This window comes from Cuculus canorus, unplaced genomic scaffold, assembly GCF_017976375.1.
Source record: "Cuculus canorus isolate bCucCan1 unplaced genomic scaffold, bCucCan1.pri scaffold_79_arrow_ctg1, whole genome shotgun sequence".
In the NCBI taxonomy this organism is placed as follows: Eukaryota; Metazoa; Chordata; class Aves; order Cuculiformes; family Cuculidae; genus Cuculus; species Cuculus canorus.
In genome coordinates, this window is record NW_026527852.1 from 165,611 (window position 1) to 218,312 (window position 52,702).

The following is a 52,702-nucleotide window of genomic DNA, read 5'->3' on the forward strand; positions in this document are numbered from 1 at the left end:
CCCAAGAATTTGAATTCTGGCGCCAAGAATGGCAGTTCTGTCCCAGCCAGAGGGCTGTGGACACTGAGAAAAGCAGAGATCAAAGGCAGGGGTCTGGGAATGGGGGCTGTGTCCCAAACTGTGCTTTCTGCCCCCCAAAATGGGAGTTCTGATCCCCAAAATCAGTGCTCTAGCCCTAAAAATCCGAGTTCTGGCCCCCCAATCCCCTTCTAGCATCAAAAATTGGATGGGAAACATCTGAGGTCCCTTCCTGAAAGGAGCTGAGAAGAAGTTTCTCAGCTGGAGCTCATGGCCTGAAAGCGCTGAAGATGGGCTCTTGTCCTGTCTCCAGCCCAGCGCTGGCTGGAGAACCTGCTAACTGAAAGGAAGGGGATGCCTAAGGGAGCTGCTGAGAAGAAACAAGTTGTGCCAGAGCAGGGGGGATTGTCTACAGCTCTGACAGCTTTCAAGAGGGTGGAAGGGAGCTGCTGAGAAGGAGCAAGGCCTGCCTGAGGGTGGGCCTTTCTCCTGTCTCCACCGCTGATCCCCACCAGGAAGCAAGCCTGGCTGCTGATTGAGTACACAAAGAGGACTTGGATGGCGGTTGTCAACGTCCAGGCCCTCTTCCAGGCTCTCCTGAAAGGCCTGAAGGAACCAGAACCCCTCTCTGCCCAGCGGGAGGACCCTAGAGAACCAGGACAGAGAAAAGCTGGCCAACTGGGCCACTCTGTCCCTCTGCTCCATCTTGCGTCCATCGCCTCCCGGATCCCTGGCACAGAAGACTCCGTCGCTAGGCAAAGAAGAAACTTTGTCACTGGAACTGTGGGGTGGAGAGATCTTTTCTCTGTCTTTTCTCTATCCCTTTTCCTCATTGACCCAAACGTTCTGCCCTAGTGGAGAGTGGGAGAGCAGGGGAGCAGGAGGGTCCCATCAGCTGCTGCAGCACTAGGGTGGAATGAAATCCTGAGGGCGTCGGAGATCTCCTCCCCTTTGGCCTTTGCACACCCGCAGAGAGCGTTGCAAAGCAATCCCTGCGGTGGCCTGCTCTTTGGTCACGAAACACAGCCTGGAAGGTCTCAAGGGGTTTATTGGAGGTGGAAGAGGGTGATGTCAAGGGCCCACGGCTACGCCGTGCCACTGTGTGGGTGCGGAGAAGGAGCAGGCGCAGCTGTGTGCTGGCTTGAGCTGGATGCTGTTGGATCTTGAGGAGCACTCGGCGGTGTTGGCTCCTGAGAAGCTCTGGGTGCAGGAACGTGTCCGGCGGCGGTGGTGGGGGGCGACGGAGCTGCCCCTTGCCCGTGTGCATGGTTGGCCTCCAACGGGCAGGTTCTGCCACCCGAAGGTCGGTTGCTGGTGGGCCGTGGGCGCAGGTTATAGCGCCGCTGTGGGGAGCGGCTGCGGGCTCTTTCCATGGCCATCGTCCTGCGCCGGCTTCTGCCACCCGAAGGTTGGTTGCTGGTGGGCCGTGGGCGCAGGTTATAGCGCTGCTGTGGGGAGCGGCTGCGGGCTCTTTCCATGGCCATCGTCCTGCGCCGGCTTCTGCCACCCGAAGGTCGGTTGCTGGTGGGCCGTGGGCGCAGGTTATAGCGCTGCTGTGGGGAGCGGCTGCGGGCTCTTTCCATGGCCATCGTCCTGCGCAGGCGTGCTGGCAAGCCAAGCACGTACTCCTCATAGCTGCCACCTTCCTGCACGGAGTGCAGCAGGACCTCCAAGGGCTGCCGGCAGACGGGGCAAGCATCGCTCGTCCTGGCCCACCTCCGGATACAGGCAAAGCAGAACCTATGGAGGCAGTCGGCCACGTAGGCTGCTTTCTTAATGTCGCTCAGGCAGATGGGGCACTGGGAGTCTTGGGCTGCCTCCAGCAGCCTTGCCTGGAGCCGCTGGCTCCTGCTGCCGTCCCTTGAAGCAGAACTTCTCTCGCCGTGCTCTGTCCCCTAAAATGGCACTTGTGGCACTAAGAGTTAGTGCTCTTGCTCCAAAATGGCAGTTCTGGCCCAAAATAGTGGTCCTAAAAGTGATGTTCTGGCCACAAACAACAGTGTTCTGGCCAAAACAGATATGGGAGTCTGGCCCCTAAAACGGCAGGTTTGGCCCCAAAATGGCAGTTCTGGCCCCACTCAGGGGGCTGTGGGCACTGAGGAAAGGAGAGGTCAAAGCCAGGGGGTCTATCCCGCCAATCCCCCAATCCCCCCCCAAGTGTTCTGCTCCGCAGATCAGTGTTCTGGCGTCAAAAATCAGTGTCCTGGCCACGAAAATAGGAATTCCGGCCTCAAAAATCAGTGTTCCAACTCCAAGGTTTGGTGCTCTTGCCCCTAAATAGGTTTTCTGGCTGTAAAATTGGGGTTCTGGCCCCCAGAGAAAGTGTTCTGGCCCCGAAAAAATCGGTGTTCTGGCCCAAAAGTCGGCGCCGGTGCGCAAAAATGGGTGTTCTTGCCCCCCCAAAAATCAGTGGTCTGTGGGCACTGAGCAGAGCAGGGATCCAAGCCAGGGATCTGGGAATGGGGCTGTGTCCCAAAAAGGGGTCTTGTGGCACCAAAGATGGGATTTCTGGACCCCAAAATCTGTGTTCTGGCCTCAGAAACGGCACTTCTGGCCCTAAAAGTTAGTGCACTTGCTCCAAAATTGGTTTTCTGGTCCCCTCAATAGCCATGTGCTGTCCCCAAAAATCGCTGTTCTGGCCACAAAAGTCAGTGTTCTGACTCCAAATATTGGTGCTCTGGACCAGAACTAGGTGTTCTGACCTCAAAAATCAACATCCTGCCCCCCAAAAATGGGAGTTCTGGACCCCCAAATCAGTGTTCTGTCCACCAAAATGGGAGTTTGGGCCCCCAAATCAGTGTTCTGTGTACAAAAATGGGAGTTCCAGCCCCAAAAGTCTGTATTCTGGCCCCAAGAATGGGAGTTCTGCTCCCAAGAATTTGAATTCTGGCGCCAAGAATGGCAGTTCTGTCCCAGCCAGAGGGCTGTGGACACTGAGAAAAGCAGAGATCAAAGGCAGGGGTCTGGGAATGGGGGCTGTGTCCCAAACTGTGCTTTCTGCCCCCCAAAATGGGAGTTCTGATCCCCAAAATCAGTGCTCTAGCCCTAAAAATCCGAGTTCTGGCCCCCCAATCCCCTTCTAGCATCAAAAATTGGATGGGAAACATCTGAGGTCCCTTCCTGAAAGGAGCTGAGAAGAAGTTTCTCAGCTGGAGCTCATGGCCTGAAAGCGCTGAAGATGGGCTCTTGTCCTGTCTCCAGCCCAGCGCTGGCTGGAGAACCTGCTAACTGAAAGGAAGGGGATGCCTAAGGGAGCTGCTGAGAAGAAACAAGTTGTGCCAGAGCAGGGGGGATTGTCTACAGCTCTGACAGCTTTCAAGAGGGTGGAAGGGAGCTGCTGAGAAGGAGCAAGGCCTGCCTGAGGGTGGGCCTTTCTCCTGTCTCCACCGCTGATCCCCACCAGGAAGCAAGCCTGGCTGCTGATTGAGTACACAAAGAGGACTTGGATGGCGGTTGTCAACGTCCAGGCCCTCTTCCAGGCTCTCCTGAAAGGCCTGAAGGAACCAGAACCCCTCTCTGCCCAGCGGGAGGACCCTAGAGAACCAGGACAGAGAAAAGCTGGCCAACTGGGCCACTCTGTCCCTCTGCTCCATCTTGCGTCCATCGCCTCCCGGATCCCTGGCACAGAAGACTCCGTCGCCGGCAAAGAAGAAACTTTGTCACTGGAACTGTGGGGTGGAGAGATCTTTTCTCTGTCTTTTCTCTATCCCTTTTCCTCATTGACCCAAACGTTCTGCCCTAGTGGAGAGTGGGAGAGCAGGGGAGCAGGAGGGTCCCATCAGCTGCTGCAGCACTAGGGTGGAATGAAATCCTGAGGGCGTCGGAGATCTCCTCCCCTTTGGCCTTTGCACACCCGCAGAGAGCGTTGCAAAGCAATCCCTGCGGTGGCCTGCTCTTTGGTCACGAAACACAGCCTGGAAGGTCTCAAGGGGTTTATTGGAGGTGGAAGAGGGTGATGTCAAGGGCCCACGGCTACGCCGTGCCACTGTGTGGGTGCGGAGAAGGAGCAGGCGCAGCTGTGTGCTGGCTTGAGCTGGATGCTGCTGGATCTTGAGGAGCACTCGGCGGTGTTGGCTCCTGAGAAGCTCTGGGTGCAGGAACGTGTCCGGCGGCGGTGGTGGGGGGCGACGGAGCTGCCCCTTGCCCGTGTGCATGGTTGGCCTCCAACGGCCAGCTTCTGCCACCCGAAGGTTGGTTGCTGGTGGGCCGTGGGCGCAGGTTATAGCGCTGCTGTGGGGAGCGGCTGCGGGCTCTTTCCATGGCCATCGTCCTGCGCCGGCTTCTGCCACCCGAAGGTCGGTTGCTGGTGGGCCGTGGGCGCAGGTTATAGCGCTGCTGTGGGGAGCGGCTGCGGGCTCTTTCCATGGCCATCGTCCTGCGCCGGCTTCTGCCACCCGAAGGTCGGTTGCTGGTGGGCCCTGGGCGCAGGTTATAGCGCTGCTGTGGGGAGCGGCTGCGGGCTCTTTCCATGGCCATCGTCCTGCGCAGGCGTGCTGGCAAGCCAAGCACGTACTCCTCATAGCTGCCACCTTCCTGCACGGAGTGCAGCAGGACCTCCAAGGGCTGCCGGCAGACGGGGCAAGCATCGCTCGTCCTGGCCCACCTCCGGATACAGGCAAAGCAGAACCTATGGAGGCAGTCGGCCACGTAGGCTGCTTTCTTAATGTCGCTCAGGCAGATGGGGCACTGGGAGTCTTGGGCTGCCTCCAGCAGCCTTGCCTGGAGCCGCTGGCTCCTGCTGCCGTCCCTTGAAGCAGAACTTCTCTCGCCGTGCTCTGTCCCCTAAAATGGCACTTGTGGCACTAAGAGTTAGTGCTCTTGCTCCAAAATGGCAGTTCTGGCCCAAAATAGTGGTCCTAAAAGTGATGTTCTGGCCACAAACAACAGTGTTCTGGCCAAAACAGATATGGGAGTCTGGCCCCTAAAATGGCAGGTTTGGCCCCAAAATGGCAGTTCTGGCCCCACTCAGGGGGCTGTGGGCACTGAGGAAAGGAGAGGTCAAAGCCAGGGGGTCTATCCCGCCAATCCCCCAATCCCCCCCCAAGTGTTCTGCTCCCCAGATCAGTGTTCTGGCGTCAAAAATCAGTGTCCTGGCCACGAAAATAGGAATTCCGGCCTCAAAAATCAGTGTTCCAACTCCAAGGTTTGGTGCTCTTGCCCCTAAATAGGTTTTCTGGCTGTAAAATTGGGGTTCTGGCCCCCAGAGAAAGTGTTCTGGCCCCGAAAAATTGGTGTTCTGGCCCAAAAGTCGGCGCCGGTGCGCAAAAATGGGTGTTCTTGCCCCCCCAAAAATCAGTGGTCTGTGGGCACTGAGCAGAGCAGGGATCCAAGCCAGGGATCTGGGAATGGGGCTGTGTCCCAAAAAGGGGTCTTGTGGCACCAAAGATGGGATTTCTGGACCCCAAAATCTGTGTTCTGGCCTCAGAAACGGCACTTCTGGCCCTAAAAGTTAGTGCACTTGCTCCAAAATTGGTTTTCTGGTCCCCTCAATAGCCATGTGCTGTCCCCAAAAATCGCTGTTCTGGCCACAAAAGTCAGTGTTCTGACTCCAAATATTGGTGCTCTGGACCAGAACTAGGTGTTCTGACCTCAAAAATCAACATCCTGCCCCCCAAAAATGGGAGTTCTGGACCCCCAAATCAGTGTTCTGTCCACCAAAATGGGAGTTTGGGCCCCCAAATCAGTGTCTGTGTACAAAAATGGGAGTTCCAGCCCCAAAAGTCTGTATTCTGGCCCCAAGAATGGGAGTTCTGCTCCCAAGAATTTGAATTCTGGCGCCAAGAATGGCAGTTCTGTCCCAGCCAGAGGGCTGTGGACACTGAGAAAAGCAGAGATCAAAGGCAGGGGTCTGGGAATGGGGGCTGTGTCCCAAACTGTGCTTTCTGCCCCCCAAAATGGGAGTTCTGATCCCCAAAATCAGTGCTCTAGCCCTAAAAATCCGAGTTCTGGCCCCCCAATCCCCTTCTAGCATCAAAAATTGGATGGGAAACATCTGAGGTCCCTTCCTGAAAGGAGCTGAGAAGAAGTTTCTCAGCTGGAGCTCATGGCCTGAAAGCGCTGAAGATGGGCTCTTGTCCTGTCTCCAGCCCAGCGCTGGCTGGAGAACCTGCTAACTGAAAGGAAGGGGATGCCTAAGGGAGCTGCTGAGAAGAAACAAGTTGTGCCAGAGCAGGGGGGATTGTCTACAGCTCTGACAGCTTTCAAGAGGGTGGAAGGGAGCTGCTGAGAAGGAGCAAGGCCTGCCTGAGGGTGGGCCTTTCTCCTGTCTCCACCGCTGATCCCCACCAGGAAGCAAGCCTGGCTGCTGATTGAGTACACAAAGAGGACTTGGATGGCGGTTGTCAACGTCCAGGCCCTCTTCCAGGCTCTCCTGGAAGGCCTGAAGGAACCAGAACCCCTCTCTGCCCAGCGGGAGGACCCTAGAGAACCAGGACAGAGAAAAGCTGGCCAACTGGGCCACTCTGTCCCTCTGCTCCATCTTGCGTCCATCGCCTCCCGGATCCCTGGCACAGAAGACTCCGTCGCCGGCAAAGAAGAAACTTTGTCACTGGAACTGTGGGGTGGAGAGATCTTTTCTCTGTCTTTTCTCTTTCCCTTTTCCTCATTGACCCAAACGTTCTGCCCTAGTGGAGAGTGGGAGAGCAGGGGAGCAGGAGGGTCCCATCAGCTGCTGCAGCACTAGGGTGGAATGAAATCCTGAGGGCGTCGGAGATCTCCTCCCCTTTGGCCTTTGCACACCCGCAGAGAGCGTTGCAAAGCAATCCCTGCGGTGGCCTGCTCTTTGGTCACGAAACACAGCCTGGAAGGTCTCAAGGGGTTTATTGGAGGTGGAAGAGGGTGATGTCAAGGGCCCACGGCTACGCCGTGCCACTGTGTGGGTGCGGAGAAGGAGCAGGCGCAGCTGTGTGCTGGCTTGAGCTGGATGCTGTTGGATCTTGAGGAGCACTCGGCGGTGTTGGCTCCTGAGAAGCTCTGGGTGCAGGAACGTGTCCGGCGGCGGTGGTGGGGGGCGACGGAGCTGCCCCTTGCCCGTGTGCATGGTTGGCCTCCAACGGCCAGCTTCTGCCACCCGAAGGTCGGTTGCTGGTGGGCCGTGGGCGCAGGTTATAGCGCTGCTGTGGGGAGCGGCTGCGGGCTCTTTCCATGGCCATCGTCCTGCGCCGGCTTCTGCCACCCGAAGGTCGGTTGCTGGTGGGCCGTGGGCGCAGGTTATAGCGCTGCTGTGGGGAGCGGCTGCGGGCTCTTTCCATGGCCATCGTCCTGCGCAGGCGTGCTGGCAAGCCAAGCACGTACTCCTCATAGCTGCCACCTTCCTGCACGGAGTGCAGCAGGACCTCCAAGGGCTGCCGGCAGACGGGGCAAGCATCGCTCGTCCTGGCCCACCTCCGGATACAGGCAAAGCAGAACCTATGGAGGCAGTCGGCCACGTAGGCTGCTTTCTTAATGTCGCTCAGGCAGATGGGGCACTGGGAGTCTTGGGCTGCCTCCAGCAGCCTTGCCTGGAGCCGCTGGCTCCTGCTGCCGTCCCTTGAAGCAGAACTTCTCTCGCCCATGGTTCCCTCGGTGCCCAGCGCTGGCTCCTGCCAAGAGAGACGTGCAAAGTGCTGGAGCGTCTGGCGGGGACACTGGGGCTTCCAGCCCAGCGCAGGATGCACGCCAGAAGAACTGCTGGAGGATCCTGGAGCTGCTGGAGTGTAGACGAGGCGCTCCAGGACATGGTGTAGTGGCTTCTAGACAGGAGACGATGGGCTGGGAAAAGCCAGAGCCAGGGTGGAGCACGGGGTGCCCCCGGGCCATTTCCTAGGAAGGCCCTGAGGTTCAAAAGGGAGCAATGAGTGCACAGCAAGAGGCGCAGACAGCCCTGACCCACCTCGGACATGAGGTAGATGGTCCTCTCCTCTGCTCAACTGCAGCTGCTTTGTCTTCTATGCACAGAGACCGGAGCAGGCGGCTCCCACTGGAGAAACCACCTACGCCCTCCAGATGCTGCTGGAGAGTGAGCTTCCCCCTGGACAGCAGAGAGCTCTCCTGTGGCACAGGGCAGCAAGAATATGACATCACAAAGGCCACAGCCTGCGTGTCACTGGCCGCAAACCCGCGCATCCCCCATTCTCCATCCCCAGAGCGTCCATCTGAAGAGGGGCTTTATCCCATCCTTAGCTGGGCTTTGTTGATTTAACTTTAAAGTTGAGTCTTCGTCTCTGGAGGTCTTGTCAAGTGTTCTTGCCCCAAAAGGTCAGTGTTCTGGCCCCAACGAGGGGGCTGTGGGCACTGAGCAGAGCAGGGATCCAAGCCAGGGGTCTGGCAATGGGGGCTCTGGCCCAAAAAGGGGTCTTGTGGCACCAAAGATGGGATTTCTGAACCCCAAAATCAGTGTTCTGGCCCAAAAAATGGTACTTCTGGCCCTAAAAGTTAGTGCTCTTGCTCCAAAATGGGTGTTGTGGCTCCCCACAAATATCCGTGTTGTGTCCCCAGAAATCCATGTGCTGTCCCCAAAAATCACTGTTCTGGCCGGAAAAATCAGTGTTCTGATGCCAAGTAGAGGTGCTCTGGACTAAAACCAGGTGTTCTGGCCTCAAAAATCAATGTCCTGCCCCCAACAATGGGAGTTCTGGGACCCAAATCCAGTGTTCTGGCCCCCAAAGTGGGAGTTCTGGCCTAAAATAGTGGTGCTGTCAACCAAGAATGGGTGTTCTAGCCCTAAAATTGGTGTTCTGGCCACAAAAATCAGTGTTCTGGCCCAAAAAACTATGGGACCCTGGCACCAAAACTGGCAGTTCTGGCCCCACTCAGGGGGGCTGTGGGCACTGTGGAAAGGAGAGGTCAAAGCCAGGGGGTCTGCCCCCCCAATCCCCCCCACACCTGAAGATGTTCTGCTCCCCTGATCAGTGTTGTGGCATCAAAAATCTATGTCCTAGCCACAAAAATAGGAATTCCACACTCAAAAATCAGTTTTCTGACCCCAACATTTGGTGCTCTTGCCCCAAAGTAGGTTTTCTGCCTGTAAAATTGGTGTACCGGCCCCAAAAGAAAGGGGTTTGGCCCCGAAAAATCACGGTTCTGGCCCGAAAGCCGGTGTTCCTCTGCAAAAACTCAGTGTTCTTGCCCCAAAAGATCAGTGTTCTGACCTCAACCAGGGGTCTGTGGGCACGGAAAAAAGCAGGGATCAAAGCCAGGGCTCTGGGAATGGGGTCTCGGGCTCCCAAATGGGTGTTCTGTCCCCCAAAACGGGAGTTCCCATCCTAAAAATCAGTGTTTTGGCCCTAAAAACCGGTATTCTGTCTCCAAAAATGGGTATTCTGGCCTCAAAAATCAGTGTTGCCTCCCCCCAAAATATGTATTCTGGCCGCAACCAGGAGGCTGTGGACACTGAGTCAAGCAGGGGTCACAGCCAGGGCTCTGGGAGTTGGGGTGTTCTAAGGAGACTCTGGAAATGAAAGTTGCGCGACTCTAAACTCTCTCTTTCTCGTGGAATAAAGTCAGCAGCTGAAGGCATGGGGCGCTGGGCGCAGGGCTGAGGCAGGGCTGGGAATGGGGGCTCTGACCCCAAAAGGGGTCTTCTGGCACAAAGATGGGATTTCTGGACCCCAAAATCCGTGCTCTGTCCCCTAAAATGGCACTTGTGGCACTAAAAGTTAGTGCTCTTGCTCCAAAATGGCAGTTCTGGCCCAAAATAGTGGTCCTAAAAGTCGGCGCCGGTGCGCAAAAATGGGTGTTCTTGCCCCCCCAAAAATCAGTGGTCTGTGGGCACTGAGCAGAGCAGGGGTCCAAGCCAGGGGTCTGGGAATGGGGCTGTGTCCCAAAAAGGGGTCTTGTGGCACCAAAGATGGGATTTCTGGACCCCAAAATCTGTGTTCTGGCCTCAGAAATGGCACTTCTGGCCCTAAAAGTTAGTGCACTTGCTCCAAAATTGGTTTTCTGGTCCCCTCAATAGCCATGTGCTGTCCCCAAAAATCACTGTTCTGGCCACAAAAGTCAGTGTTCTGACTCCAAATTTTGGTGCTCTGGACCAGAACTAGGTGTTCTGACCTCAAAAATCAACATCCTGCCCCCCAAAAATGGGAGTTTGGGCCCCCAAATCAGTGTCTGTGTACAAAAATGGGAGTTCCAGCCCCAAAAGTCTGTATTCTGGCCCCAAGAATGGGAGTTCTGCTCCCAAGAATTTGAATTCTGGCGCCAAGAATGGCAGTTCTGTCCCAGCCAGAGGGCTGTGGACACTGAGAAAAGCAGAGATCAAAGGCAGGGGTCTGGGAATGGGGGCTGTGTCCCAAACTGTGCTTTCTGCCCCCCAAAATGGGAGTTCTGATCCCCAAAATCAGTGCTCTAGCCCTAAAAATCCGAGTTCTGGCCCCCCAATCCCCTTCTAGCATCAAAAATTGGATGGGAAACATCTGAGGTCCCTTCCTGAAAGGAGCTGAGAAGAAGTTTCTCAGCTGGAGCTCATGGCCTGAAAGCGCTGAAGATGGGCTCTTGTCCTGTCTCCAGCCCAGCGCTGGCTGGAGAACCTGCTAACTGAAAGGAAGGGGATGCCTAAGGGAGCTGCTGAGAAGAAACAAGTTGTGCCAGAGCAGGGGGGATTGTCTACAGCTCTGACAGCTTTCAAGAGGGTGGAAGGGAGCTGCTGAGAAGGAGCAAGGCCTGCCTGAGGGTGGGCCTTTCTCCTGTCTCCACCGCTGATCCCCACCAGGAAGCAAGCCTGGCTGCTGATTGAGTACACAAAGAGGACTTGGATGGCGGTTGTCAACGTCCAGGCCCTCTTCCAGGCTCTCCTGGAAGGCCTGAAGGAACCAGAACCCCTCTCTGCCCAGCGGGAGGACCCTAGAGAACCAGGACAGAGAAAAGCTGGCCAACTGGGCCACTCTGTCCCTCTGCTCCATCTTGCGTCCATCGCCTCCCGGATCCCTGGCACAGAAGACTCCGTCGCCAGCAAAGAAGAAACTTTGTCACTGGAACTGTGGGGTGGAGAGATCTTTTCTCTGTCTTTTCTCTTTCCCTTTTCCTCATTGACCCAAACGTTCTGCCCTAGTGGAGAATGGGAGAGCAGGGGAGCAGGAGGGTCCCATCAGCTGCTGCAGCACTAGGGTGGAATGAAATCCTGAGGGCGTCGGAGATCTCCTCCCCTTTGGCCTTTGCACACCCGCAGAGAGCGTTGCAAAGCAATCCCTGCGGTGACCTGCTCTTTGGTCACGAAACACAGCCTGGAAGGTCTCAAGGGGTTTATTGGAGGTGGAAGAGGGTGATGTCAAGGGCCCACGGCTACGCCGTGCCACTGTGTGGGTGCGGAGAAGGAGCAGGCGCAGCTGTGTGCTGGCTTGAGCTGGATGCTGCTGGATCTTGAGGAGCACTCGGCGGTGTTGGCTCCTGAGAAGCTCTGGGTGCAGGAACGTGTCCGGCGGCGGTGGTGGGGGGCGACGGAGCTGCCCCTCGCCCGTGTGCATGGTTGGCCTCCAACGGCCAGCTTCTGCCACCCGAAGGTTGGTTGCTGGTGGGCCGTGGGCGCAGGTTATAGCGCTGCTGTGGGGAGCGGCTGCGGGCTCTTTCCATGGCCATCGTCCTGCGCCGGCTTCTGCCACCCGAAGGTCGGTTGCTGGTGGGCCGTGGGCGCAGGTTATAGCGCCGCTGTGGGGAGCGGCTACGAGCTGTTTCCATGGCCATCGTCCTGCGCAGGCGTGCTGGCAAGCCAAGCACGTACTCCTCATAGCTGCCACCTTCCTGCACGGAGTGCAGCAGGACCTCCAAGGGCTGCCGGCAGACGGGGCAAGCATCGCTCGTCCTGGCCCACCTCCGGATACAGGCAAAGCAGAACCTATGGAGGCAGTCGGCCACGTAGGCTGCTTTCTTAATGTCGCTCAGGCAGATGGGGCACTGGGAGTCTTGGGCTGCCTCCAGCAGCCTTGCCTGGAGCCGCTGGCTCCTGCTGCCGTCCCTTGAAGCAGAACTTCTCTCGCCCATGGTTCCCTCGGTGCCCAGCGCTGGCTCCTGCCAAGAGAGACGTGCAAAGTGCTGGAGCGTCTGGCGGGGACACTGGGGCTTCCAGCCCAGCGCAGGATGCACGCCAGAAGAACTGCTGGAGGATCCTGGAGCTGCTGGAGTGTAGACGAGGCGCTCCAGGACATGGTGTAGTGGCTTCTAGACAGGAGACGATGGGCTGGGAAAAGCCAGAGCCAGGGTGGAGCACGGGGTGCCCCCGGGCCATTTCCTAGGAAGGCCCTGAGGTTCAAAAGGGAGCAATGAGTGCACAGAAAGAGGCGCAGACAGCCCTGACCCACCTCGGACATGAGGTAGATGGTCCTCTCCTCTGCTCAACTGCAGCTGCTTTGTCTTCTATGCACAGAGACCGGAGCAGGCGGCTCCCACTGGAGAAACCACCTACGCCCTCCAGATGCTGCTGGAGAGTGAGCTTCCCCCTGGACAGCAGAGAGCTCTCCTGTGGCACAGGGCAGCAAGAACATGACATCACAAAGGCCACAGCCTGCGTGTCACTGGCCGCAAACCCACGCATCCCCCATTCTCCATCCCCAGAGCGTCCATCTGAAGAGGGGCTTTATACCATCCTTAGCTCGGCTTTGTTGATTTAATACCCCCCACGAGTCAATAAATGCCTCCTTGGATCAATAAATTCCCCCGACAGATCAATAAATGCCCCCTTGGATCAATAAATGCCCCCCATGGATCAGTAAATACCCCCTTGGATCAATAAATGCCCCCCACGGATCAATAAATGCCTCCTTGGATCAATAAATACCCCCTTGAATCAATAAATGCCTCCTTGGATCAATAAATGCTCCCCAAGAGTCAATAAATGCCTCCTTGGATCAATAAATGCCCCCCACGTGTCAATAAATGCCTCCTTGGATCAATAAATACCCCCTTGAATCAATAAATGCCCCCCTTGAATCAATAAATGCCCCCTTGGATCAATAAATGCCCCCGACGGATCAATAAATGCCTCCTTGGATCAATAAATGCCTCCTTGGATCAATAAATGCTCCCCAAGAGTCAATAAATGCCTCCTTGGATCAATAAATGCCCCCCACGTGTCAATAAATGCCTCCTTGGATCAATAAATACCCCCTTGAATCAATAAATGCCCCCCTTGAATCAATAAATGCCCCCTTGGATCAATAAATGCCCCCCGTGGATCAATAAATGCCCCCGCCATGATCAATTCATCAATCCAAGGTTGGCCTTCATTGATCCAATGGGCATTCATTGATCCAAGGGGGCATTTATTGATCCAAGGGAGGCATTTATCGATCCGAGGGGCAATTTATTGATCCAAAGGGGGCGTTTATTGATCCAGGAGTAGCATTCATCGATCCAAGGGGGCCATTTATTGATCCAGAGGGGGCGTTTATTACTCCTGGGGGAAAATTTATTGATCCTAGGGGGATATTTATTGATCCAAAAGGGGCATTTCTTGATCCCAGGAGGGGCATTTATTGATCTGGGGGGACATTTGTTGATCCAGAGGGCATTGATTGATCCAATCGGGGCATTTATCAATCCAAAATGGGGCATTTGTCAATCCAGGGGGGCATTTATTGATCCAAACGGGGCATTTCTTGATCCCAGGAGGGGCATTTATTGATCTGGGGGGACATTTGTTGATCCAGAGGGCATTGATTGATCCAATCGGGGCATTTATCAATCCAAAATGGGGCATTTGTCAATCCAGGGGGGGCATTTATTGATCCAAACGGGGCATTTATTGATCCTGGGGGACATTTATCCATCCAGGAGGGCCGTGTCCAAGGCTTTACAGAAGTCCAGATAAATCATACCCACTGGTTTTCCGGTGTCCACTGCTGTAGGAGGAAGCCAGGATGACCCAAGGGGATGCTGAGAGACATTGGGGGGACCCTGGGGTCACCCAGAGTGACTCTTGGGGGCTCTGTGGGTCATGAGGAACCCTGAGGTGACCCTAGGGGATGTTGGAGGCCTTGGGGGTACCCCAGGGTGACCCAAGTGGACATTAGAGACCATGGAGTGACCATGGGGCTCACCCAGGATCAACCAGGAGGACGTTGGGGGCCTCAGAGGGGCAGCCAAGGGGTGACCATGGGGGTCGTGGAGAACATTGAGGTGACCCAAGGGGATGTTGGAGACCACGGAGGGACACTTGGGGTCCCCTCAAGCTGTGTGTCCCCCCCTGACCCCTCGTGTCCCCACCCAGGCACTGCCACATGATCTGTCCCCAACCCCTCCTTGGTGGGTTTGGGGGAGTCTTCTTGTTGAGGGGGGATAAAATGGGGTCACTTGTGGCCTCCCCATGCCCTTGGGATCAATAAATGTCCCCCTGAGATCAATAAGTGCCCCCCTGGGATCAATAACTGTCACCTGGATCAATAAATGACCCCCTCCCCGCCCATCGGATCAATAAATGGGGGGCATTTCTGTAGGGGTCCCCTACATTTTTTTTGGGGGGCGGGGTGGCTTTAGGGGAGCAGGGATGGGGTTGAGAAGGATCTGGGATGGGTTTGAGGGGACTAGGGATAGGTTTTGGGTGATTACGGATGGATTTTGGGGAGCTGGGATGGATTTCAGGAGGATATGGATGGGTTTGAGGGACCTGGGATGGGATTTGGGGACCAGGGATGGGTTTGAGAAGGAGCTGGGATGGGTTCAAGTGGACTAGGGATGGGTTTTGGGGGATTATGGGTGGATTTTGGGGGAGCTGGGATGGATTTCAGGAGGATATGGATGGGTTTGAGGGACCTGGGATGGGATTTGGGGAGCAGGGATGGGTTTAGAGGGGGCTGGGATGGGTTTGGGGGGACTAGGGCTACGTTTTTAGGGAGATGGGGTGGATTTGGGGGAATGTGGGACGGTGGAGAGGGACTGGGATGGGTTTAGGGGAGCACAGATGGGCTTGAGGGGACCAGGAGTGGGTTTGGAGGAGTTGGGGATGAGTTTTGGTGACCAGGACTGGATTTTGGGGAGTGGAGAAGGCTTTGAGGGGGAGCGGAGAAGGGGTTTGGAGGAGCAGAGTTGGGTTTCAGGAGGTCACCCCACCCGGGCTGTGTTGTCCCTTGCGACGGGCAGCGGTCACTCCTGGTGTCGCCATGGTGATTCTGGAACCAACAGAACTGTTGGGCACCAGGCTGAGGCGGTTGGTTGGGTTCCCCACGCCCTGGTTGGGTTCCCCAAGTCCTGGTTGGGTTCCCCACGCCCTGGTTGGGTGTCCCAAGTCCTACTTTGGTGTCGAGTGGTTTCGAAGTCCCTGATGAAGAGCCAACCCATGATGGAGACCCTGGTGGTGGGTGCTGAGCGCTAAGACATGGTGGCCACCGTGGGGAAGGGGACCTTTGGGGAGGTGACCTGGGGCTGGCGCAGGAGCACAGGGGAGATGGTGGCCATCAAGATCCTGAAGAACAAAGGCCACCATGGCTTGACGGCAAAGAATGAGCTGAGGCTGCTGGAAGCCTTGCGGGAGGTGGACACGGAGGAGTCGCACATCGTCCATTTCCTCCAGTCCTTCAGTGATGGTGTCTGTACCTACCTGGTCTTGGAGCTGCTGGACCAAAACCTCTTTGAGTTCCAAAAGCAGAACTTCTTGCTGTTGCCCGTCCGGCACATCCGTACCATCACGGCGCAGGTCCTGGCAGCGCTGGTCAAGCTGAAGGAGCTTTCCATCATCCACGCCGACCTCAAGCCAGAGAACATCATGCTGGTGGACCACAAGCGTTATCCTTTCCGCATCAAGCTCATCGACTTCGGCTCAGCCAGAATATTCACTGACATCCACCAGATCAAAGATCCCTACATCCAAACCCGCTTCTACCGGGCGCCGGAGATCTTGTTGGGGTTGCCCTTCTGGGGGAAGATGGACATGTGGTCTCTGGGTTGTGTGATGGCTGAACTTCACTTGGGTCGTCCTCTCTTCCCCGGCATCAATGAGTACGACCAGGTTGTCCACATCTGCTCCACCCTGGGGCTACCCCAAGACCAATTGCTTCATGCCGCCAAGAAGACGCTGTCCCTCTTCCAATGGGTGCCGTATCCTACCGGTTCCTGGCAGCTCAGGCCACCAGGCAAGGACATGGGGAAGCCAAAGGGGTGGAAGAAGTATGTCCTCTCCTCACTGAACCAGTTGGCGGAGGTCAATGTCCACCCGGTGGCTACTTCCAGCCAGGAGGTGCAGGCTGAGTGCTGTGACCTCCATGGGATGGTGGAACTGCTCAAGAGGGTCCTCACCTGGGACTCGCGCAAGAGGATCACGCCCAACGCCGCCCTCAAGCATCCCTTCATCTCCTTGCAGCAGGTCAAGGCCAGCTTTGAGGCCACCCGGTACTACCAGCTCTGCCAAGAGGACTTGAGGGCAACCAAGAAGGACACCGGTGCGGTTGAGGTCTTCCATGGCAAGGAACTTCCTTCACTCAACCAGACGGACGGGTTCAACCATGCCAAAGGGGACAAGAACCAGGATGTCCACCAAGCCCCCATCCCCACCTTCTACAGCCACCAGCACCACCAGTGGGCCAGGATGGAACCGGCTGCTGGTAACTGGATCTTGGTGAGGTCAACCAATGGGCAAAAGACTGGCCACCATGGTGGCACCATGGGCTTCAGTGGGATAGAGGAGAAGAACCAGTGTGGACAACCAGACACTTAGCCCTGAGCCAAGGTATGGCCATGGGGTTGAGGGGCTTGTGGGGGTCCTGGGCTTGGGGTCTTGGGACAATGGGTGCTGCAGGTCCCATGGTGCTTGGGTGTCCTGGTGCCCAACATGTGGGTGCTTGGGGGTCTTGGTGCCCCACATGTGGGTCCTGGAGGTCCCCATGCTCCCCGGTGCCGCTCACCCCCCATCTCTCGCCCCACAGCGAGCCCCAATGCCGCGGTGCAACTCCAAGGCCCTTCATCTCATGCCTATTCTCAGTTCCCTGCGCCAGTGAAGCCACCGTGACATCCAAGAGTTTCTCACAACCCTTCTTCTTCCTCACCTTCACCGAGAAGATCCCACTTTGGCACTGGTGGAGAACATGTTCATGGAAGCACCAGGACACGCGGTGCTGGATGTTGATAGCACCAACCATTGCCCAATAAATGGTTTGCCATGGCTTGGTGTCTCTCTTGACTCTTTGCCAGGATGGATTTGGCTCAGGATGGTTGTCCCATCCCTGGCAAGGTTGGATGGGGCTTGGAGCAACCTGATCTACCAAGAGGTGTCCCTGCCCATGACAATGGGGTGGAACTGGATCATCTTGAAGGTCCTTCCACTCCAAACCATTGTGGATGCTATGGGTGGGGCTTGGAGCAACCTGATCTACTGGGAGGTATCCATACCCATCACAGTAGGTTGGAACCGGGTGATCTTCACGTTCTTTCCAACACAAACCATTCTATGACTCTGTGTCCTAAGCTGGAATGATCCACATGGGTCATGGAGTCCAACCACTGTTCCAACACGGGATAACCCTAAAACCCACCTCGTGTATCTGAGGCCGTTGGCTAAAGACTTCTTAAAGTCAGGTTGGTGCCATGACTGCTTCTCTGGGGAGCTGTTCCAGTGCTCCACCACCCTCTGGGTGAAGAACCTTGTCCTGGTGCCCAACCAACATCCCTTGAGTCCAGAGAGAAGAGCTCAGCCTCTTCCTCCCAGTGTGAGGAAGCAGTAGACCATGATGATGGCTCCCCTCAGTCTCATCTTCCTCACAGACTGAGGGACTTCAATCGCTCCTCCCATGGCTTCACCTCCAAACCCTTCACCAACTCCATGCCCTCCTCTGGATGCTCTTCCTGGGCAAGACCAGGAGTGGTGATGAGATCGCAGTACTGGGCTGCCACTGGGGGCACTGAGGACACTGGGCTGGCACCTCCAGGAGCTCAAAGGATTTGGTTTAGGGGTCAAGGGAGGCTCTTTCTCTTTTCTCACCTTCCTCAAAATCCCCTAAACCCAAGGGTTTGACAACAAAGACTTGGATTTGGCCTTCAAGAACATCATCAAATCCACCAGGAGAACCACGTTGCTTTTCCATATGGAGAAACCAAAATAGGTCGAGCTTCCGACAGAAGACAGCGTGGTGCAATGTGTACTGGGAGTAGACATTCCCATGTACTACTATCCCATCCCAGTCCCCATATTCCCCCTCCCAGTCCCCATATCCCTCCTCCCAGTTCTCCCGCCCGAGTCCCCCGATTCCTGGAGGTGTTGAGGCCAGTTTGGCTGGGACTTGGAACAACTTGACCCAGTGAAAGGTGTCCTTGCCAGCGCTGGTGGTGGGACCTGGATGGCTCAACTCAACCCAACCCATGATTCCATGATTCCATCACTGGAATTCCAGCTGTCCAGGCATGCCCTCCTGGTCTTCTTGCAAAGAAGACAGTTCTACAGTGAACTTCTCTTGCCACCTGCTGTCGGAAGCTCTACCTCAGCAGGTTCACTATGGTCTTTCTATAAAGCCGCCAAACCCAGAGTCAAAAGCCTTGCTTTGATTTCTTGTGGGCATTGGGTGGAGGGGGGGCATGGGGGACATGGGGGGGACTCTTCTCCTTTTGGTTTCTCCATATGGAAAAGCAACGTGGATCTCCTGGTGGCTTTGATGATGTTCTTGAAGGCCAAACCCAAGTCTTTGTTTTCAAACCCTTGGGTTTAGGGGATTTTGAGGACTGCAAGGAAGGTGAGAGAAGAGAAAGAGCCTCCCTTGACTCGCAAACCCAACCCTTTGAGCTCCTTGAGGTGCCAGCCCAGTGTGCCCAGTGCCAGCCCCGTGTGCCCAGTGCCAGCCCAGTACTGAGATATCTGCATGGCTCCTGGTCTTGTGCAGCAAGAAGAGGGAATCAGGGGGCAAAATGGGGGGTAAAGAGGGCATCAGGGGGGAAAATGGGGGTAAACAGGGCATCAGGGGGCAAAAGAGGAGTCGGGGGAAGAACGGGGGCGTCAAAGGGGGACACAGTTGACATCCCCCCACCCCCAAAACCCTCCCAAGTCCCTTCAGACTGTCCCCATCCAGAAATTCCCCCCTCAGGCCCCTCACGCACAAAGACCCCTCCCAGTCCATCACCCCCCCAGCATCCCCCACCATACCTGGCCGTGGGTTCCTCCCCAGCCCTCCTCCCGTGCGCCCCTGTACCCCGGTTGCTCCCCTCCCCCCCGCAGGGACAGGTCCGGGAGCAGAGACCGCCAGTCCCGGAGGGATGGCTGGGGTGAACGAGGGGGGCATTGGAGACATAGGGGGGCATTGGGGATATGGGGAGGGACATGGGGGGCACAGAGGGGTCATATGGGATGAGGGGGTAATTGGGGGCACGGGGAGGACATGGGACTACATATGGGGGCACAAGGGGACATGGGGGGACATGGGTGGCACTAGGAGGAGATTGGGGAGTGATTTGGGGACATGGAGGGGGCACTGGGAGGACATGGGGGGCATTGGGGCAGCGGGGGGGGGAGGTCATTGGGGCCATGGAGGGACATGGGAAGGCACAGGGAGGACAAGAGAGGGACATAAAAGGGCACGGGGGGGGGACATAGTGGGCACGGGGGGCACTGGGTAGACGGAGGGCATGGGGGAGATTGGGGAGGTCACTGGGGGGACACAGGCGCACTGGGGGCGGCATTGGGGTACGTGGGGGAGCACTGGGTGGACGTTGGGGACATTGGGTGGCAGCATGGGGGGACACAGGGCCACTGGAGGGACATGCCGTGCACTTGGTGGAGGTTAGGGGAGTTATCAGGTCCAGTATTGCATCCCCTCGCGTGGGGTCTCTGTTAGGTGAGTTAAGGAATTCTCTTTGATGCACTCCAGGAGCCTCCTGGGTTGCCTAGAGCTTCCGGAACTGGAAGGAGGGAAGAAACAATCCCTCGGGCCCCAGCTTCCCTCACCAGCCGCCCCAAGGCCCTAAAATCTCTTTCAATCCCCCCTGGGCTTCGTCCTGGGCTTCACCCCCTCCCAGACGGAGCAGCAGGAACGGGTGCCGGTCTGTCGCCCCCCCAGGATGGGAAGGATCCTGGCAACATCCCTTCCCCGGGCTCCTGGGAGGCAGCAGACTTCCCTGGGAGTGGGGTCTGCTCGACACCTCGGACCCTCTGTCCCCTCCTCGGTGGACTCGCTTCCACTCACTCCTTCCTTTTGAGGCCTCGCCTACAACCCGATGGGGGGAGGCACCGGATCCCTTGGATCCTGGGCCTTTTCCTGGCGCTGATTCTGCTCCTGTGTCTCGGGGCTCAGGGGGTGGTTCCCCCAGTCTCTCTCTAGCTCACTGCCCCTGATGCTCCTCAGCCTCTCTGCTTCCTCCTCCAGCTCTGCTACGAGGCTGAGGAGGAGAGTCCACCTGCTCACCCCTTCTGCAGCCATTGCCCTTGCTGTACTCTGCTTCCAGCGCAAGCTGCTGGCACTCCATGGCCCCCTCGGATCAATAACTGCCCCCCTCGGATCAATAACTGCCCCCCTCGGATCAATCGCTTTTTCGGCGACATCCAGCAGCAGGACGGTGAGTACTGCGGTGGGGTGGCCATCTGAGGTGGTGGGGCACTTCCCTGTGACGGGAAAAGCCTAGGAAAACCTAAACGGGAGTAGGGCGGGCGGTGCTCGGCTCCTGACACGCGGCAGCGGACGGTCCCGCGCGGTGCCTGACGGGAGGGGGCGGTCCCGGCGGCTACCGCGGGAGATTTAAACGGTCTCTTGGGAGCACGGCGACTGGGAGCGCGGCGAAGAGGAGCGAGGCAAAGAGGTGCGGGGCACGTTATTACGAAGGGGCAGTTTGAGCGGTCAGTTCGAGCAGGAAGGGCTCAGGGAGAGGCTGGTGGCTGACCATGGTGGCTACCAGGCAGAAGATTAAAACTGCTCCGGGTGCTGCAGCGAGCAGGATGGATACTGCCACCCAGACAGAGCCTCAGTGGGTCCATGCAGCCACGCAAACCCTGGGTTGTAGGCAATGCCCCCCTCCAACACCAGCCTGTGCCTCTGATACCGGCTACGCTTGTGGGAGCTGTGCACGAGTCGCAGAACTCCTTCACATGGTGGCAGAGCTGAGGGAGGAGGTGAATAGGTTAAGGACTATCAGGGAATGTGAGAGGGACATAGATCTTTGGAGCAGTGCCCTCGCACAAACCCAGCAGGCTGCTGGAGCCAATGCGGCGGAGCAGCTTGATCCTATAATCTGTGAGGCAGGGGGAACAAGAGATGGGGGATGGCAGCAGGTTCCTGTCCGGCGTAGGAAACCTGCTCCCCCCACCCAGACAATTAACCCCCAGATAGCCCTCAGAAATAAATATGAAATGCTGCAGGTAGAACCTATTCCCCAGGAAGAAGCAGTGGAAGAAGGAGATGGTCCCCACAGCCTGGAAACATTCCCTAGGCTCCAGCATCCTCGGAGGGCCCTAAAAACATCCTCTGTCAAGAAAAAGAGGAGAGTGATCGTCTTAGGGGATTCCCTTCTTAAAGGAATGGAGGGTCCCATCTGCAGACCGGACCCGCTCCACAGGGAGGTCTGCTGCTTGCCGGGGGCTTCAGTGAGGGATATCAATAGAAAACTCCCTTCCTTGGTGAAGGAAACGGATTACTATCCCCTCTTAGTATTTCAAATAGGTAATGATGACTTACAGCGCAGAAAGCTGAAAGCCATCAAAAGAGACTTCAGGGATTTAGGGAAGATGATTGAGGGCTCTGGAGCGCAAGTGGTGTTTAGCTCCATCCCAATACTAAGGAATATGGAGCAGGAAGTCAGGAACGTACAGATGATTAATGCCTGGCTCCGAGCCTGGTGTGAGGAGAGAGGCTTTGGCTTCTTTGATCATGGGGTGACCCACCCACCCCCAGGTTTTCTTACTAGGGATGGGTCATACTTGTCTCGAAGGGGAACTAAAGTTATCTCTAAAAATCTGGTTAGGCTCTTAAATAGAGCTTTAAACTAGATGTGAAGGGGGAAGGGGAGGAGACCAGGCTAGTTGGGAATGAGCCTGGAAGTGGGAAACCAGCGGCTGAGAAATGGTGTGCTGGAGAGGACCACCAGTACACCACAACAGGGCAAGTGAGGGCGAGTATAAGTGGGGACAGTAAGGATAAAACTGGGTCTGTGGAATTAGTTATTCCAAGGACCAGTCAATCGAGAATAAACTCTCTTCCCTTTATGAGGGCTGAAGGTTCATCAGCCCAGCTGAAGTGCATTTACACCAATGCACGCAGCATGGGCAATAAGAAGGATGAGCTGGAAGCTGTTGTAGGGCAAGGTGACTATGATGTCATTGCCATCACAGAAACGTGGTGGGATGACTCACATAACTGGACTACAGCTATGTTGGGATATAAACTCTTCAGGCGGGACAGGAAGGGTAGGAAAGGAGGCGGGGTAGCCCTCTATGTCAAAGAGTGCTTTGAAACTCTCGAACTGGATTACGGTGAGGACGGGATCGAGTGCCTATGGGTTAAAATCAGAGGAGCCCACAAGAAAGGGGACTTTGTGATAGGAGTCTGTTACAGACCACCCAGCCAAGAAGAAGCTGTTGATGAACTCTTCTATAAACAGCTGGGGACAGTCTCTAAATCTCTGCCTCTTGTCCTTGTGGGAGACTTTAACTTTCCGGATGTCTGCTGGGAGTACAATACAGCAGAAAGGAAACAGTCTAGGAGGTTCCTGGAGTGCATCGAAGACAACTTCCTTGCACAACTGGTTAGCGAACCAACAAGGGAGGGTGCCTTCCTAGACCTGCTGTTTGTGAATAGGGAAGGTCTTGTCGGGGATTTGACGGTTGGAGGACGCCTGGGATTAAGTGATCATGAGATGATAGGGTTTTCAGTTCTAGGTGGGATTAAGAAGGGGGTTAGCAAAGCAGTCACATTAAACTTCCAGAGGGCAGACTTTGGCCTGTTCAGAAGGTTGATTAGCAAAGTCCCGTGGGAAACAGTCCTTCAGGGCAAGGGAGCCCATGTGGGTTGGGCGCTCTTGAAAAATGAAATCCTATCAGCTCAAGAGCAGGCCATCCCTGTGTTCCGGAAAAGGAGCCGGCGGGGGGAAAAGCCAGCTTGGTGGAACAGGGTGATCTCAAGATGCGTCAATAAGAAAAAGAAGCTCTATGTGCTCTGGAGGAAAGGACAGGCATCTTGGGTGGACTACAGGGACGAAGTGAGATGGTGCAGGGAAAAAATCAGGAGGGCCAAGGCCCAACTAGAATTAAAACTCGCTAAGTCTGTGAAAGACAACAAAAAGTCTTTCTACAAGTACATTAACAGGAAAAGGAGGACGAGGGAGAATATCCAGTCTCTAGTGGATGCAGAAGGAATAACAGTGACAGGGGATAAGGACAAGGCTGAGGTACTTAATGCCTTCTTCGCCTCAGTCTTTAATAGCAAAGAAAGTTGTTCCTTCTGTTTACAAATCCAAGAGTTAGAGGGGCAGATTGAGGCTCCCGTGATCCAAGAGGAGGCGGTTAGAGACTTGCTTGCCCAGCTAGACGTCCACAAGTCTATGGGGCCGGATGGGATCCACCCAAGAGTATTGAAGGAACTGGCGGATGTCCTTTCCAAACCCCTATCCATCATCTTCCAGAGGTCCTGGCTGACTGGGGAAGTTCCACTAGACTGGAGGCTGGCTGATGTTGTGCCCATATACAAGAAGGGTTGCAGAGAGGATCCGGGGAACTACAGGCCTGTCAGTCTCACCTCAGTGCCAGGGAAAGTCATGGAACAGGTAATCTTGAGTGCTATCATGAAGCACACGCAAGAGAACCGGGTGATCAGGCCCAGTCAACATGGGTTTACAAAAGGCAGATCTTGCCAAACTAACCTGATCACCTTCTATGACAAAATCACTCAACTACTGGATGGGGGAAAGGCTGTGGATGTAGTCTTCTTGGACTTCAGTAAAGCCTTTGACACAGTTTCTCACAGCATTCTGCTGCAGAAACTGTCAGCCTCTGGCCTGGACAGGCGCACACTCTCCTGGGTTGAAAACTGGTTGGATGGCCGGGCCCAGAGAGTGGTGGTCAATGGAGTTAACTCCAGCTGGAGGCCAGTCACAAGTGGAGTTCCTCAGGGCTCAGTACTGGGTCCAGCTCTGTTCAATGTCTTTATCAATGACCTGGATGAAGGCATTGAGTGCACCCTCAGCAAGTTTGCAGATGACACTAAGCTGGGAGGAAGTGTCGACCTGCTGGAGGGTAGGGAGGCTCTGCAAAGGGATCTGAACAGGCTGGACTGCTGGGCCGAGACCAATGGGATGAGGTTTAACAAGACCAAATGCCGGGTCCTGCACTTGGGGCACAACAACCCTATGCAGCGCTACAGACTGGGGGAAGAATGGCTGGAGAGCTGCACGGAAGAGAAGGACCTGGGGGTGCTGGTTGACAGCCGACTGAACATGAGCCAGCAGTGTGCCCAGGTGGCCAAGAAGGCCAATGGCATCTTGGCTTGTATCAGAAATGGGGTCACCAGCAGGTCCAGGGAGGTTATTCTCCCTCTGTACTCGGCACTGGTGAGACCGCACCTCGAATACTGTGTTCAGTTCTGGGCCCCTCACCACAAGAAGGATGTTGAGGCTCTGGAGCGTGTCCAGAGAAGAGCAACAAAGCTGGTGAGGGGGCTGGAGAACAAGTCTTATGAGGAGCGGCTGAGAGAGCTGGGGTTGTTTAGCCTGGAGAAGAGGAGGCTGAGGGGAGACCTTATTACTCTCTACAACTACCTGAAAGGAGGTTGTGGAGAGGAGGGAGCTGGCCTCTTCTCCCAAGTGACAGGGGACAGGACTAGAGGGAATGGCCTGAAGCTCCGTCAGGGGAGGTTCAGGTTGGATATCAGAAAAAAATTCTTCACAGTAAGAGTCATTGGGTACTGGAACAGCTGCCCAGGGAGGTGGTCGAGTCGCCTTCCCTGGAGGTGTTTAAGGAACAGGTGGATGAAGTACTTAGGGACATGGTTTAGGGAGTGTTAGGAACGGTTGGACTCGATGATCCAATGGGTCCTTTCCAACCTTGTGATTCTGTGATTCTGTGTAATAACTGCCACGCTTGGATCAATAACTGCCCTGTGGGATTGAGAACTGCCCCCTGGGGTCAATAAATGCCCCCCTTGGATCAATAACTGTTCCCCTTGCATTATTAAATGAAAGACAACAAAAAGTCTTTCTACAAGTACATTAACAGGAAAAGGAGGACGAGGGAGAATATCCAGTCTCTAGTGGATGCAGAAGGAATAACAGTGACAGGGGATAAGGACAAGGCTGAGGTACTTAATGCCTTCTTCGCCTCAGTCTTTAATAGCAAAGAAAGTTGTTCCTTCTGTTTACAAATCCAAGAGTTAGAGGGGCAGATTGAGGCTCCCGTGATCCAAGAGGAGGCGGTTAGAGACTTGCTTGCCCAGCTAGACGTCCACAAGTCTATGGGGCCGGATGGGATCCACCCAAGAGTATTGAAGGAACTGGCGGATGTCCTTTCCAAACCCCTATCCATCATCTTCCAGAGGTCCTGGCTGACTGGGGAAGTTCCACTAGACTGGAGGCTGGCTGATGTTGTGCCCATATACAAGAAGGGTTGCAGAGAGGATCCGGGGAACTACAGGCCTGTCAGTCTCACCTCAGTGCCAGGGAAAGTCATGGAACAGGTAATCTTGAGTGCTATCATGAAGCACACGCAAGAGAACCGGGTGATCAGGCCCAGTCAACATGGGTTTACAAAAGGCAGATCTTGCCAAACTAACCTGATCACCTTCTATGACAAAATCACTCAACTACTGGATGGGGGAAAGGCTGTGGATGTAGTCTTCTTGGACTTCAGTAAAGCCTTTGACACAGTTTCTCACAGCATTCTGCTTCAGAAACTGTCAGCCTCTGGCCTGGACAGGCGCACACTCTCCTGGGTTGAAAACTGGTTGGATGGCCCAGAGAGTGGTGGTCAATGGAGTTAACTCCAGCTGGAGGCCAGTCACAAGTGGAGTTCCTCAGGGCTCAGTACTGGGTCCAGCTCTGTTCAATGTCTTTATCAATGACCTGGATGAAGGCATTGAGTGCACCCTCAGCAAGTTTGCAGATGACACTAAGCTGGGAGGAAGTGTCGACCTGCTGGAGGGTAGGGAGGCTCTGCAAAGGGATCTGAACAGGCTGGACTGCTGGGCCGAGACCAATGGGATGAGGTTTAACAAGACCAAATGCCGGGTCCTGCACTTGGGGCACAACAACCCTATGCAGCGCTACAGACTGGGGGAAGAATGGCTGGAGAGCTGCACGGAAGAGAAGGACCTGGGGGTGCTGGTTGACAGCCGACTGAACATGAGCCAGCAGTGTGCCCAGGTGGCCAAGAAGGCCAATGGCATCTTGGCTTGTATCAGAAATGGGGTCACCAGCAGGTCCAGGGAGGTTATTCTCCCTCTGTACTCGGCACTGGTGAGACCGCACCTCGAATACTGTGTTCAGTTCTGGGCCCCTCACCACAAGAAGGATGTTGAGGCTCTGGAGCGTGTCCAGAGAAGAGCAACAAAGCTGGTGAGGGGGCTGGAGAACAAGTCTTATGAGGAGCGGCTGAGAGAGCTGGGGTTGTTTAGCCTGGAGAAGAGGAGGCTGAGGGGAGACCTTATTACTCTCTACAACTACCTGAAAGGAGGTTGTGGAGAGGAGGGAGCTGGCCTCTTCTTCCAAGTGACAGGGGACAGGACTAGAGGGAATGGCCTGAAGCTCCGTCAGGGGAGGTTCAGGTTGGATATCAGAAAAAAATTCTTCACAGTAAGAGTCATTGGGTACTGGAACAGCTGCCCAGGGAGGTGGTCGAGTCGCCTTCCCTGGAGGTGTTTAAGGAACGGGTGGATGAAGTACTTAGGGACATGGTTTAGGGAGTGTTAGGAACGGTTGGACTCGATGATCCAATGGGTCCTTTCCAACCTTGTGTGATTCTGTGATTCTGTGATTCTGTGATTCTGTGATTAACTGCCCTCTGGGATCGAAAAACTCCCCCTTGGACCAATAATTGCCCTCTCCAATCAATAACCGTTCTCCCAGATCGATAACTGCACACCCCCCCCACACCACCGGCGAAGGCTGTGGCAAAGGGGCGGGGCCATGCGGTGGGGTGTGTGCGCTGGCCACGCCCCATCCCCTGAGGCCCCGCCCCCTCAGCACCTCGTCCAACCGCACCCACTGCTGGCCCCGCCCCCTCCCGAGCCCTTCAGTCAAACCCTGTTTTCTCGCTCCAGCCCCGCCCCTTCCTGGCACAGGCCCCGCCCACTCAGAAGCCCTTCCCATTCCCGCCACGGTTCCCCTGACCCTCTGCCCCCCTATGTGACCCCCCCCCATGCCCCCTTCCTCCTTAATGACCCCCAGTGTCTCCATGTTCCCCCGTGTAACCCTTTGTCCCCCAACACCCCCCCATGTTCCCAATGACCCCCCTGTGCCCTGCCGCCATTTTGCCCCGACTCCTCCTTTGCCCCCTGACCTCCCCCTTCACCCGCCATTTCCCCACAGTTCTGCCCTCCAGAGCCCTCGGTTGCTCCCTTATCCCTCTCTTACCCTCCATGTGCCCCCCGAGACCCCCCAGTGACCCCACAAAGCCGGGATCGAGCGCTGTTGCCCCACCAAGGTAGGTGACACTGGGGGGGAAAGGAAGTAAAAGGGTTTTTTGCATTCCCCCTCCCCACCCCCCGGTTCTTACGCCCTATTTTGTGCACTAGAGCCCCCCAGAAGGGCTTGGTGCCCTACGAGGAGGAGGAATTGGGGGGATCCCTGGTTGCAGCCCCGGCTGAGCCTTTTTTGGGGGGGAACTGACGCCCTGAGGATGTGGTGAGAGGTAGGGGGGGCAAAGGGGAAGAGGAGGGGTCAAAAAGGGGGGGGGTCATGTGGGGGCCCCTCAGAAAGAGACTCGGAGAGTGCTGGGGAGGAAGTGATGGCATTCTCGGTGTCCTATGGATGGCTCTGTCCTCCCACCCTCCTACCTCAGCAGCCCCCCCACTTTTCACAGGCTGAGAGAAGACTCAACTTCTTTTTTCTTTCTTCTATATCTGATTTGGGGAGGATTGAAAGCAGCTGTAGCCTTTTGCAGAGAAACCTGCAGATAAGGACAAGGAGGAGCTTTTCTGCTGTCCAACCTTCCTCCTTTTTTGATCTTTCTGACACAGGATGTCTGACCAACTTAAAGTTTTGGTCTGTTTTGTTCTCAGAGTGTTTTCTTAACTTCTTTGGTTTGTTTTGGGTTTGTTTGGGTTTTGTTGTTGGTGGTGGTTTAGGGTTTTTTTGGTGAGGCTGCTCATAAACATCTGTCGTGTTTGCCTGTAGGTGTAAGTGACTGCTTAGAGCGGGCAGGCTGCTATATTTCTATGGTAGGGTGTTTATCTCTCATCTTCCCTGTTTTTATAGTGCCTCTGGCCAAGCTTTTGTAGAACTGGACTGTTTGACCTAATTTGGCTAAAACAAAAGACTCAGCTTCTGTTTTCACTCAGGTTGGTGTAGTGCAAAAATGAGAAGGTCTTTAAAAGCACTGGAAATACACAGGATAGAAAGGTTTGAAAGAGTGAAATGGCAGATTACTGTTCACCGTGATAAAAACCCTTTCTGACGTGCGCTTTGTGGTTGGTATGTGCATCTTCTGACCAGAGAATTTGTTTTTATACACTGCATCTTTGATGCTGTTTCCTGTTGTTAGGAGTGCAAAGAGAGCTCTTAAGAGTGGAAATGAGAAGCAAAGTCATAAAGGCATAGCATATCATGTATTGACGAATACAATCTTATACTGTTTTTTTGCCCATAGCTTGCACACACCGGACAGACTGACATTGTTGCTTTCTTCAAGTAGTCCCTTTAGTGTATTGGTAATGTTTAGAACGATAATGAGCTGAAGTCTTGTTTGTGTTAGTCACGGTAAAACTGTCTACTTGTTGCTTAAGCTAATTTGCCTCGGTTCATGCTAAGCGTGTGGAAGACCAAGCCTTTCAGAGTGGTGTTAGAACTAAGTTTTCAGTTTGTGTTGTCTAGGGAATCCATTGGGTTTGACCTGTAATTCAAACATGCTAAATTAGGTCAATATGAACTCAGTGAAAATGTTAACTTTCTGTGGAGGAACACATTAAAAGGAGATTTAAATGAGGATTGTGGAAACCAGTATTCTTTTACTGCTAGTGTAAACATTCTTAATTTAGATGGTTCTAACTTTGTTTTTCTCGAGTATCTAGCTGTATAGAGAAAGGTCGGTGGCTATAGTCCTTAAAAAGCTAGTAAGCCTGCTGGAATAAACCTTGAACTTTGTTATGAGGATAACACTACTTATGCCCTTGGGAGAACTAAATGACAGGAACAGTGACTGCATGTGCGGAGCCGTGCGTCTGAGAGGAAGGGGGAGTGGCCTTTTCTGGGATGGTGTCATCCTGCCGTGATGCAATGAAAAGTCTGTAAAAGTCAAACCTATTTATTGGCTAATTTGATCTGCTAAGTTGTTACATTAAAAAAAATAAAAAGTGTTTTGTGTTTTTTTTTTTCCAATCTTAATTCTGTAATTTTGAATTTTGACTGCATCTAGCTAACAGCTTCAGCTGGAGTTATTTTATGTTTCTGGGTTGAGGTTGATGCAGTAACTCTGATTTGTACTATCCAGTCTTGGGAGTCTTGGTGCTGGATTTGAATCGAGAGCTCCTGAAGTTCTGAAAATCTTGAAGGGAATCTTGTTGATGAAGGTATCTCTAAGTGTTCGAAGCTTGCAAGCATTTTGTTTGCTTTTGTTCTTGTGCACTACTAATTTGAGCTGTGGCGTATTCAAGAAAGTAAGCTTTGCTTTATTTTTGCTCCCCATTCTTGCATTTCTGGTAGTGAACTTTCAATTAAGTTTCCCAATTTTGCCAAAAACGTGGAAATCCATAGCCCCACAGCAGAGGTTTGTCCTGACAAGAAAAGAGTATTGCTCCTTCAGTGTACCATTGCACTGGGTTGTATTCAGTGTTAAATCGGAGAAGTACAGAGTCCTGTGAAACCTTCTGGGTGCTTTGCATCCCAAACTGTGCTGTCTAGGGAATACATCAGACTCAGGTTTTGCTGTCTTTCAGCGGTGCGGATGCATCAGCGTATTGGATTGCTCTAAAGGTTCTATTTAAAAACAATTCTAACAACTTATAATTTCAAGTAAGCTATGTAAAATTTGTTCCTTTATACTCCTCAGATGTGTGTATCAGGTATTTTTTCCCAGCTTTTTAATGTCCAAATATTTTTCTTTTTCTTTTTTTAAAAATTTTAAACACAGAAGTTCTTTAAGCCCTAAGTTGGTAATAATTTTCATTATCACTTTGAGCACTTGGCTCTGCTTTGGACATGAAAATGTCATAGGGCTTTTTTAGCCTGTATTGCAGTAAAGGAACTAAAGAAGAAGGGTTTTTGTGGATATAGTATTTTCTTTAGGTAGTGTAACATGTTTTGAATTTAGTACTGACAATATTAACAAGTGTGGATCCTTTTTCTTACTTTAAGTGTTACAATAGTTGTAGGTATAGCAAGTTAATCCTTTTCACCTTTCAGACTTTGTTCTGATCATATCTGAGATGGTTTTGTATGTTCTTAGTTGCTGTTTAACTGTCATCTGTTGTGTGCTCACAATGAGCAAGTAAAAAATAATTGTAATAAAAGTTGTAGCTGAATACCTATGGAGGAAGGAGCTTTAATTTTGTAGCTATTTCTGTCGTTTTGATTTATTCGTACTCGATTATTATTACATGTACGCTGGAGATGCAGAGGTAATTAACACATGCAGTTTCTATTTGTTAAAAACTAACAGCAGTTGTTTAACATTTGGGTTTTACAAACCAGGCAATTTAATTTTTTCTAATCTCCTTTAGTCTTGGGCAATATGAGTCCATTTTCAGGTTACCTCAATTCAGGAGGAAGATGATGAAAATGTCAAAGGAGACATTAGGCTAACGAACTACAACTCTCTCCCCCTGTCCTCGTAGGGAGGTGCTCCAGCCCTCTGATGATCTTTGTAGCCTTCCTCTGGACCCGTTCCAACAGTTCCATATTCTTCTTATGTTGAGGATTCCAGAAGTGGACACGGATCTCCAAGTGGGGTCTCGCAAGAGAGGAATAGAGGGGCAGAATCCCCTCCCTTGACCTGCTGTCCATGCTTCTTTGGATGCAGCCCAGGATACGGTTGGCCTTCTGGGCTGCGAGCACGCATTGCCGGCTCATGTCGAGCTTCTCATTGACCAGCACCCCCAAGTTCTTCTCTGCCGGGCTGCTCTCAATCACATCATCCCCCATCCTGTGTTGAAATTGGGGTTTGCCCCGACCCAGGTGTAAGACCTTACACTTGACCTTGTTGAAACTCATGAGGTTCACACAGGTCCACTTCTCCAGCCTGTTCAGGTCTCTCTGGATGACATCCCGTCCCTCCGGTGTGGCAACTGCCCCACTCAGCTTGGCGTCATCTGCAAACTTGCTGAGTGTGCCCTCAATCTCCTTGTCTGTGTCATTGATGAAGATAATAAACAGCACTGGTCCCAGTACAGATCCCTGAGGGGCACCACTTCTCACGGATCTCCATCTGGACATCGAGCTGTTGACCACTACCCTCTGAGTACGATATGCAACCAGTTTCTTATCCACCGTACCATCCACCCATCAAATCCATCTCTCTCCAATTTAGAGAGAAGGATGTTGTGTAATTGGTAGAGGGAGCTTCCCTTTACAGGGTAGATTTATTCACAGCTAGTGTAACTCTATATTGAAACACAGAGAATCTTTAAGATGGTTTTTCAGCCATTTGTAGGGTGATTAGAACAAATGGTTTGTGTCGAAATGTGGCAGAATATTTACGATGTCTAGCTTGTTTATTCCTTTTAACCCAGCTGAATATGGTCCACTTAAAATATGAACCATTATAGCATATTTATAATTGCAAGTTTCCAGGATTGTTCCTGGGATATATGGGTTATAATATATCTAACTTCCCCAAATTAAATTGCAGAGAATCAACGACAAAGGAGAAGTCTCCGTCTAAGAAGCCAGCGTCGGTTGGACAGCTGTGTACTGAGTAACGATGATGAGGATGAAACAAGAGATAAATGATGTGTACATGACAGATAAAGTAAGTCAAGAACTGGGACCAGTGGAGGATGAAACTACAAGTTCAAAGTACGTATGCCTTATGACCTAGCAAACACTGAATTTGGCTTTTCTTCTACAGGTCTAAGTTATATTGCTATAGCCTGGCTTATTTTTGAAGTCTTAACTTGTGCACATTCTAGTTTGTTTCCACTGTCAATGAGTACAACGTGACATTTTGCATGATGATGAAATGATACCATTTGTACTTTAGGATAAAAAGCCAGCCCAAGAGAGTAGTACAACTTTGTATGGCACTACAAAGATGAGTGTGTGGAGGTACAGCAGGGAAGGAAGATTGGTCACAGGCCGTAGCTCATAATGTGTTCTATTTACTTCTCCTGCATCACTCTGGTAGTGATGATAGATCTGGAAATATTTTCATTTTCATTGGTGTAGATGAGACTTGGTGTCAAGGCAGCTTGGCAAATTCCAGTGAAAACTATTATTCATTCACTCCCTTTTTTTAGACACTGTGCCAGTTAACTGCCTTTTTCTCTTGGAGCGGTGATTGTTCTTCCCAAGGAACACTTGCAAGGCAATTGTGGAGGTAATACCGTTATAGCCAGTTCTTGTTCTGTGTATGTATGTCATGGAGCTCTCTGGTATGTTGGCACATGAGATGACAATCTCACTGTTCGGGTAGAGAAAACAGTCAACTCCTGCTGTAGGAGCAGTCCATTATGTGAAGAAAGGCGAAATGCATTAGACTAATTAAGTGAAACCAGGTGCCCACGTGACTAGGGAAGGTGAATGTGAGAACTGTGAGAGAGATGGTTTTTTAAAGTGTTTTGTGGGGGTAATAGAGGGTTGGATAAAGCTGATGTGCTTTGAGCCTTTTAGGTTCCTGGAAGGCAGTGTAGGAGAGAAATGGATATGGAACTTTGATGTGAGTATTTCGGGTATCAGGTCTTAAATACGGCACCTAAATGTCTTGTACTATTCTAAAACATACTATTCTAAAACATTTCTAAAAAATTCATTTTGCCTATGAATTTGTAGATTTTTAAATTTTGCCTTTAAACTATGTAGGTGAATAAATCCCATTAATTAGTTAACATGAAAAAATCAATGTTTTGTTCCTTTAGTCTCAAGGTTCTCTTCAAGAACGTGCCTTTCTGCTTTGCTACAGTAAGGCTGAAAGAGGACAGTGCTACATTATTTAGTATTGGGGAAAGAGTACTGGTGCTGGAGACGACAGTTACCCTGTAGACAGCTCTCTATCACTGTTAAATTCTTCTTGCTTCCATGAAGATTCTCATCAGTTGTAATGACTGAATTGGTGTTAGGCCTGCTGCGTAAAGAAATTGAATAGCAAAAATGGGAGAATTAATGGCGTTCGATTATGTATGCACAAGTAGTAGTGCTCACTGCTCGAATTTAAGATTAGGGGATAAAGGATATCTCATGGGTTTTATTTCAGTAGGAGTAATAAATTAGAAACTGTAGCTTAGCAGAGGTGATGACATAATAGACAAGTGCTTATGGTAAAGACTTAAGAAAGCAGCTTCCTGTGATCATTTCAAATAGCAATTGATTTGTAACTACAAGTGGCAGGAAGATCTTCCACTTTCTGATAAAGTAGTATTCAGCATTTTAGTCTGACAAGTCCTAAATGCAGAGAATACCTGTTTCTCTTAGTAAGTGTACGTGCAGTACAGCTGTCCTGGAGGCTGAAGGCAGGAGAGTTACATCTGCAATCACAGCTTGGTAATAGCCACCAAGTCAACCTTTCCTTCTCTAAACCAGAAATTGATGTTTGACTATTTCCTTACGTTAGTGTTCCTGCCCTCCACTTCTTAAAGGAGTTCCTTGGTATGAACGTTACTAGGCTGGGGTATTGCTAGATGGAAGTAGGGGATGCTTTGACTTCTGACAAGAGCTTTCCCTTCTAGAGAGGACAGCTAGATGGTTTTGTTCCCAAACTCTTCTTTATGTCCTGTTGAAGATTAATCCTACCATTAGGATGCACAGCACAGTGCTGTAGACTGCTGTGACCTGTGATAGTAGAGCAGGGTGAGGAACTGCACCTCCTTCCTGAAGGAAACGGCGCCTCAGTTTTCCTTAGGTAAGGGAGACCCTAACTACTTACTGAATGAGACTGAGAGAGTTATAGGTACGCGGGGATCTTCAGGGAAAATGCGTTGTGGCTCCTTTATGCAGTTGCATGATGACATGTTGTTTTATGTGTGGGCAACCCTCAGTGCACAGTGAAATTAATGGATGCCCCTTCTTTCTGGTTTTGTTCTCTCTCCTGCCAGGCCGTCTGGTCCCATTACATGTCCAATTTGCATGGATGTCCACTTGGAGGTAAGGAACCACATGTTGCCATTGTTTCTTTTTTGTCGGAGGGAGAGCGGGGCAGAGAGTGAGCTGTGCAACTCTCTTGGGTTACGTGGGGCACTACAGCCAGCTGGTTTGCAGTGCAGAGCTTGGATTGGCAGTGAAACTATCTTGTAACTCAACATCATTGTGGGTGGTGCATGTAGAGGGAGAGATCCTTACCAAGCTCACCCTAAAAGATCAGTGCAGTCCACATTATTATAGTAGCAAAATGGTGATCCTAGATATTCCAAGTCCTGTTTTCCTCCAGCCAAGAAACCAACAGCTGTTGTGATTTCTTTTCTTCCAGATTATGCAGAGTGGACGACTGTTTGTGTCAACCAAACGCGGTCACGTCTTCTGCATTCAGTACCTCCGTCACTCGCTTAAGAATGCCAACTCTTGCCCAACCTGCAGGAAGAAACTTCCTCACAGACAATATCATCCCATTTATATGTGAGTGCTTCTCTTTCTCAGGACTGACACAACTGGGCTTTGGGGGACCATGGTATGTTTTCAGTGCTCTAAAAATTTAAATAGCAGCAGGTTGTACACACATCCAAATAAAACTGATTTTTTTTTCGGAAAATTCCTTGTACGTAGATAGACAGCTTTTTGTATGGTCCAAGCTGCTGCTTACGTTCCTGCTTCTGAAGTTAAATTTACAGCCATGTCTGTCCAGAGCAGCAGCCTCTATCAGAAAGGAGACCGCTAACACATTTCCTAATGCTTTTCTTTAGGCTTAATAAGAGGAGTCTGAATATTTTGTTATTTCTTGCTCTCTAAATTATTCCTACCCTTGTATATGGATAGGGAATATTTAAATCTCAAAATACAATTTGTATTACTTTCTCCTATACCGTCTTTGCCCACGTAGAGTAAGTTCTGTAATGATGTCTTGTTTCATTACAAATCAATATTGAATTGATAAGCAGGGAATGCAATAAAATAACCGACTATTAACCAGCAATTGGGGCTTCGTAAGCAGAAGGTTTGAATGTGTAGATGACTTTATGAACTCCGTGAGATATAAAGTACAAAAAAACCCCTCCGTGAGATACGAAGCACTGGCGCAGGTTGCCCAGGGAGGTGGTGGGTGCCCCATGCCTGAAGGTGTTCAAGGCCAGGTTGGATGGGGCCTTGGGCAGCCTGATCTAGTGGGCTGTCCCTGCCTATGGCAGGGGCGCTGGAACTACATGATCTTTAAGGTCCCATCCAGCCCGAACTATACGATGATGCTATGATACATGGACAGTTGGCAACATCTACAATGTAAAAAGCGTTTTTGGAATGGTTTAACTGCCCAGAATTCCTGTATTGGCATCACCACACTGAATTTAATTTCTAATGGGATGAGATAGTCTCTTGGGTTTGTAACTGTTCTCTAGCACTTTCTCCTGATAACTAAGTAGAAGAGAGTCTTCAAAGGCTTGCTGGTGATAAAGAAGAAACAAATTGTGTGTTTTCCCCTTGTCAGCTGAGTGCCAGACTACCTACAGATGTGCTGGCTGCATCGAGTGTGCCCATGTGCCCAGCGTAATGCTTCAAGTTCAGTACGTTCCCTTTGCTGTTCTCGGCAGTTGTTGTATTGACACCCGACTGGTTTTAGCCCAGTGCACAGGATCAGCAATTCAGTAATTGTATTACCAGGGGTTTAGGAAGTAGGAAGCTTTACAAGATGTTTGGTAGCAGTCTTGGTGTTTGGTTGGCAGCTTTTTGAGAGAGAAGTTGCATCTCCCTTTGCCCTGAGGCTTTCCATTGAGTTCTGGTGTGTCTGTGCTAAGCCATCCTAGAGATCTGTAGGAAGCCTTTGACTAAAGCAGCTCTTCCAATTAGCTGTGTCAAGTTCTTTGTGGGAGATTGCAGCCCCAAAGTAGAGGGTGTTTCTTAGGATGTTTCTGGATGTAGTAACGCAGAGAGACTTTTGTTCCGTAAAGGCTACCTGAAGAAATGCAATCCCTTCCCCACCCTGGTTTTGAATAGCTTTGCTTCAGCCCTGCTGTCAGGACTGTGCAGGTTCTGCCTTGTGGCCATCTGGCAACTGCTAAAATGTTGAAGCCATTTGGTTCCTGTGTGCTCCCATCGATACCAAACTGCAAGCAAGCTCTGCAGCATGCTGGGGATGGTGCGGTGACAGCACAGGCTGGCATTTGGGTCCCCAAACCCACAGAGACGTTGCAACAGTGCTAAAGATTGCTTGAAGCATGGAGAGAAGCCAGCTCAAGATGAAAACTGTGAAGATATGTAAGGGCCACCGAAGCAGCTTAATCCCAGTTGCTTAAAAAGGGGAGGCGAGGGACAATAAATCTTTGTGGCGAGTTTCCCTTGGGTGGCTTCAGCACAAGAAGGATGATGAGAAGAGGATGTCAAGGGATTGACTCTGGGGATGAGGGCGAGTCAGGTATCTGTGCAACTTTGGCAGAGTACCAGCCATAGCCTAAGAAGACTTGGCACACCTCCGTCCCTGCAAGTCTCACTTTCTACTTTTTGTCTCAACAGATCTAATTGAATTTTAGATCCCACAAAGTAGAAACTGTTTACCAAGAAACTTTTTAGCTTTTGCGTGCCCTTTGAAGTACCACAAGTTTTGTGCATCTCAAGTTGAATTGTAAGCCACAGAAGATGGAGTGTCAGTGTTTTCCATTGAACCTTGTTTACAGCAGCCTGATGCCTTGCTGCATCCTCTGGTTGTGTTGTTGTTCTTCCCTAGCCTCTCCATGCTTGCGTGGGCTTTGCTGGGAAACAGTTTGACTTCCCAGAAAAAGACTACCTGTCTTGAACTGTTTCAAGATGGGTTATGTAAGCAGATCCCCTGCTGCCGGGACAACGATTGTTGTGTCAGCAGATGACCACGCAAGTCCTGCACTGGGCGTGCTGGAGACTGGACGTCAGCTCCTGACTTCCTTTGCTCAGGAGCAAACTCTGAGTGTTAGTTGTCTTCGTCTCAGGTGAGAACATTGGGTGATGGTGAGAAAACCTCTGGGGTAATTCTACATGGAAGCGTTGGTGATTTTTCAAAAGCCTTTCCCATTGGAAGGGCCCTAAAACGATCCCCCAGTCCACCTGCCTGACCGGTGCGTGTCTGGCCAAAAGTTACTGCATGCTGTCAAGGGCATTGTCCAAAAGCCTCTGAACACTGGTAGGCTTGGGGCATTGATCACTTGGCCAGGAAGCCTGTTCCAGTGTTTGACCACCCTCTTGGTAAAGAAATGCTTCCTCATGTCCAGTCTAAACCTCCCGTGGCACAGCTCTGAACCGTTCCCACGCATCCTATCTGTGGATCCCAGGGAGAAGAGCTCAGCACCTCCCTCTCCACTGCCCCTCATCAAGAAGCTGCAGAGATCAAGGAAGTGGCCCCTCAACCTCCTTTCCTCCAAACTAGACAAGCCCCAAGTCCTCAGCTGCTCCTGACAAGACATTCCTTCCAGCCCTGTCACCAGCTTTGTTGCCCTCCTCAGGACACGTTCGAGAACCTGCACATCCCTCTTCAGTTGACTGCTCTCAATGTTTCTTAAGCGGAGCACAGGCTCATAGCCTTCTAATTAGCTTTGATCCCTCTGCTGACAAAGAGGGGAAGAAATGAGGGGTCAAGAGTCAATGGGTTGCTTTCTGTTAAACTTAGTATTTTTCTAGTTTTCTAACAAACGAGCTTATGATGGTGTATAGTTTAGGGATTGGATAAGATCAACTAAGGCTTCAGGTGCAGTTGTAGGTGTCTGGGATGCAAATAGCAAACTGTGATACCTAACCTTTAGTTTTGGATAGAAACTGGTGGCTTGAGAAAGGAAATGTGAGAGAGGGCATGTATTTAAGAGAACCTGCTCTCCAGGTAAACAATTTTACTCCCCATTGCAAACCCAATTCTTAAACCACCTTGTTTACAGAACTTCTAGAAATAATTTTCTGGGTTTGTAGTAAATACACTGAAACATAAGCATATTCACATAACTTCACCTTTCTTCTCACTTGCAAACCATCATGATCTGTTTTCTCTTTGTGGCACAAGTGCCAAGAGGTCTGGGGTGACGTGTTTCTTGGATGCGGTGTGTTCAGCTAGCAGTGACAAATGGCACCATCCTTTGCCTACAACAGCCTTTCAGGAGAGAGTTTTGTGTCTCGTGGTGTGCTCTCAATGATGCTACAAAGCTGAGGGCCACATTAGAATTAGTCCTAAAGAAAGTGCTAAGAACTTGGTCTCTCTTAGAACCGACGGAAGCGCCGCAGAGGAGGACTTAATTGCAGTCCAGTGACAAAACGATTGAGGCTGATGGATTCGGAAAGAGAAAGGGATGCTGAATCTCAGTCAAGGGAAGACAGTGGTAAGCTTTCATTATAGCTTGGGAAAAACGTAAACTGCTTCTCAGGGGTTGGGCTTGCACTTCACATGCATGCTTAGCGGTTTCTGGGTCCTTTTGTGGGGAGGAATGGAAACCTGCCTTTAGAAGTACTGTAAAATTATAATATCCAAATAAAGCTGTACGTCAACCTGAATTGGTAGGAGTGTAATTGAATCCTATCTCAGTCTGTTGCATAGTGGCAGGAAAGTTTTACTCCTTTGCAGCCTCTGATCTTGACCCTAACATTGTGTTTTGAAGCTGCTGAAGAAGCTGAGGGTTCCCATCCATCTGGTGAGGATCTTGGAGGGAAAATATCTGAATCTGAAGTTGAAGACGCATCTGACGATATTGTTCAGGTAAGTAAGGAACAGCACGTTTATGTAAATGTTGTGTTCAGATTAGGTTTGCATCGTTCTTCCTGATAGAATCTGGCTTTAAGGATGAGTTGTAGACTCAAAGTGGACTTGTCGGTGCATGAAAGCCACACGTTACAGGTCAATACTGTAGCTGCTCTGAAGGTGCTGCTTAGTAAAAGAGATACCACTCATGTGTGGCGTGACAAGGAAATGCAATTGAATATGGAAGCTTTTCCAGACATATTAAAGATATTGGCCAATTAAGGAAATCAAAAGTGAAGGAGATCACTGATTTTCACAAATAGAAAGACTTGAACTGCAGTAGCGCTTTCTTTTTCTCCAACCAAAGGAATGCAAGCACATCAGTAGCTGACCATGTCACAAACTGGTTTAATTTAATATTATTAAAAAGTCCAATTTTTTTTCCCTACTAGCTTTACAGCTAGGGTGGCATTCCATCCAGTCTGTGTAGTTTAGAACCTCAGTTTTGGGAGGCCACTGCTGCTGTGCAGGACCAGAAACAAGTGGTGGGAAGAGCATGGGGGGGGAGGTCTCTCGTGGTGCTCTCGTTCGTGAGCCTTTGCAAAGACAAGGCCTCAAGCGTGGCAAGATCATGTGCACTGCCCCGGCCCCAGCTGCACCAGAGACAAGAGGAACTTTTGGCTTGTCTTTTTCATTCTGCAGCTCTTAACCTGGTTCCTAAGCTGCCTCCACATCTACCGCTTTGCAGCCATGTGAGCAGAACCACGAGCACTTGATTACTTCTTTTGAGACCAGGAGCTGAGTACTGCTACTTTATTGTTCTTGATCAAAAATGCAGTGATATCATGCCATTCCTAACTTGTTTAGTTGTAGATGTGTGTTACAGTGGGGGTTGACACCAGAGTCTAATCGTATTTTTCTTTTCTCTCTCTTCCATATGCGTCGATGCCAGTCTGGTGAAGGTGAGTTAACAGTTTACAACTGATAATGGAATTGTTCTACATTTATGGTTCTTCCTTTTCCAAAAAATTGAGCAGCATAGATTTAAATTGTATTTACCACAAGACAGTCCTGAAATGCAGAAAAAAAGAAATTCAAAGTGCTTCTGGAGGGCTGGGTTTCCAGTTAACATGTATGTTTACCAGTTTGTGGACCCTTTCCTGGGGAGGAAGGGAAACCTCTGCCTTTAGAAAGCCCCTGGTATGGCATCGGTACCCAACAAGCCCCCTGAGCCCTGTTTTAGTCTGTTCCTGAGGTGCGATACATTCCCCACTCGTGCTAGATGGGTTGTGTGAGAGTGGTACTCACATGCTGCTCACCCGTCTGAACGTCCAGTGCGATGAGCTGGGAGTTACTGCAGCTGCCACTGCAGAGAGGGGCAAACGCTATTTGGGAACTCCCGTGTTTTATGAAGATGATTGAAATGTTGTCCTTAGTCGTTCCCCATCCCTCACGGGAGAGGCCGTACTTGGCCATCAAGTTATTACAGTTATTATCTGAATTTAAACAGCCTCCTCTGTAGAAATCTAACTGGCCTTCTGAAATCCCTGGAAGGATTTGAAGGGGTGGTTGGTTTCCAGGTAACTCTATGGCTTTATTAGTTTCTTCTGTGCATTGGACTATGAGAAAGAGGGGAAGAGACAAGAGACAGGGAGATTTACAGCATAGTACTGTAAAATGTTACATGCAATTAAAGCTATATGTCAACCTGAACTAATAAGGGTCAGGTTGAATCCTACCTCACTCTCTTAAATACTGGCAGGAAATTTTGCTGCTTTGCAACCTCTGATTTGGATTCTGACATTGTGTTTTCAAGGTTACGATGGCGACAGGGAAGATTCTTCTGATGATTCTTGTGAAGGAAGTTCCCTTCATTCTGATTCTGTAAGTAATGAAGAGCATGTTTATCTGAATTTTGTGTTCAAATATGCTTTCTGTTGTGCTTCCTGGTAGAATCTGACTTTAAGGATGAGCTGTAGGCTCAAAGTTAAGTTGTTAGTGCTTTGGGGTTGGGTGTTTCCTTCAGCAGGTGTAGAGTGTTTCTGGATCTCACACCTGAAGTTGCCTGTTTGGGGGAGAAAGAGGGGAAGAATCTCCCCCAGCCTAAGTGAGATTAGGGTCCTGATATTGGGGAGCAGGTAGGAGCGTGTTCAGGTGGTTCCTAAACTGCCTTCACTTCTACTGCTTTGCAGCTGTGTGAGCAGAACCAGGAGCACCCGATTACTTCTTTTCAGAGCAGGAGCTGAGTTACCGCTACTTTTAATGTTTTTGATCAGAAAATGCAGTGATATCCTACCGTTCCTAACTTCTTTATTTGTAGTTGTGAGTTACAGTGGGGGTTCACACCAAAGTCTAATCATATTTTTCTTTTCTCTCTCTTCCATATGCGTCGATGCCAGTCTGGTGAAGGTGAGTTAACAGTTTACAATTGATAATGGAAATGTTCTAAATTTATGGTTCTTCCTTTTCCAAAAAATTGAGCAGCATAGATTTAAAGTGTATTTACCACAAGACAGTCCTGAAATGCAGAAAAAAAGAAATTCAAAGTGCTTCTGGAGGGTTGGGGTTCCAGTTAACATGTATGTTTACCAGTTTGTGGACCCTTTCCTGGGGAGGAAGGGAAACCTCTGCCTTTAGAAAGCCCCTGATATGGCATCGATACCCAACAAGCCCCCTGAGCCCTGTTTTAGTCTGTTCCTGAGGTGCGATACATTCCCTACTCGTGCTAGATGGGTTGTGTGAGAGAGGTACTCACATGCTGCTCAGCCGTCTGAACGTCCAGTGCGATGAGCTGGGAGTTACTGCAGCTGCCACTGCAGAGAGGGGCAAACGCTATTTGGGAACTCCTGTGTTTTATGAAGATGATTGAAATGTTGTCCTCAGTCATTCCCCGTCCCTCATGGGAGAGGCCGTACTTGGCCATCAAGTTATTACAGTTATTATCTGAATTTAAACAGTCTCCTCTGTAGAAATCTAACTGGCCTTCTGAAATCCCTGGAAGGATTCAGAGCAGTGGTTGGTTTCCAGGTAACTCTGTGGCTTTTTCAGTTTCTGCTGTGCATTGGACTATGAGAAAGAGGGGAAGAGACAAGAGACAGGGAGATTTACAGCATAGTACTGTAAAATGTTACATGCAATTAAATCTATATGTCAACCTGAACTAATAAGGGTCAGGTTGAATCCTACTTCACTCTCTTAAATACTGGCAGGAAATTTTGCTGCTTCGCAACCTCTGATTTGAATTCTGACATTGTGTTTTCAAGGTTACGATGGCGACAGGGAAGATTCTTCTGGAGGAAGTTCCCTTCATTCTGATTCTGTAAGTAATGAAGAGCACGTTTATCTGAATTTTGTGTTCAAATATGCTTTCTGTTGTGCTTCCTGGTAGAATCTGACTTTAAGGATGAGCTGTAGGCTCAAAGTTTAGTTGTTAGTGCTTTGGGGTTGGGTGTTTCCTTCAGCAGGTGTAGAGTATTTCTGGATCTCACACCTAAAGTTGCCTGTTTGAGGGAGAAAGAGGGGAAGAATCTCCCCCAGCCTAAGTGAGATTAGGGTCCTGATATTGGGGAGCAGGTAGGAGCATGTTCAGGTGGTTCCTAAGCTGCCTCCACATCTACCGCTTTGCAGCTGTGTGAGCAGAACCAGGAGCACCTGATTACTTCTTTTCAGACCAGGAGCTGAGTTACTGCTACTATTAATTTTCTTGCTCAGAAAAACAGGCTGATATTCTAACAATCATAGCTTGTTATAGTCTAGCTTCACAGCTTCTCTGATGTTTGTACATATCACTTGTGGGTCACGCTAAAGTCTGATTACATTTTTCTTTTCTCTCTCTTTCTATATGCTTCAATTCAAGGATTCTGAAGGTGAGTTGACACTTTACAACCAATAATGCAATTGTCCTAAGTTTATTTATGCTTTCTTTCCAATGAACTTGCACAGCATGGATTGGATCTGCTTTGACCGAAATGCAAACTGCAGTGCCAGAATATCTGGCCATTGTCTTGGAAAAAGGATCCAGTCTGTGTTTGATAGTAGCTATCAGATATTTTAGAAAGTATCTGAAAGAACATACATCAAAGCTCCTCAAAATATGGCTTATTTTTTAGTTTTGGAAACACAGATATTCTGTAAGCCCTGAGTTGGTAATAGTTTTCATCAGCATTTTCTTCACTGGACTCTCTGCTTTGGATAAGGAATTGTCAAAAGGATGATTGGCCTGTATTGTAGGGAAGGAACTAAAGACAAAAGTCACAGACTATTTATAAGCGTGCATTTGAGGGATAGTTCCAGGGCTATAAGTTTATAATCTAACTTGCCATAATTAAATTACAGAGAGCCAAGAAGAAAGACTCCTCAGACTGATAGACCAGGGATGGTGGGACTTCGGTGACCTAATGCATGAGGAACATGAAACAAGAGAGAACGATATGTATGTAACCAATAAAGTGTCTTCCTAAATGCTAATTTCTGATATACAGTACAAACTGGAAAACTGCTTTGCAGGCTTGTAGCTGTGTTGGATTACTGTACAAAAGCTTCACGCCTAAGATATAATAGCACTGTAGGCGAGAAGTCATTCCAAAAAAACATGTAAAACCACAACACAAAGTTTTGTTCTGTTGATCATCAAATCCTTCCCTAAACACCTCTGACGCTATGACTTGAGAGACCCTGAAATGCTGTGAATGACGGAGCCGAACAGTAGGAAAATGCGCTTCATATAATCACACATTTTACAAGGAAGGAGTTTGTTGGTATGACTATGGTACTGGGCTGGGATGTTACTCAATTAGAGTAGGGGATGCTTTGATTTCTGACAACTGCTTTGGCTTCCAGAAACGATAGCTATATTTTTTCCGCGAACCCTTTGTTAAGCCCTATTGAAGATTAATCGTACCATACGTGCACAGCACAGTGCTGTAGACTGCTGTGACCTGTACCAACAGAGCAGGGTGAGGAACTGCACCTCCTTCCTAAGGAAGCGCTGTTTCCTTCAGGTGAGAGACACCCTAACTACTTACTGAATGAAACAGACTGAGAGAGTTATAGGTACGCAGGGATCTTCAGGTGAAATGCATCGTGGCTCCTTCGTGCAGTCGCATGATGACATGATGTTTTACGTGTGGGTAACCCTCAGTGCACAGTGAAATTAATGGATGCCCCTTCTTTCTGGTTTTGTTCTCTCTCCTGCCAGGCCGTCTGGTCCCATTACATGTCCAATTTGCATGGATGTCTACTCGGAGGTAAGGAGCCATATGTTGCCATTGTTTCTTTTTTGTCGGAGGGAGAGCGGGGCAGAGAGTGAGCTGTGCAAAGGTGAATTCTTTATTCTAAACACCTGTTGTGATTTATTTTCTTCCAGATTGTGCGAAAGGGAAAGCAGCTTATATCAACCAGATGTGGACATCTATTCTGCTGTTGCTGCCTGTTCAGTGCCCTTGTGAATACCACACGCTGCCCTGTCTGCAGCAAAGAAGTCAATCCTGAAGAATGTCATCCCATTTATCTATGAGTTCTTCTAATTCTTAAGGAATACTCAACTGCATTTTTTACGGAAAATGTACTGTTTTCAGTGTTCTGAGGGTTTAAAAGTTTAACATGTCAAAATAAATATTGTTTTATTTGAGAATATCTTGTGTGTCTATAGACAGCTTTTTTACAGTCCAAGCTGCTTCTTGTTACGTCCCTGGTTCTCATGTTAAATTTATGGCTGTCTCTAAACTAGACCAGCAGCCTGTATTAGAAAGGATGCAGCTATCCTTTTCCTACTGCTTTTTTTAAAGCTTAAATCAGAGGAATCTGAATATTTGCACGTACAACTGAATGGGTATATTCATAGGGCTATTAAGAACTGGGACACTGAATCACTTTGGGGCCAAATTTAATGGGAAATCCATGACAAATCTGATGGATTAAACTTGTGTTTATGTCTGTAAATAGTACAGCTGTAGGAACAGTTCAAACAGGACTGAATTCACTATTTGCAGTTTACTAATTAAAAACAATAATTAAAAATAAATAAAAATTTGAAATAACATCCATATTGTTATGTTTTACCGAGATCTTTGTATTTCCCACCAAGCTCCTTTAGCTTGTTCACATTACCTGAGACGGGGATGCATTAGCCATGGCAGAAAGGTAGGCTGAAGGCATCTATGTGCGGGACAAATAACCCAGAACCAATGTGCTGTTTATAACTTGAACTTTATACGTTTAGTATGAAGCCTAAATATACACATTGAGATCATTCCCATGAGAAAACTTTACAGAAACTGTAAAAGAAAAGGACTTGGAAAACAGGAAGCACAGAATGCTATTGGAAACCATTATATATTCAGAGAAACAAACAACAAAACAATATGATGTAAGCAAAAGAATACACAAACATTTTCCCTTTGGACATCACCCCACGCTAAGCCTGAGGAACTGCTGCATCCTACCAGGCAGCGTCTACATTTCCAGTTCTTCCTCTTCCCCAGTTCTTCCTTTTTCTCCAGCAAGAGGAAGGGTAATTTTGAACCAGGCCATACGTTGATCTTGTCAGCAGGTCAGGGACTGACAAGACCCTTTCTTCTTTTCCAAGTCTTTTAAATAGATCAAGTCAGCGAAGAGCAGTTCAAACCAGTGAACATCCATTCAAAACAAGAGACACTTCAAAGCATTTCAGTGGAAGTGCCTCACTCAAAGTCAAACCTCCCAAGCAAATACTCTGCTTAGAGTACAAATTTGTTGAGGTTAAAGTAACCCTCCTTCTTCCACAATTACTCCAGAATTACAATGCTTCATTTTTTTTCAACAAATGTTTCATTCTTTTAATCTTAACAAAAATTTCAGTTTAAAATGTTCATTTAAAAGTTAAGTCAAACCTATTAAACAAAATGTACAGATTTTATCTAAACCAGCATTTTGATTTATCCTGACATTTTATTTGACAATTTCATTCCACAGAAAATTCTAATCCCTCATTCGTAGTGAAATCACTGCTTGATAGCAAAGACTACCCAAGAAAACAAAAGCAAATTTAATTTGGATATTAAAAAGCCGTTCAGATTATTCTCGTGGAAATGCTGTAGACTGACTCCTTGGAGAAATCATTTTGGTACGATAGTTCATCTCTCCACTAGGACTGCAGTATTTAGGCAGTCACACTCAGCTTGTAAGCAGTTAAATTTCGCAAGTAGTGCTTCCCTCATGACTATTAGCAGCTGCACAAGATGCTTTTACTGGATGAATGAATATCCCTAACTGGGACACAAGCATCTCTGTTAATATACAAATTTTCAAGAGCTCTTAAGACCCTTAGGCGTTTGGTTCCCACTGACTTGCTGTTGTGGCAAGGTGCCGAACTCCCTTGGGTGTTTTTGAACAGTCAGTCATAGGCAAGTTTTGTCTGGAAGGCTCGATCTATATTGTCTCTTTGCTAAGAACTACAAGATCCAATTCCTCCTACAAAAAGGAGGAACCAATTCCAGCCCTCAAGGGTCGTAAGTGATCAATTAACACAACTTCACACTCTTTCTAACAAGCACCAGCATTTTTGAGAAAGAGAAACATATACAAACAATAATTTTTCATTGTTTCCTGAGTGTTGTTTTCTCTATGCAGAGTATAAAACTCCAGTACATTCATTAGAGAGTAGCACTTTTGCTAATTAAATACAAGTATTTTCTGTAAAATGTGGGGGAAAAAACCCTTCTCCTTAAAGAACGCCATTAAGTTCAAAAATCTGATCCTAAGAAAGTTTCAACCTGCGTTTGTTTGGCCTGACCTCTCTGCAGAAAATACCACCATCAGGAGAATGTGGCAGTTGTGGTAGAGGTTTCTGCGATGTAAGAAACTTAACATAAGGAAGGTCCTGTCAAAACCTTCCAGAGGCATTTTCCAGAGGCAAGGACACAACTCATTATTAACGAGCAGCCTTCAACAGAAACTGGAATTGTTTTACTGTACTACTGATCCTGTAAGCAGCAGTGTCAGTTTTAATGATTCCCTTTTGGAGTGTGCTGTGGGTATGGATGACAGAAACTGGAATGCCTTTATACGAGTTCAGAGAAATAAACAGACAAAAAAACCTTTAAAGTTTTCTTAAATAGGAAGTAAAATCCCTTCAGAGATTTCCATTAACATTTGCCTGATTAAGCCATTTATGATTTTTTCAGGGGATGTTTTTCCTGATATACTCGGGTGGAGAAGAGCAGACTCTTTTAATCGTTAATGGGATTAACATATAGCCCCCATTCCCTTAAGTAATGATTCTTACCACCTCACTCTCCTGCATTTGCTTAACAGTGAAAAGGCTGTTAATATGGAAAACCGAATTCCTTTGTAAATATTAACCAATGAGCTCCTTAGCAAAGACTGAAAAACCCCTCATGTAGATATTCTGTGGTTTCCATTTCCTTGGCTTTATTGCTTTTATGTAAATTCTCCCGGGACATTTCAGGTTATCTGTCTGGAAACCCCAGCCATCCAGCAGAGGAAAGGCTGAGAGAATCATGAGAAATGTGCTCGAAGAATTCACACAAAAGCTTTGGAAACAAGAAAATGGAAACAACAGGTACTTAAAAGCGTTATTGCTCCGAAGAAGCACTGTCGATCCCGCATGTGTGTGTGTGTGTGTTAATGTAGCTGTCTGCGTATACACAGACATGTGGCGTTCGTAAAGACACTGTACGGAGCTATGAAGGAGCAGTGTTGGTGTATCTGATAATTTAGGGTGTGCTCAGCATATTATGGCAGTGAAAGTGAAAAATCCAAGTGACTTTTGTTACTGGAACCCAGACATATAAATAGCTCTATGCATAGTTGTCTTGCATTGAGATGTATGTATCTTTTTAAGTGAAAACTATAACCAATTCCAACATGCAAGTGTATTTATAAGGTCTCCCTGTACTCTTGTGAATGACAGAGATTTGACTGTCGTGGAATCACACAGAATCCATGAGTAGGAAAGAATTTTTAGATGCAATTTTTAAATGCAGATTTTTTGCCCCCCACCAATACTCTTCAATACACTGCATTGTTAAATACTATCTCTGTGATGCTCGACTCAGCTTAGTCCCAGCGCGCTTGACTACATACAAGTACCACAGCACTGTAGATCAAAATTACAAACCTTTAGCCATAGCCAGTGGTTTATGATTAAGGCTTTATGGAATATTATTTTCAGAGGATTCTGATAAGATGGTCTCTGAAACAGACAGCTCTTAAAGACAGTTATTTACACACACCCTGAAAAGGGGAGATGGGTTCAAGCTGCCTCAGAAGAATGAATTTGTGCACCTGAGCCTATAATAAAAGTACTTAACATAAGTAGCGAAGAATTTTCGTGGCTCACAGGAAAAGAAGCCTGGAAAAAGGCATGTAGACAAATATTCTATCAGTACCTGCTGTGATCTATCAAAACCACTGCCACGACAGACAGCAAATGAATCCACTATAAAAGCTGTCACAAACCATGGCAAGTGATCAAAGCATGCAGCTTAATAACTTACCGTTCATCAGCTGAGCAACATGAACTGACTGCATGCGTGCTTCTATCCCACAGCACATCTAAGCTAAAATGCAATAGCTCAAACAACCTTAAAGAAAAACCAGTTGTAGCTGGAACACACTGAACTGCCACTGGTTTTGGAGTGCGCACACGATCATTTGACGTGGCTCACTGGGGGAGAGGGAGCTTCGCAAGCGTGTAGTAACTTCACCACTGCTTTTCAGCTATTCACAGTCAGAAAAAGGTGACACAATTTGCCACTCAATTTTGCTGTCTTTTATGTCTAGAATACTGAAGAGCTCCACCCTAGAGACATCAGGACCGGAGACATTAGTAACTTTGCTAGTATAGTCCTTACTCATAGTATCAGAACCTGAATGGGGCGAGGCAGCAAAATCGGTCTGTTTATATGTTTAGTTTGCTAAAAATTCAGTTTTGAAATAGCCACACATGAGCAAAATTACTAATTTGAGTGAGGTTTTTTAGCTTATCTCGCTAATGGCAGACATTATATACAGCACTCTTTCAACACATGGACTTTCAATCGATTTTCACTCCAGTGCGTTATACCACTGCTGTTTTGTCATCGGCATCAATTACTGAAACCATAGGTCTAACATCACAAGTGGGCATTGCTATTAATGCATTTATACACTACAATCAGCATATGCAGGACTTGTCAAGCAGCCCTAACTGGAACACAGCACAGAAATATTCCAGGGGAAATGCCTCTGCAGAGAGAGGGGCCTTTTGTGCAGTCTGAGACTCAAGGTGAGGTACAAATTAGTGGGTTCAGTACCTTTATTATGCAATTTGATCTGTTCTTATTCCAAAAGCCCAACATAGCCTGGTTAAGCTTTGAGATATGAGAGATGACATTGATAAAGAAAAATTCTAAGGACTTCACCAGAGGTTATGGAAGGGGTGATACAGCCTGACAGGTACTGGCCTGACAGATAACCTCACTTTTCTGCAGTGTTTGCTGCATAAATAGGAAGAATGGTGCATGAGTTCAGAGTCGTCAATATCCATAAGTTACTATACAACGCGTTTCAACCTTATGCCCAGCATGCGATTGGAGGAAGCTAAACAGACCTCTCGACAGTTAAAAAGCAAACAATAGTGCCAGAAATATAGAAAACAATCATACATCTCTCTCGATGTATTAATTTTTCTAGTTTGAAATAGCCCCTCCTACCCAAGGAGAGACCGTTTTGGAGTTTTATAATGCTGGGTATACTGAGGAAACAGAGCACTTCATTTCTATTCAGGAGAAACAGTACAACTGTGTTACAGCCAATATGCTCTCCAAGAGGAAGGAAAACACAACAATGGAACCCAGACTTCTGGCTAGTTTGACCAATTTTGCTCCAGAACTGATTTCCCCTGCCAGGGTGAAATTTACGGGCTCCATAACCAGAGTGAAGAAACTCACTAGTTCCATAAAACCTCATATGAATCTTTTACTTGACTTCTCCGCTTAGATAAAACACTACAGTAATTCATACCAAATGCAGGGCTTGTGAAACTGTTTTGCAGTGCTTCACTGAAAAGTGGGCATGTTTTCAGGCAGCTGTGGAAATGTCTTCCCGGATCCCATCTCTAACAAACATTTTTCTTACTTGCTCAACAACTTCCTTTGCCATGCATCTTATCAATCCAAAGCTGTAAAGGAGAAACATTTAGAACAGATTGACACAGCAGTAGATCAACACTCTCAAAGACTCTTTTCTTATTTTAATGCTCCTTTTAGAGATTAAAATAAAAGATAGGCTTTAATGGGGAAAAAAATAATAAAAAACCTCTGAACCAAAACCCAGAACCCAAGAAACACTGACTATCCCTGTTTGCAGTATCGTAGATACTTGGGAGAAGCATGTAGCAAAGGCCTTAAATGATCTGATGTGTTGCAATGGTAAATGTGTACTTTAGCCTATCATACAAGAAATTCCCTCTTCTCTCTTCTGTCATTTTTCTTCTTTGAATCAGACAAAATGAAGAGATTCCTTTTCAGGCTATATGAGGAAGTGATAGTTTTTCAAATTTAGTTGAAAAATACTACTTTAATATATTTTCTTGTCATCCATAGAAGTAAGCTCTACGCACTCACACCTGCAGCGTGTATGATCTTCTGTGGTCCATTTCTTGTTAGAAATAAAATGACAAAGAGACTGCATGAATTATACGACATGAAATATACACCCCAACACAGCCTAAAAGAGTATGAGAGACTACCACGAGAGTCATTAATAAGGGAAAAAGGCTGATACTAAACAACCACAGACCTATGTGAGGCCCAAAGTAAACTTTTAGGGTTGTTTTTTTAAAGTAATTGAGCTAAGTACGAAGGCACCAACCTCCCCAGCTATCTGAAAACCCATTCCCAACTCTATTCCTCCCCTCTCTATGATTTTACTGTATCTCCTAACACCCTGACCCAACCTTTCCCATCCCCTTGCCCAATATTAACTCTACGTCATCTCCTCAGTCTTTACGTGCTTACCTTCTAAGTGTGTCTCCCCACTACTCCATGGACATTCCTCAGCTGGAAAACCGACTCAGCATTGTATAGATAGCGTTAAACAATGTCTACACAACTCAGCAGACAGCAACAGACTTAACATAAACTGATAGTGACTACAAAAAAACGGGAGCTCTGATACTTAGTAAGCTTGTTGTTGATAGGAAGAGCCCTAGGCCTACTCATGAATTAGAACTAAGACTGATCGCAGAAGAGAGAGAACCAGTGCCGCGATTGAGAGACGGGACGCAGCTTAATGCAAGCAAAACGTCGTCTTTATTGCGCAGCTAACATATATTTATAGTACTAGTTACGGATAATTAAGGCTCATACATATTGCAAAAAGCAAGCTCATTATTGGCTACATCGTTAAAGGCCAGCTCCTCCTTAAGATACATTTTTGTGATTTCTTGTACTTCTTTATCTATATCCCGTTGTTCTATAACAGCTGTGCTCAAGGGCACTGTGGCCTTGCTTATAAGGATTCTACAAAGAAATTAGTGAGAAACTAGAGGCTGCTTACGCGTCAAAGTTCTTATCTCACTCCTTCCCAGGGCCTGGGGCTGACAAGGTCCAGCACATCCCCCTTAAACAATCCTTCTGTACTCTGGGTTTTTCCACTGCCTGTCAGGCCCTGTCCTACATCTCCTCCTTGCTGTTGCACAACAAGAATCCCTTTCATCGATCGCGCTACCAACCTTTGCAAGCATTGTAATAACCATGGCAATAAAAGCAATAACAAAATAAAGACACCTAAAGCATATACGACCATTTTTACAAAGCTTCCCAACCACCCTGGAAGTCCCCATCCTTCAAAGAGTTTATCTAACCCGTCCCAACTATCGCTCTGTTGTAATTTGGAGACTCCAGTCTTAAGCTGTTGAATGCTTCCGAGTGGTCGGAAAGATTCATGCAACACATACCCTCAAAATCCTCACAACCGTGTCCTTGAGCCAAAAGCAAACAATCTATTGCAGCTCTGTTTTGTAACGTAACAATGCCGAACACTATGAACATCAGCGAACAAGCCACCCAAAGCCATTGCAGTAGCATTAGTCTGCTTACTCACCAACACCCCAAATTTGTCAGCTTTGCCAAGGCTGCTGCAGTTGCTGCCCCAGGAGCCAATGCTGAGGCAGCTACGATTTCTCCAGGTTCCCAGAAAGGTGACTGTACTCTCACAGTCAGCCCCAAATTGATGGATAGATCGTTTATTTTGTTTACTTCGTTTCTTGTTATAAATCATAGTGCGATGGGGAGTTGGTAACGTAAACCATCCAAGGCTACATAGCCTGCAATTAAATTTTGACAATATTCCTCTGCACACTTTACCTCCATTAATCAGAGAAAAAACTTCTACATGCAAAGCAACTGGAAAAGAAAAGAGCGTGATACTTTAGGAGAGATATGACTATACAAGGCTGTAGCGTTTCTATACACAGGTAAAATAGCATTTACAAACATTTCTCCCTTTTTTTTTTCTTTTTTCTTTTTTTTCTTTTTCAGTTTGGGGAGCTTTACTTTTAAAAGATACTGATTGTGCTATTAGACCGAATGCCTGACACAGAGTAACAAAAACATACATATTGGGTGACCATCAAGTGGTCTGTGGGCTTTTCTCTGAGTAATGGCTTTTTCAATTTTGCCCAAAGTTTGTTGTGCCTCACTCCTAAAAGTA

The 52,702-nt window shown here is 49.2% G+C and overlaps 2 protein-coding genes and 1 long non-coding RNA gene across 3 annotated transcripts; all 3 read left to right on the forward strand.

Annotated features, from left to right (window-relative positions):
• Positions 1-15,298: 15,298 nt before the first annotated feature.
• Positions 15,299-16,633, forward strand: LOC128850799 (homeodomain-interacting protein kinase 4-like). Its single transcript, XM_054055815.1, has one exon. The coding sequence runs from the start codon at positions 15,299-15,301 to the stop codon at positions 16,631-16,633; it is 1,335 nt and encodes a 444-aa protein (XP_053911790.1).
• A 2,891-nt stretch (positions 16,634-19,524) lies between these two features.
• LOC128850800 (E3 ubiquitin-protein ligase RNF4-like) lies at positions 19,525-34,792 on the forward strand. The gene is given in 6 exon segments (XM_054055816.1): positions 19,525-19,582; positions 20,341-20,451; positions 31,874-31,968; positions 31,970-32,040; positions 34,272-34,320; positions 34,643-34,792. Coding segments are annotated over 6 exon segments (534 nt in total).
• An 8,548-nt stretch (positions 34,793-43,340) lies between these two features.
• On the forward strand, positions 43,341-44,874 carry LOC128850802 (uncharacterized). The gene is made up of 3 exons (XR_008448080.1): positions 43,341-43,439; positions 44,205-44,253; positions 44,373-44,874. It is a non-coding gene; the product is annotated as an uncharacterized LOC128850802 (long non-coding RNA).
• Positions 44,875-52,702: the final 7,828 nt, after the last annotated feature.

Bases quoted from the DNA above. Each gene is read 5' to 3' on its own strand.
- LOC128850799 (XM_054055815.1), top strand. From the start codon at position 15,299: ATGGTGGCCACCGTGGGGAAGGGGACCTTTGGGGAGGTGACCTGGGGC.